The sequence below is a fragment of the Panthera pardus genome, unplaced genomic scaffold, assembly GCF_024362965.1.
Source record: "Panthera pardus isolate Hobbes unplaced genomic scaffold, ASM2436296v1 HiC_scaffold_1, whole genome shotgun sequence".
Taxonomy (NCBI): domain Eukaryota; kingdom Metazoa; phylum Chordata; class Mammalia; order Carnivora; family Felidae; genus Panthera; species Panthera pardus.
In genome coordinates, this window is record NW_026526654.1 from 61,629,874 (window position 1) to 61,699,748 (window position 69,875).

The 69,875-nt window shown below is 43.2% G+C and overlaps 1 protein-coding gene across 2 annotated transcripts; it reads left to right on the forward strand.

Moving 5' to 3' along the window:
• The first annotated feature begins 27,211 nt into the window (after window positions 1–27,211).
• Window positions 27,212–60,730, forward strand: CNMD (chondromodulin). Of its 2 annotated transcripts, none has more exons than XM_019447389.2 (7): window positions 27,212–27,420; window positions 27,840–27,980; window positions 33,445–33,585; window positions 40,872–40,985; window positions 45,346–45,499; window positions 55,975–56,141; window positions 60,186–60,730. In XM_019447389.2, exons 1-7 carry the CDS (start codon window positions 27,268–27,270, stop codon window positions 60,396–60,398), a joined length of 1,083 nt encoding a protein of 360 aa, XP_019302934.1. In that variant the 5' UTR covers window positions 27,212–27,267; the 3' UTR covers window positions 60,399–60,730. The 2 variants fall into 2 exon arrangements, with proteins under 2 accessions (XP_019302934.1, XP_019302933.1); XM_019447388.2 differs by having other exon boundaries at window positions 27,213–27,420; window positions 60,183–60,730.
• The last annotated feature ends 9,145 nt before the right edge of the window (window positions 60,731–69,875 follow it).

Here is a 69,875-nt window from a genome sequence, read left to right on the forward strand (position 1 = left end):
CTTACTTATTTCAAACTGCTACATGGCATTCCATTGTGAGGAGCTATAATTTCTTTCCATCTCCCCAGTGAATGGACAATCAAGTTGTTTCCATTTTTTGACATTTCAAAGAAAGTTGCAATGAATGTCCTTGAACTTAAATCTTTGAATCCTTCATATAAGTGTTTTCTAGCTTATCCTACAAGTGGAATTGTTAAATTGAAAAATCCAAACCTTTTACATCTGACGAACATTGTCAGATTAGAGGAAATAAACTTTAAACTGGCCTTGAGGATCAGGAGGAAAAGGGGAATAGGATTTTCAGACTGAAGTCAGTGCATGAGAAAGGACGCAGAGCTGTAAGAGTAAAGCAGCAAGGTGATTCCGGTAACCTACAATTTAGGTCAGTGGCAGATGAGGCCAAAATGTAGTTTGGGGACTGATGGTGTTTAGAAGGACCAGACAGCCAGAGCGCCTCATCACATCTCAGCTTCCATCCTTGTGATTTTTTTCTCAAACTCACACCCGTCATTGTTGTAGGTGACGGAGCTGCGATGGTGCTGAGGACAATGGATGTGGCTATAGCCCTGTGTGAAGTAGTGTCTCTCTACTTAAGGCCAAGTCATGAGGAGGGCACTTCCCCTTCCTGCTACCCAATTATGAGCCACCTGAAGACTGGTTCCGGGCTGCCCACCTGGAACCAGATGGCCGGGGCTTGAATCCAGCTACAACACTCATTCCCCAGTGTGATATTAGGGAAGCCCTCTACCTCTTCTGTGTCTCGACCGATAAGTGGGGACAACAGTAGCCTTACACCAATCGTGTTGCCATGAGGACGAAATGATGTCGTACTACAAAGCCTTCAGAAGAGGGCCCGGCAAGTACAAGAGCTCCAGGACTATCAGTTCATGTGATTATTATTATTCTGTGGTGGGTCATCTTCAGCCGCTCTCCTTTACAATGACAGTGATCGAACACCTCTCCATGTGTGAGAAAGGGAAGAGCATGGGCTTCAGCATCCAGTGGCTTCAAATGTAAAAGAGAGATAATACTGTCTACCTTCAGAGTTGTTGTGAGATTCAAGATGAGCTATGTGAAGGTCCTCGCGCCCAGCTGGAACTCAATAGCTACCGCTGATGTTATCAGAAATGCCAATACATTGGCATACGTGTGTCTCCTTCGTCTTCAAAGGGCATTATAATTCCTTGAGCCTCTTTAAGGTGGCAGACAGAACCAGAGTCCATATGGGATACCACTGATCAAGTAATAGAGCAGGAAGTGCTTAAGGTGGACAAGAGCAGTTTGGAGATCATGGAGGCCGTCATAGGAACAGAAGCAGGTTAATTTTTTGTGTCAGCCTGACTGGGCTAACCAAATAGCTGGTAAAACATTGTTGCTGGGTGTGTCTGTGAGGGTATCTCCAGAAGAGATTAGCATTTGAATTGGTACACTGAGTGAAAAAGACCACCCCCTCCAGTGAAGGTTGGTACTATTCAATCCCACAGCTTGAATAGAACAAAAAGGTAGAAGAAAGGTGAATTCCATCTCTCTGCTTGAGCTGAGACATCCCTCTTCTCCTGTCTTTGGACACTGGACGTTGGCACTTCTGGTTCATCAGATCTTCGGTCTCAGACCAGGATTCTTGGACTTGGACTTACATCATAGGCTTTCCTGGTTCTTCAGCTTGCAGAGAGCAGATCGTGGGACTTCTTAGCCTCCATAATCCCATGAGCCTGTTCTTATAATAAATATCCTTTTATAGCTGTCTGTATCTATATCTCTATCATACCGGTGTTGTTTCTTTGGAGAACCCTCACTAATACAAGAGCTATAGACAATAATGATAGAATTAACAGAGACAGGTGGAAACTTACTTTTGTTTTTGCCCTGTGTAAAGGGCGGTCCCTTAAATTTGAAGTCAGAGAAGGTGTTGGGAGAGAAGGAATGCCCTCAAAAGCAGAGAATTTGAGAGCCAAAGCATATGTGAAGAGCAGCAATCTTTAAACCTTCAAAGCCTTTAAATAAAGGCTTTCCAAAGGATGTGTGGGCACAGACAGTTCAGAGGGAATTAAGTCGCATGACCTCCATGTCCATGCAAAGTCTCTCCTAGACTATTCCCGAGAACATGTGGCCAAATGTCCTGGACATTTTCCTTCCCCACCTTACCTTTAACAAACACCCACCCCCTATTTTTAGCTATTACTTTCTTGTTCTTGTTGACCATTCCCTAAGTGCATAGATTTTCTACAGTGGGGTATGATTTTTCCCAGAGGGGAGTCTCACAAGATTCTCGTGGGGAGAGCAAGAAAAGGACACATTTGGTAAAGTCAAGAAACTGGGAAAGGTCTCCTAACCTCCTGCGTGTGGTGAAAGATAATCAGATCAGAGCTCTTTACACCCCGTCCAATCTGTGTATCAGAAGGGATCCCAAAACACAATGGGCTGTATTCTGTAATCGATGGGAAGTTGTCAAAAATGATTTTTTAAATGAATTGCTTAGACATTGTGCCTTGAGAAAAATGGCCCCGTATTCAGGGGGAAAAAATCTCATTTTTTAGAGAGGCAATTCTAGTAGCTAAATATTTGAATGTAGTTAAATATTTATAGATTCACAACGTTAAATATTCAGGTTACCTCTGGTAGGCAGATGTTTCATATCATCAGTCAGAGCCTCACAAATGCATGTATCTCTCATTACCTGCTTCTTTAGTTATTCTTTTAAGCCCTTTCAAGTCATCTAATTGCTCCAGCAGCCAGGACATTTTTATCAACTCCTGTTAATTAAAAGGCTTAGCTTCCAATGCTCCATGCCTAGAGCCAGAATTAGTCTGGAACGACAATCTTCCCTTTAGCTTGGTCCTTTGCCCACCCCATTCCCTACTCCCACCCATCACCAAAAGCACCACCGGCCCCAGCCCTCACCTGCCTGTGCTTTGCTCCTTCCAATGCTCCTGCTCTCCCCACAGCCCACCTGGAAAAGAAAGGGGCAGGCTGTCCCTGTGGGGCTGCTGGCTCTGCAGGAAGCAGAGGACACAATTAGGAAATGTCCTACAAATCTTACAGCTCGGGTCAGAAGTAATAGGACCGAGCTCTGTCGTCCACTTAATCATTTTCTGTGATCATACATGACCCAGATGAGTCCATGCTCCTTCATCTTTTTCACTGTTTATCCTCCCACCTTCCCTCCGAGTTAACTCCCAATAGAAACAGGTTGAGATGGAAACAGTTTCTGCACAACACACAGAGCTGTTGACCCCTGCCCCTGAGGTCCCTGGAACTGCCCCAGGTATCTCATCTTCCTCTTCGCTTCTGCAAACTTGTGTCCTTCCAATAAACCCCTTTGTTGTCTAAGCTGGATCGAGCTGGATTTTCATTCTCACATGTAATAATCAACGGACATTCATACAATATATAAATTTCTAATCCTTTATAATCACATTGGTAGAACATCTAAGGGCCCTGTTTGGGGCGCCTGGGTGGCTCAGTCGGTTAAGCGTCTGACTTCGGCTCAGGTCATGATCTTGCGGTCCGTGAGTTCGAGCCCCGTATCGGGCTCTGTGCTGACAGCTCACAGCCTGGAGCCTGTTTCGGATTCTGTGTCTCCCTCTCTCTCTGACCCTCCCCCATTCATGCTCTGTCTCTCACTGTCTCAAAAATAAATAAACGTTTAAAAAAAAATTAAGGGCCCTGTTTTATTTTTCTACAAAACAATAAGGCTGTTCTGGAGCACCTGGGTGGCTTAGTCAGTTGAGCATCCGACTTCAGCTCAGGTTATGATCTCATGGTTCATGTGTTCGAGTCCTGCATCAGGCTCTGTGCTGACAGCTCAGAGCCTGGAGCCTGCTTCAGAATCTGTGTCTCCCTCTCTCTCACACCGCCCCAGCTCACACTCTGTCTTCTCTCCCTCAAAACTAAATAAAGAAACATTAAAAACAAACAAACAATAAGGCTGTTCTGAGATGCCCTACAGGTCAGGAATGCACAGACAGATATGATGTCCACTCACCAGATTCAATGGACGTTTTGAGTTCCTGAATAAGTCACTGCCCTCACGAGCTTGCTACCCAAAGAAGGCACTCACCACTAATTCTGAAAACTGGCGTAAGACAAGGACAAAACTCTCGCCATGATGGTTCAAGATAGGAACAATGAGATCCGATTTGGGGACAGGAAAGGCTTTGTAAAAGAGGACCCATTTTCACGGCATTGTGAAGGACAATGAGAGTTCCAGCAGACTAAGATCCCAAAAAGGAACATTCAAGCCAGAGGACTAGAAGTGAAAGCAGAGAAGCCACAAAATACAGAGCAAGCTCGCAGCCCCCAATCTTGGCCGAAAAGCCAAGTGAGTGAGTGTGAGCCACAGAAGAAAACCCAGGACAAGAAGTTGTGGCCACTTGGTGTAGGCGGCTGCCTCGCCAGAGGCCAAAACAGTGTTCTCCTAATTTAGTAAACAATAGGAAGAAGTCACAAAATGTTTCTGAGTCAAAGAATGACATGATCTGAGCTACACTTTAAGAAGATTAATCCAGCAGCATTATGTGGGATGATTTCAAAGGCAGAGAGAATGCGGGCAGAGAAACTAGTAATAAAGCTGAGGAAATCATCTTAGGCAGGAGATAATGAGAGATTGAATTAGGACAGTGGGGATGGGAAGGAGGGAATTGATGGATAGAAGACACACGGCAGAGGTGGAAAACTGACAGGATTTGACAACTGCGAGGATGAAATCCTTCACAAAAGTGTGTATCGTTCTTATTTGGTGTTACTTAGGGTAGTCAAGATTGTAGACCATCTGTCATTGATGCTAAGAAGGAAGACAGATTTTATCCCCATTGAAAGCAGTTTGTTGGGCACTCAGAGGCCCCGTGCTTACAGGGCTGTGTGCAGCAGGGGAACGTCACAGAGCCTGGCATTTCCGGGGCCAACCGCCTACTAAGTGCAATGCCTGAGACTACATCAGGCCCCGAGACCCCCCACACCTCCCGGAGTGGAGCAGCCCAGTAGGTCCCTGAACTATCGCTGCAATGCTGAAGTGTTCAGGGGTCCAGTCTGGCTGCACCGCACTCAGGGACAAGCCTGCCTCAGAGTTCTGCCTGGTTATGCTCTCTGCCCAGGGCTCAGGTCAGGGACCACTGAGGAGATATACACTTTAGAGGACAGTGAGGAGGGCTGCCCGTTTCTCACTGGTATCCCTAGCACCTGGCAATCAGCCAGCTTCCATATCATATAGACACACGATAACTGAGTGCATTTGGATTTCTAGAATGTTCAACCACTTTGTGGAGGCCCCCAAAGCCACCACCCCTCTCCTTCCCCTGGCATCCTGGTGGCCCCTACTCTTCTTCTGAGGCACCCCAGAAAAGCCGAGCTCATCGTGGCTTCAGCCACAGGCAGAGAGGTGGCAGAGCATGACCCCAGCCCCACGGGAGAGGAGAAGCAGGGAGCAGCTGAGAGGGATGGAGGAGGAGGGGCTGTGGAGCCGGGAATCGAACGCTGCCTCACTCCCACCAGCCTGGAAGGCCATTACAATCACTCTCTCAGGAGCAGACAGAACAACTGAATACATTAAATAATCATTTTTTCATTTGAGTCGGGAAAGCATTTGGGAATATCCACAGTGTGAACAACCCTCACAACCAAACAACATTCCAGGCGGCCACCATGGCGACTGCTTATGTCTCAACATTTGTTCCCTCCCTTATCATCTCTCTATTGCTTCAAGCCACGATTTGATGAATCTCTGTGCCAGGAAAAAACAACACTTATTAAAATTATGCTGTCAAACTGTTATAATTTTCCTTTATCTTGTTCTCTGCTATTTAAAAATATATATATTCCTTCCCCAGGCCTGGAGCCCGAAGCTTGGAAGCAATACCTGTCTCAGGCCCTCCTCCTTCTTTCTTGCACAAACAATAGGGTCTCGTGTAATATTGGGGGTCTACAAGGGTCCAGAGAGAGAAATCACTTGCTGTTCCCCCCTCCTCTGTGTGTTGTCATTATATATGCATGAGGCATTTTGAAATTGAGACATTATAACGATCCGAATTCTGCCCTCACCCCCACCCCCACCCCCACCCCCACCCCCACCCACACACACAAACACACACACGTTCAGGCAAAAAGTCTTGACCTCTACTGGGCTGTGGTCATGTCAGTGATCCTGGCCCTGCAGATGAGCTCAGTGGAAGCAACTCTGGAATTCCAAAGTTATCCTACATAATCTTGGACTGCAGAAGGTGTGGGGGCTGCCAATCTTCTTTGGGTGACAGAGGGCCTTCACCAAGGGCACCTTTCCTGGAGATCCTGTGGCCTGGTGAGCCTCAGCCTTTGTGCCCAATTAAATGAAGACTACAGAGGTAGGACCTGCCTCAAGAAGTTGCTGGTGAAAGCATCTCTGGGAAACACTTGCAGCCACGGACTGGGAAGAAAACCAGAGGCCTGGGGGCCTGGCAAGCAGTAGCAGCCATACTGGTGGGGGCCAGAACTTTACCGAAACTAAGATAAGGACTCAACTCCCTTTGATCCCATTCATATCCTCAGCTCTTGTATTTCTGCGTTGTTTGCTTTCGATTCGTGTTCCGTGCACTTCCTAAAAAGATTCTTTTGGGGACAGTCCAACCTCACTTTAGCTGAACTGAGGGAAGAAAGGATGCAGGCGGCTGGACTAATGTCACCAACAGGGATCAGGCCACTGCTTGTCCCCTTGGAGGAGCGGCAGCCTGTGGTGGAGGCAAGGAGGATGGGTAGGAGAGAAAAATGAAATGCAGGAGCTAGAGATCAGAGACCCCTGCCCCCTACATCCCTTCCCAGCTCTAGTCTCTTACCTCCATTGGCTGCACCGGAGAGTGTGGCTGGGGACAGGGGAGAGAGGGGCGTTGAAATCAGGGACTTGCATTTGGACAGAATGGGCTCAGTAACTCACTCTGCTGGGCTTGGCTGAGTGACGTTGGACATGATAGTGAATATCTCTAAGCCTCAATGTTTTCATTTGCTTAAAGGGAGTAACATTAGGACCTACCTCAGGGCAGATTGTTGTTGGAATTAAGTGAGATACTCTATGTAAAAATTGAGCAGGATTTCACTGCCCACCTTCCCTGAGAAAAGCACCCCTCTTCTTTCAGGAAACTGCCTTTCCCCAACACTTTACTCTGGTGGCCACATGGGAGATGCTACCTTCTCCCACGACCTTGACCACAGTAACTGGTGGAGAAGCGATGGCCCTTTTCAGATATGCCATGCATAGCTGAGGTCCTACAACTAGTCTTTGGTCCAGGGAAGTGTCCTGAGCAAGTCACTGGGAGAACAGGGAATACAGATGTTGAAGTCCCTGGCTCTAGTCACCCCGCCCTTCTGTGAGTTGGCTATATGTTAATTCAAACAGTATCACATGCAACAAAAAGAATCCTATAAAAGCCAGAATTGGGACGTCTACAGTGACAGACCCTAAAAAGGGACACTGGCAGAGTGAATATCAGGATAGTGATTATGACATATGTCTGCAAATTCTTTGACACTCCTTCCATCGAGGGGTGGTATTTGCCCCCTCCCTTTGAAATTGGGCAGGCCTTGGTGACTGCCTAGATGAACAGAGTGGGGCGGAGATGACACTATGATTTCTGAGGTTAGGATAGAAAGAGCCATGGAGCTTCTGCCAGTTTATCTAGGGACACTCATCCCAGGAGCCTTCAGCTGCCATGTAAGGAGTCCAGATCCCTGAAGCGGACATATGGAGAGACCTTGAGGAAAGAGAACTGCCCAAGGAGCCCAGCCATTGGAGTCTTCCCAGCCAGGTGCCTTTTGTGGGATGAAAAAGCCTTTGAGAGGACCTGAGCCCCAGCTGCTGTCTAAGACCACAACTGAGAACTACCTGGCTGAACCCAGTAAGTCTCCAGAACCATGAGCAAAATAAATGATCATTATTGTTTTCACCACTAACAACTGAGGCAGTGTGTTGTGCAGCAACAGATTAAGCAGAACAGTAAACGGAAGGCAGTCAGGATCCCCTCACTCTGACAGAGATCTCTGGTAAGAGTCCCTTAAGCTGTTTGTTACATGATTATCTGCCATGTCTGGAGACTCAGCCCACTGAGACCAGAACTCTAGGGGCTTGGGTAAGTTGAGAAAGATTAACTGTTTGTATTACCTGTAAGTTTCAGAATCGTAAGAAGCTACATCTAGAACTAATGAACAGGAATGATATATAGGCATGGACCTGACTTTGGATCATTTTGGAACACTAAGGAAATAAGCATATCTGTGGTTTTGCACACACGGTGCGTGCACACACTCTGGTACTGAATAGCCACCCCAAGGCCTTCCCCAGCTTTGTTCATACCTGAGCCGGGATGGACATAGTGGGGTTGAAGGGAAAGACTCTTCTTCTCTAGAATGGAATCTGTAAAGATGGAAGACTGTGTCTGACAGTAGTTATGGTTCTAGCCTCAAGAAGAACGAAGCCAGCCCACAGAGGAAAGATTTGCTGCAAGATTGGGGAAGCCCATCTGGTGCTTGAGTACCTGCTTTTCCCATCACTATTTATATTGGCCAAAAATTCACTGCCGAAGCTGTTTAACTCAATCATCTGCAACCAAAAGAATCTTTAACACAATTCCAGGGACATAGAAAGCAGCTAATAAACACTTTTCACACTTAGCCGCTGCCCACTGCTGTGCTTCTAGTAAAGAGAGAAGTCAACTACGCATGAGGAAAGTATTCAAGGCCACACTCCACTGGGACTCAGTGGGCCATGAAGTCAGCTCACCTCATCACCCTACCGGGAGCCCCTAAAATATAGGAATGCCTAGATCCCACCCTAGGCCCCTTAATGAGAATCTTTAGGGATGGGACTTGGGTGTCTGTACATTGTTAAAATTCCATGATTGGACTTCTGATTAAATAAACACAGGTGTTTATCTCTACTTCGTCCTAAAAGCTGATAAAATGACAGCAAAAGAATTAAAGAGCTAAAAATATACAAACAAACAACAAACAGAAGAAGACTCAACAAATGAAAAATGTCAATAACGTTTTGAAACATGGAAACTGTATGGGAGAGACAACAAAAAAAGCCAAATTGAAGTGTCTGCAGAGGAAGGCAACCAGAGGGAAACCTATTTGTACCCCAGGACCCCCGAAAGCTCAGGAATTAATAATACTAGGTAGTCCCGAAGGCAGAGGCACAAAGCAGGGCTGAAAAGACGAGGGTTGATTGAAGGTCCATATGAGGAGGTCTGTGTCCCAGGTGCCTGCTCGATCTACGTAGCCAGACAACAGCCCTTACACTGCCACGCAGAAGAGGGGGTTCGCTCAGAGAGGATCAACAAGCCAGGTGCTGGAGTATGAGGCTTAGGCACAGGTAAGGGCAAGATGAGCTACATCCAAGAAAAGAAGAATTAAAGAAAATACTGCACAGACTCTTAGATACAGAGAACAAACCAGTAATTGCCAGTGGGGAGGGGGTGGGGGCATGAGCAAAAAAGATGAAGGGGATTAGGAGGTACAGTCTTCCAGTTATAAAATAAATATGGCATGGGGATGTAATGTACAACAAAGGGAATATAGTCAATAATACTGTAAATTGTGTCTGGTGATAGATGGTAACTGGACTTACCATGGTGATTATTTCTATGTTGTACGCTGAAACTAAAATAATACTGTATGTCAATTATGCCCAAAAAGTTTTAAATAAAAATAAAGAAAATACTACAGGTTGAAAGGAGAGAACCTTCTGCCTCTTTCTCTTCCTGCTCCCCAAATACTGGAATGTAATCGAAACACTCAGGACAAGAGTAGATAGAGGATTCCTCTCTGAGGAAACTACTAGGATCCAGGGAAAGACCAACAGATAAAAATATTTGTATATCCTGGGGCACCTGAGGGACTCAGTCGATTAAGTGCCTAACTCTGGCTCAGGTCATGATCTCATGGTTTGTGAGTTCAAGCCCTGTATCGGGCTCTGTGCTGACAGTTCAGACCTGGAGCCTGCTTCAGATTCTGTCTCCTTTTCTCTCTGCCCCTCCCCTGCTTTCTCTCTCTCTCTCTCTCTAAAAATAGACAAGCATTAAAAAAAATTTTTTTAAATATTTGTTTATTCGTGAATAAACACTTCTCCAAAGAAGACATCCAGATGGCCAACCAACACATGAAAAATGCTCAACATCACTCATCATCAAGGAAATACAAATCAAAACCACAATGAGATACCACCTTACACCTGTCAGAATGGCTAACATTAACAACTCGAGCAACAACAGATGTTGGCGAGGATGCGGAGAAAGAGGATCTCTTTTGCATTGTTGGTGGCAATGCAAGCTGGTGCAGCAACTCTGGAAAACAGTATGGAAGTTCCCCAAAAAATTAAAAATAGAACTACCCTATGACCCAGCAATTGCACTACTAGGCATTTATCCACAAGATACAGGTATGTTGTTTTGAAGGGACACATGCACCCCCATGTTTATAGCAGCACTATCAACAGTAGCCAAAGTATGGAAAGAGCCCAAGTGTCCATCGATGGATGAATGGATAAAGAAGATGTGGTATATATATACAATGGAGAATTACTCTGCAATCAAAAAGATTGAAATCTTGCAACTACGTGGATGGAACTGGAGGGTATTACACTAAGTGAAATTAGTCAGTCAGAGAAAGACAAAAATCATATGACTTCACTCATATGAGGACTTTAAGAGACAAAACAGATGAACATAAAGGAAGGGAAACAAAAATAATATAAAAACAGGGAGGGGGACAAAACAGAAGAGACTCAGAAATATGGAGAACACACTGAGGGTTATTGAAGGGGTCGTGGGAGGCGGGATGGGCTAAATGGGTAAGGGGCACTAAGGAATCTACTCCTGAAATCATTGTTGCACTATATGCTAACTACTTTGGATGTAAATTTTAAAAAATAAAAAATGAAATAAATTTAAAAAAAATAAAAAAAGAAAGTATTTGTATGTTTGAAACAAAAAGCCAAGTCCGCATCTGTTGACCATACCAGCTCTCAGTCCTGCCATGCACACAGAGCTTCCATTTAGCTTTTCAGGGTCTCGCACTTAAGTATCAATGACAGCCAAGCATCTCAGTCAAATGAGGAAAACCACTACAGGAAAAGAGAGACCAGAAGCAATACACTGGACAAAGAAATCCGGAATAAATAAAGACAGTGCAGGGAAGAGAAGAAAACCTCTTTAAAAACTGCAATCAATATCCCTAAAGACATAAGAAAAGATATTATATCAGTGAAACTAGGAAAAATGTTATTTTTTAATGCTTTGTTTGTTTGTTTGTTTGTTTGTTGATAGAGATAGAGACGGCACAATCAGAGGAGGAGCAGGGAGACGGAAAGAGAGAATCTCAAGCAGTCTCCACAGTGTCAGTGCAGAGCCCAACACAGGGCTCCCACTCACAAACTGTGAAATCACGATCTAAGCTGAAATCAAGAGTCCGATGCTTAACCGATGAGCCACCCAGGTGCCCCCAAAAATGCTATTTTTAAGAGTTGTGAAAATCTCACAACTCTATCACAAAGAAAGTCAAACTGAAGTACCCGCAAGGGAAGGCAACCAGAAGCAAACCAATTATACTCCAGGACCTCGAAAAGCTCAGGAATTAATAATACTAGTCCTGAAGGCAGAGGCACAAAGCAGGGCTGAAAAGAGGAGGGCTGATTAAAGGTCCTAATTAAATCATTAGAATTTATTCATGGAAAATAAAGATCAACTGGCCATTCAAAAGATATTCTAAAAAGTGAACACATGGAGAAAGATATTGACCCCCCCCAAAAAAATAAGAACCATTTTTAGAACTAAAGGACCCACATTTCCCTTTTATAATGGTAGGAAGGGGAAAACCAAATCTCAAAGCCCCCCCCAAAACACTGGATGACTAATAATTTTGTAGTCACAATATTTCTATTCACAGGAAATACATGGGAATGATAAAATAGGGAGTACTTACTGAGGGCTTACTCTATACCAGAATTATATTTTCCATGTTTTAGATACCTTATTTGTCATTTGACCTTCATGGCAACCCTAGGAAGTAGGTACTGTTGTTTTTTCCACTTGCAGATGAGAAAACTAAGACTAACGAAGTAAAGTAATTTGGGGGCTATGATTCAAGCCAAGGCTGGCTGGCCTTCTAGCCATTAGGCCATTCTGCCTCTCATCTATCCATACCAACTGCACACACATGCACACTTGCACACACACACGACTCAGACCTTTACCCGCCCACTCCTTCCTCTCACTTCTTGGGTGGCTGCTAACAAGTTCTACTATCTGCTCTCCTTGGTTGTTATTTTACTTTTCAGAGAGACTTAGCCCTCTGTGCCACTTCACATTCTCAATTTTCAACTCAATTGGCCATTTTCTGCTTTTCACTTGGGAGCTTTGCACACATAAATGTGGAAAATAGGTCAGTCCTTGAGTCGGCCATACCAGCTCATATGGCCCTTTGACCTTCCCATCATTCTTTGGAAGTCAAAATCCTCTAGAAAAGAAATATCTTCTTTTGTCCCTGTTTAACTAGGTAAGGACCTGCTAAGGAGGACTCTGCAGGGATGTAGACAAGCACAAATGCTGATACCTGACATCCTCTGTGAAATGCAAAGACCAGCTTGGGAGCCAATATTGATAGATCTTGGGATAGGAACAAGACTGCCTTTCACCAAGGAATGTTTTATTTGAAATTGCAAAGATAATGTCAACAGTGCCTGTCCTTGGGCTTTTTCTAAAGAAAGAGTATATATTCAGCCGAGCTGAGCCAACCCTCTCTGAATAAAAGCAATGACAGAAACTTTCAAGACACGTTGGCTCTTATTCGAACAGTGCCTATCACACAGTGGCACTGAAAACCTCAAAAAGCACCCATAAAACGCCTCAAAGGCTACAATGTTGCTGCACAGCAAGAAGAGGATCTTCTTCAAAGATGCAGATTTATGCTATTTCTTAAATTCTATCTGTCCATCTACGTGTTCTCAACTTGTCAGTTTCCATAGTGTTTCTGAGGCTCCCCTCCTGCTCCACAAAGATTCTGCATAACTAATGCCCAACTTCTAGCAGAGATCACCCTTCCAAAAGAGCAATGAGGAAATTACTGTTGGCTCCAGGCCAACATGTGCCAGTTGTATGTTGCTGAAGCAGACAATAGAGCGATTAGGAAATGGGGACGTAACTACCAAAAGGAGAAAAAGCAGATACAGTGATGGGCCAGCTTTCAAGAGGTGGTTGTCCTGGGAAGTAGTTGAAAACAACTCCGTGGTAACATGAGAACATAGTTTTCTTAAGCCACCAAATTATATTTAGGCCATAAACCACTTAAGAGATTATTAGAATATTAGAAATCATCTATAGATCGAATTAAACAAATGGCAACATTCAACAAGCAATAGAAATCATTAAATCATCCCAAAGTGGATAACACTCAAGCCATTTCACTTGGATATTTTGAAATTAATTTTTCTAAATTGCTAAAATAATAAAGTCTTTTGCCCTATGCCTAGTTTTTTTTCACATCATTTCATTTTGAGCTTTGCAATACCTTTAGGGAGTGAATAGGTCTGCCATTACTCTTCCCATATTACAAAGAAGGAAACTGAGGATCAGGAGAGCTAAGAGATTTGTCCAAGATCTCACAATTAGCAGGAATAGTGGCTAACTCAGTACAGTACTTTATAAGACACAAAGCACTTTCAAAAACATTACACCCCATGGAGACCTCCTAACAATCCTGTGAGAATAACGCTACTAGAAGGCTCATTTCTCAAGTAAACTGAGACTCTGATAGGTGAGAAAGTTTTCACATGTGTTAACACTGTCCATGTAAGACCCATACCCAGATCCCAATCTCACCCTCTTTCCACTTGATCTCAAACCCAGGTCTATTGACCACAAACCAATTGCACTTTCTGGTAAGTCATCTGCCCTTGAAGAAGATAAAGAAATAAATCTTCCTCCTACTTGACTGCCAATTGTTGAGCCAAATATTTTGAAAGCCTTAGCATCCTTCAGCCCTATGTAGATTCTTCCAGCTCAGTGATTACTGGAGCAATGGTCTACCCAGCAGTCATTTTAAACTGATTTACAAACAGAGGATGCCTGAGAACCTGTAGAAGTCTTAACATGTCCATGGATAGCACAATATTTGGCATTTTACATTCAGCCAAGAAAGGCCACGGCTTTAGAAGAGCTAAGTGTGTTACGCATCACCAAGCCCTAAACCAAGCCAATGTACTTGAAAAAGGGTGTGTGAGGCAACATCAATCAACGCAATATCAAGTGGCCACCTACAAAATGTCCACTTGTCTGTGTGCTCTAGACACCATCTCCTTTCACAGTAATCTAAATCAGGGGCCAGCTGGGAGACAAGAGTGTATCTACTAACAAATCCCAAAGGTTATTAGTCTTATCTTGGCATTTGGTCACCTATTTTTCATTCAAAGCTAATTTGGCACTGATTTTGGTGTCCAATGTATTTTCTTTTTTTTTTTTTAATGTTTATTTATTTTTGAGACAGAGAGAGACAGAGCGTGAGCAGGGGAGGGGCGGGGGCGGGGGGGGGGGGGGGAGACGCAGAATCTGAAGCAGGCTCCGAGCCATCAGCACAGAGCCCGATGCGGGGCTCAAACCCATGGACCGTGAGATCATGACCTGAGCTGAAGTTGGACGCTTAACCGACTGAGCCACCCAGGTGCCCTGTATCTTCATTTTTCAAGCAAAATTTAAAGACTACCATTTCTAGGGCTGCCTGGGTGGCTCAGTAGGTTAAGCACCCAACTCCTGACTTCAGCTCAGGTCATGATCTCACAGTTCGTGAGTTCGAGCATTGGGCTGTCAGTGTGGAGCCTGCTTAGGATTCTCTTTCTCCCTCTCTCTCTCTGCCCCTCCCCACCCTCTCACTCTTTCTCAAAATAAATAAACTTTAATAATAATAATAATAATAATAATAATAATAATTTAAAAAGACTACCATTTCTATGCTCCTTGTCCCTAATGAGAAACAGCTTTGGTGACAACTTTTTAATGAAAGTTCCTCATGACCAAACAATAGTACTTCATTCATCTGAGTTGAAAGACAAGGTTGTCAGAAAATCTGTAAGCTGTTTCCACACAAATCCCCAAGTGCTGTGAATAGTAGATCTGTCCAGCTCCAGCTTCCGCACAAAACTTGGCTCAGTGGATTTCATAAACCTAGTCTTCAGATGCCATAAATGCCCAGTGGGTTTTGTGTTGACTCTGAAAATACCATACACTGTATTTAATCTTTCCATGCGACATGCTCATTAGTTTAGTTTCCACATGCCTGAAATATCAGAAGCTCCTTGTGTATTCAGGGTACACTTTTGAGAAATCAAAACAGCTTATTGCTTTTTAAGTTTTGTGTAAATAATAAGTATTACTTCTCCTTTCAATATTTTTACTTTCCTACACAAAGTGAAGGCAAAAAAAAAAAAAAAAAAAAGGAAAGAAAGAAAGAAAAAAAATCTTAATACTGGTTTGCAAAAAGTCCAAAGTTTTTCTGTTTTAGTTTATCGAATTCTGATGTAACTAGGGAAGTAGTCTTTGAATTAGTACTGAATCTCAATGTCAGTGGAAATCTTGGTCCCAAGAGAATTGCTGGGGATTTAAAACAGAAAATAGTTCACATGATACATGTAGTGGCATAAATCTGAGAAGCCAGCTTATTAGGGAAGCATCTCTTTGAATTGCAGCATGAAAGGCTGATCTAGTTAACAGAGAGATCTTGACTTAAGAGAGAGAAGGTAGAGCAGGTGCCTATGGTGATTCTCAGATTATGCATTTGATTTTTTTGCAATTAAATCAAAATTTAGGAGCCTCTTGATTGCTCACGTTTGCTTTTGTTACAGCTGCTCCCGGGAGAAACGGTGTTTTCGCCATCTGTAAATTGGCAGTAACTCCCAGCTTTTCTTTACGCTGTGGCATATGGGCATATGTTATCAGCAGTTTTCTGTTTCACGTGCACTGGATATGCTCCTTTAAATCCCTACTTAAAACTCACTTTTCCTGTGCTTCCATGTGTTAAAGCTCACCAGATTGCTTCAGTCTGTCACCAGTGTGCACCTCTATTTCCTTCTCATTTAATTCTGTACCTACTACATGCCCAATCATATCCGTGCTCTCAACAACCTTCGGGGATAGGTTTTGATGTCTCGATTTTACAGATTTTACAGAACTGAGGTCCAGAGAGATAACAAGTAACTCATCTACAGTCACACAGCTTGTCAGTGGGAACAGTGGGATTTGACCCCAGGGCTACTGACTGCAGAGCCTGCCTATCCATTCCAAACGTCTATATTTTAAAGGATGTGCCACATCATTCCTGGAGCAGGAAACAGCACGTGCACATCTAAGAGCCTCAACGACGACATGTATATAAAGGTCACGCCGGTCATGGGTGAGACTCATAGATTCAGCACATCTTTAAGACCATCCAGTTAAAACTTCTACCCCAAGTAGCAACTCCCTCTACAACAGTCCAGGTAAATGTTTCCCAGCCTGTGCTTGAGTTGTTTTTAAATGAAAAATAAAGTGGTAAATCGCTGTGGATATAATCAAATATATATATAAATATTCATCCAGTGGTTGAGTTTCCGCAGCAACGTTCTGCTTGGGAACAATGTGCAAACAGCCGTGCTCAGGTCGGATCTGAGTAATTCCCACCAGCAGAGCCAGGCACCCAGGAGAGACCCGGCAGTGGGGCATGATCGGGAATTGCACTCCTCATTGCTGTTTATGTGCCTTCCTGGGACCAACACTGTCGAAAATGGTCCCAAAAAGGGCTAAGCAGCATTCTTTCAAAACTGCACAAACAACGTGAAAAACACCAATTCCAGAAGATGAGGAATCCCCCCACAATCCCACCAGCCGAACTAATCATCTGTTTTCATTCTTCTCGCTTCCTGCTAGTCTTTGCCCACATGTAAACATGATTTTTAGAGCTGTAATCAAGTATATGTGCAATTTGCTCGGCGTGCTTGACATTATATCATAGGCATTTTCTGTTGCTACACAGTCTGCATAATTATAATTTTGAGTGACTGTACGATAGTCCATCAAATTGACACAACGTAATTTACTTAACTACTCACTCTTGTTTCTAGGTTTTCTTTATTATAAACTACTCCACAATGATCATCTTGATTTTTATTGACTTTTCCCCCTTCTTTTGGATTATTTCCTTGGAGTCAAAAATTAGCATACTCTTTAAAAAATAAAGTCAATGTGAATGGATTCTGTTTTGAATTTTGTGACAATCAAAAATATGCCCATCCTTAGCTGCATTAACAGCAGGTGTGGCTTTCATGTGTTAGTATTTAGGTGTCTAACAACTTTGTGTCCTAGAAAGATATTCTGCACTCAATGAGCAATACTTTCTCAAAGAAAATAAAAAGAGAACTTTTTAAGAAGAGTAAAATAATTTTCAAGTCCTCCCACTAAAAAAAGTTTTTAAAAATTTTTATCTTTCCCTTTTTAAATCTGCCACATTCACCTCATATACTCCACGGATATGGGTTTTTAAGTAGGAGGTTGGGATCATTGGATTTGTTACTCAAGCAGATCTCTTTGTCCCCAACATGGGGGACCTAGACAGAGTGGAGGCATAGCAGGGGTCTGGTTGGAAGACCCCAGCAATAGTGCAGGCAGAATGGCGTGAGGAGATGATGTATGCATGGCAGGTGGAGCAGGGATAGCCAGAAAGGAGTGAATGCAGGTGACACTTCTTAGATGATCAAGTAGGAGTGTGGATTAGACAGGTGCACCTGTTTGCCAACTCGTGGGAGATTTTCAGAAGAATGATCCTGGCCCAGGCTCAGGTGTAGGAAAGATAGACACTTGTCAGCTCGGAGTCATTTGAGGCACTCCCAAATCTCTGAGCTCACCTGCCCAAAATACCTCCAGAGAGAATTGTTCATGGAAGCTGACATCTACCTCTCCATCAGCCTCCAGTTTCAAGGCAACCTGCTCCTGAATGAATGAAACACCATGACATTTTCCACAGTGTGGTACTGAGGATGCTGAGTGGTCATGGTAAGTCAGTTGATCTTGCCAAGCCTCAGTTTACTTAGTTGTCAAATGGGATAACAAAGACCATCCTACCTGTTTCACAAGTTGTTTCTGAGTATCACGTGAAATCATGTACATGAGTCTCTTTGTAAACTCTGATACACTACACAGATATCGGATGGAGGGGGTAAGTAGAAAGGGGAGGCAGGAAGGGATCGAATCACCAGCTGTTGCTGACTGGTAGAAAGCAAAGCCTTAAATGAATGGGACATGGGACGGGTACATTTTGATGAGTGTGCCTGAAGGGTTGTCTTAATCTGCTTGGGCTGCCATAACAAAACACCACAGACTAGGTGTTTAAATGAAACATTTATTTCTGAAATTTCTAAAGGCTGGGAAATCCAAGGTCAAGCTACCAGCAGATTCAGTTCCTGGTGAACTTTCTTCCTTGCAGACAGCTACCTCTTGCTCTGTCCTCATAAGGTGGACAGAGTGGGCTTTGATGTCTCTTTCTCTTCTTTTAAGGACACTAATCCCATCATGAGAGCTCCACCCTCATGACTTCTTCCAAACCTAATTAATTACCTCCCAGAGCCTCTACTTCCAAATGCCATCACAATGGGGGGTCAGGGATTCAACATATGAATGTGAGGGGGACAAAACATTCAGTGGAGGATAGAGCACTGACAGGAACACACCTAAACAGGGGGCTGACAGGGGGCTGAGAACAAGAGGATGCTGGAGGATGGTGAATGAGTGTGAGTCCTGCCTCTGTCACTTTCTAGAACTGTACAACACGGACAGGTTACTAACTTTGTCACACCTCAACTGCTTCATCTACAATGAAGACTCATTCATTCACCAAATATTTTATTGAGTAGCTACTATGTGTCAGGAACTGTTCTAGGTGCTAAGGATTGAAAGATGAACAAGACACGCCAAGTCTTGTGAAGTGTCCATCACTGTGGGATGTGTCCTGAGGAGTAAAATGGTCCTGTAGGGAGTGCCCTGAGGAGTGCATGGTATAACCTACATGGCATGGCAGGGTTTTTTTATTTTTTTTAACGTTTATTCATTTTTGAGAGACAGAGACAGAGCATGAGTGGGAGAGGGGCAGAGAGAGGGAGACACAGAATCCAAAGCAGGCTCCAGGCTCTGAGCTCTCAGCAGAGCCCGACGCGGGGCTCGAACTCATAGACCGTGAGATCAAGACCTGAGCTGAAGCTGGAAGCTTAACTGACCGAGCCACAAAGGCACTCCTAGCATCATTAGCTTCTATTGTCATGTTTCATCATTTTTCCTGGGGTTGGTCCTCTTAAGACGTTATATGAATTGAACAAATGAGTAGAAATCAGGGGCATTAACCCAGAGGTCCATTCATACATTCCTCTGTTTGTATTTGCTGTTGTGGATAGAACTGGTAGGGTCACCCCCCATACTGCTCATTTCACTGGGTAGCCAATATCTGTGCTGTTTAACCATCCATTCTCCGGACTCCCTTCAATGAGTCCAGAAGGGCATTGCTTATTTAGGAAATGACATGTTCCGAGTTATTAATACATTCCAAATATTAAAATTTCAGTCGAAGCACTGGGAAAATCATGGCAGGATCATAATTTAGGAAGGCCAGGTGGCTAATGAATGCTTGGTGCCCAGGAATATCTTGATTCCTCTGCCCCTCTCTCCCAATTAACAAAGGCGCTGATGATCTCAGGGCTGCTTCTGGCCAGCTGGGATAAATCAGCCCGCTGGCAGCTGCCCAAATGATGTATTTTAAGGGCACGGGCCATGTGGCTCTCTATTGCAAAGCAATTGGGGTCACTGTGTTTGCATATGGATTAACTTGCTGTGCAGGGATCCTACCCACTTACTGTGCCCGCTGTGAGTTGACACGCAATAGCTATTCAGCAATGATAAAGAGGAGGCAGACCTAATGACCCTTCAGAATGCCCCCATCTTCATTTCTCTCCATTCCTATTTTTATGACTTTCAGCAAAGAGAATGCAATTGGCTTTCCCTATCTATTTTCTCAGCCCCTATTCTTAGAAAGACTTTCCCACAATTGACAGAAAAAGGTGTCTGGATGAGTATGGATGAAAAAAACCATAAAGATCCATACAGATAGGACTTGAAAATTACCAGCCTGGCCCATTTTCCTTAGTGACTCCATGGCAAGATATGTTGAAGTTATAGTCATTTTGAATAAACTGCTAATTGGATGAGCCATTCTCCGGGGGGACCCCAGGGCAAATCCCAGTGGGCTCAAGTGGTAATTGCCCTGTTGTGAACAGTCTAGAAGTTCCTGAATATTTTGTCTCCATTCCCCTGAGCAATCAAGTGTGACACAGAGGAGATGACTAACTTAGACCTTATTTAGCCATTCAATAAACTTTTATCAAGGACTACTGTGTTCAACATACCATACTGAACATTGGAAAGGGCCCAAGTCTGTATAAGACAGTCCCTAGTAAGCCAGAAACTTGTTGTCTTATGAGAGGGATTAGGAATTCTTCACAAAATAACCAGAACACAAGGTCATACAGTTCATGTGCCAATCTTTCTATGATTCTTGGGATCTGTGATCATAGGTCCCAGATTTTCTGGGCTGGTTCTGATACTTCATGTTCTATGTCACTATCCCCCTAAATCTCCAATAGTCAGAACCCAAGCTACATATCTCAGACTACCTCTTCTATCTGGAAGTAAGGCAGAAATCCTCTGTTGAACCATGAGTTCAGATTTTTAGCTGAAAATGGCAGTCACTGAACATAGGAGTAGCTTATACCATAAGGTGACTGACCATTTATAATTCTGCAACAAGCAATTAATGAGGAGCGTGAGCCTTTTCAGCAAGGTTTTCTGAACCATGACTTAGCAAATGTTCTTGATATGGCCCTTGCACTGTTTTTCTTTTCATTTATTAATTAACTATGCATCTGTCGAATGAACAACAGTGAATAAGACACAGTCCTGACCTCTCAGAGGCTTACGTGACAGTCTAGCAGAGAAAACAGACCAAAAAAATAGGCAACGATACAACTGGGGAAATGGCCAGAGCCTCATGTATGCTTTAAAGGAGTTTAGACCTTGCTCTGATGGCATTGACAGCCACTGCGAGGGCCCTATGCAGAGGTGTGAAGGGTTAGGAGTTGCCCTTTGCAAAAGCTGATCTCCAGACGGTACAGAGGTACAGAGAGATGGATGAAGGCGGGGTTGGAGGGAGGCAGGCCGACAAGGAGGACCGTCTCATGTTCTCCCAGGGGTTACTGCCATATAAAGCTCCATTGGGAGGGGCCTCAGTTCATGACATTGGGAGGCTGAGATGGAGCCAACAATCCAAGAAATAGCCACCTGGAGGGATGCAGGAGGCTGTAGCTCCAATGATGTATACACAGTTCTGTACCATTACCCTCTGCGCACTTTCTGTACACTTTGACATTTGGCTGAGGAGAAGGAGGCAGCGTAGGGATGAGCAGTTAAAGATAACTTGGATGCTCAGTCGGTTAAGCGTCCGACTTCAGCTCAGGTCATGATCTCACGGTCCGTGAGTTCGAGCCCCATGTGGGGCTCTGGGCTGACAGCTTGGAGCCTGGAGCCTGCTTCAGATTCTGTCTCCCTCTCTCTCTGCCCCTCCCCTGCTCATGTTCTGTCTCTCTCTGTCTCAAAAATAAATAAAAACATTTAAAAAAATGTAAAGATAACTTGGATGGAGGGGAGCTGGGTGGCTCAGTTGGTTAAGCATCCAATTTCAGTTCAGGTCATGATCTCGCAGTTCGTGGGCTCGAGCCCCGTGTCGGGGTCTGTGCTGACAGCTCAAAGCCTGGAGCCTGCTTCAGATTCTGCGCGTGTGAGTCTTTCTCTCATAACTAAATAAACATTAAAAAAAACTTTAATAAAGTCAACTTGAAAATTAACCTATCTGTGTGGACTGACACAAATTTGTAAGGCTCAAAATTGGCTAAGCTAAAGGGAAAAAAGCCTGCTTTGATAATCCGAAAAGGCAGATAATAACTTAATCCCTGGTATTTAGCATTGGAAGAGGACATTTTTTTCTGCAGTTCATCTACCATCAATGCGATGTTTTTATTATGCCAACAAGAAGACATTTGCTATGTTAACTCCAAACTGGCTGGATAGCAGAAAGTGAGAAAGGAGAAGTAAACAGGACCCATGGGCCAATCAGTTCATGAGCACAGGGATGTAGGGACTCTGGAATAATGCACAAAAAATTAATTGCTTATGATAGCTTTACATCAATGTCCTCTTAGTCTCCCTAAGTTGTGGACATCAGTGTCACCATCAGAAAATTCTACAGAGACTCCCCACTGCCCGTGTGAAGTAATTCTGTGTTAGTGGCTCTGTGGGACCCCCTCTTTTATCTTTAACTGGTTGTCCCTAAGTCTCCCACCTTCTCCTCCTAAATGCCAGTGTAAAGAAAGAAGTAGTGGCAGAAAGCTGTGTGTCAAAGCAGCACGGGGGGGGGGGGGGGGGGGGAGGGGTGCCTGGGTGGCTCAGTCAATTGAGCATCTGACTCTTGGTTTCAGTTCAGGTCGTGATACTGTGGTTTGTGAGATCAGGCCCCACATCAGGCTCTGCAGTGACAGCTTGGAGCCTGCTTGGGATTCTCTCTCCCTCTCTCTCTGCTCCTCCCCAACTCGTGCAGCACATGCACACTCTCCCTCTCTCTCTCTCTAAATAAACATTAAAAAAAATAAAAGCAGCTGTGGTAACAGTGCTAATATTGGAGCTCTCTGCGGCTCTACATCCCTCTCCTGGAACAGGGAGTCTCTGTACATCTCCATTCCCTGCAGACAAGAGCTCTTTCTAGATCTCCATTGTCCATTCCAGGAATCTGTCTCACCACGCTCTTGGAGCACAGTGTTTTTTTCTGAAGTTCACACATCCATCCATACCCCCTTTTTCACTCCCTCACCTCTGGCTAGGGAGCTGCATGCAGAACATTCTCCCACTTGCCCTAACCACCTCTGCAACTCCCTCTCCATTTTTCCTTGTCACATCCCTACTGGGCATACTTACAAATTCAAAACCAACACTGATTCTGATGCCCTGACCTCAATATCTTCAAATCCTGGAAGTCATCACCCCCAACCCCGCTTTGTCATTAGGCCCACACTTTAGACCATGTTCCCACCGGTCCATCTCCAGGATCTCTGGTCCTGAGAACCGGTCCACCTCTAGGATCTCAAAGTCTCAGTTCTCCCTCTCTGATTTTCTCCAGAGTTCCCCCTTCTCCTGCCCCTCAAGCCTCTGCCATCACGTCAGGTCTCCCCTTTTCTCCCAGTCCATCAGCCCCTCCCCACTTCCCAGACCTCCCTTCCCAGCCCCTGACCTTTGGCCCTTCCGAAGGCCATCTTCCACACCCAGTGTGATTTTTTTTTTCAGCTCTACTGAGGTATAGTTGACACATAAAACTGTAGGCTATTTAAAGTGTACCTTGTGGTGATTTGATACGTGTATACATTGTGAAAGGATCCCCCTACCCCATCCAGTTAATTAACATGCTGTGATGGATAATTTTAGGTATCAGCTTGACTGAGCTTAGGGATGCTGAAGTGGCTAGTAAACATTTCTGCGTGTGTCTATCAGGGTATTTATGTAAGAGATTAGTATTTGAATGGGTAGACTGAGTAAAGATCAACCCTCTCCAATATGGGTGGGTGTCATCCAATCTGTGGAGGCCCAAATAGAACACGTGGATGGAAACTGAGCCAAGACACCCATCTTCTCCTGCCCTTGGACATCTGCACTCAGGGTTCTCCAGCCTTCAGGACTCCAAACAGGACTTAGACCTGCTTCTCTGGGCCTCCAGGTTGTAGATAGAGAAGTTGGCACCCCTTCTCGGCCTCCATAATTATGGGAACCAATACCTCATGATGATCTCTTTCTATATACCTATACATATCTTATTGACTCTGTTTCTCTGGAGAACGCTGGCGAATACACCCAATTACCCCAGCACCATCCAGTGCCCTCAGTTCCGCTCTGAGTTTGTTCGGTGCTGATGGAGAGTCTTGGCACCTTCATGCTCCCCAGCCCCAAATGATCATTGCTTTTGTACTCCATGTTGTATTTCTCATACACATGCTATCAATGTCTCCCATACTTCACAAGCCCTGCTCAGTCCCCCACCTTTCCATCTCAGCAGATGGCTCTCTCAGCCTCTTTACTGACACTAAGTGCATCTCTCCTTGAATTTTCAAAGCTCTTAAGCTTACTGGGCCCCAGACTCAGCCAGTGCTCCCTACATCTAACCAGTTGTTTGTGCTCAAAATATGGGGGTCATCCTGACATCTCCTTCTCCCACGCACCTCACACTCATCAATCTCCAGAGCTTGTCCATTCTAATATGAAACAAATCTCAAGTCCCTTCCTTCCTTCTTTCTCAGCTCCATCATATATGACTTTTTTAGTCCTGACCACCATCATCTCACTTGGATATCCAAATGATGTTTTTTAAAATGCAAACCCCATCATGCCCATTCCACTGTTTCAACCCCTAATGACCTCCCTGTACTAAGAGGAAAACGCCCTTAGAAGACCTCATTTGCTCCTGGATCCTCATCTTCTGCCATTCTTTCCTTCACTCTCTACGATCCACGCTTTTCTTCTTTCAAATGGCAAACTCTTCACCACCTCATGGTAACATGCTGTCTTCCCACACTCCTACACCCATCTCCACCTAGAACATTCCTGTTTGTCTTTCAGTTCTCAGCTTAAATGTCACCTCCTCAGGTGCTGCCCCCCTTCTTCATTCAATGTAAAATAGATGTTTTAGTATCTTAGGAGACCCTGTACTTTTCTCTCATATTGTTTATCACAAATGCAGTGACACCATTATTTTGTAATTACCTGCTTAATGACTATCTTTTCCACTCCACTATAAGCAACTCAAGAGCAGGGACCCTAGCTCATTTGCCCATTGCTGTGTCCCCAAAGCTGGCACAGGGCAGAGTTGGGTCCTAATCTCCAAGGAATGAGCCTCTGAATCTGGTGAAGCAGGAGCGGGGGAGAGGGGAACAAGTCTGTGAAGTGAGGACCCCTTTGATCCCCTTCTCCACAAGCCTCCCACCCGGCTACTCCTCCTACTGTCGTCTCATCACTGCCCACCATCCTCACGGAAATATATTACTTTAAAATTGTTGAAAATATGCCACTTTAAGAGAATGTGCTCAGAGGATGCCATGGTCTCCCCGTGCACCCCTCACTCCCATCCCTCAAGCCTCAATCAGCCACTTCCTGTGTTCTGCCTGGCACATGGTGCGTCATTTGTTGTATGAATGAGATAGAAAGCTGCATTTCTCCCTCTCCTCACCCTTCCCTCTGGGTGCCTCTCCTCAGAGTCCACATGTCCCCAAACCGTCCAGATTAGTCCCATTAGTCTCTCTCTCCTTCTCAAGGTTTATCTTGCTGCTTGCCCCATCTTTCTGTCCTCTCTGCCCCGTCCCTGTGGCCTTCAAAGGTCTTCCCAGCTGGGGAGCAGGGGGAGCAGGGAGAACTTCCTTGATCCTCCAGCTCCCTTGATCCAGCCTCCTTATTTCATTTTCCCCTCAATGCCAAAGTTCTTGAAAGAACAGTCTCCAGGCGTTGCATGCCCTTCCTCCCCACCCCACTCCCGACTCACTGTTATTTATTATTTTATTCACTCATGTTTTGGAGAGTTAATACGTGTTCACAATACAGAATTCAAAACATTCCAGAAGGCACACAACCAAGTATCTTCCTTCCATGGTGTCCCCAAGCCACATGGCTCTCCTCAGAGGCAACCCCCACTGTCAGTACCTTGTCTATCTTTCTGGAGAGCATATGCATACATATATTCTTGTTTGCATTTTTTATACAAATGGAGGCATTTATGCATATTTTCCATCCTTTGCTTTTTTTTCACGTAAAATATGTTAGGGGGTGTTCTACATCAGGAAATCCAAAGCTGCTCCCTTCTTTTAAATAGCTGCCAAGAGCCCTCTGTGAGGATGTACCACAAATTCTCTGCTGTGGACACCCAAGATGTTTCTAGTCCTTTGTTCTAATGAGCATGCTGCAATGAGTATCCTTGCATATCTAGGATTTTTCCACCCTTGCAAGTGCATGTGTGGGATAGATCCACAGAAATGAAATTGGATTTTGCATTTGGGAGTTAAATTGCTTTCCATAAGGGCTGTACCAGTTCACCCACCCACAGCACTGTATGGGAGGCCCTCTCTCTCCCCAGCCCAGCAGCTGCCAAATCCTACAGATTCTTCGTGGGCGTCTCTTCCATTCTTGCCACCTTCCCAGCCCTGCTGAGCCATGCTGACAAGCACTTCCTCCTGCTGCAGCTGGGCCCATCCAGACTCCCTTGGCTCGGGAAACCTCAGTTCCTCCCTTGCACCCTCGCATGCGTTGCTCCCAGCAGAGGACTATGCACAAAGCTAGAACTCCATATGAATTAATGAAGCCTGGCTCCAAATGAGGCACTGTCATCCTAGTACTGGCAGATGGCATTTCCAAAGTGAAAAAATACTCTCCCCGTTCTGCTTCTTTAAAAAATACATGTTTTAGTTATTCCTTTGGACATAATGTTTTTTTTTGGGGGGGGGGGGTATCCACGTTGCCATTGTTGATTTGTTTGTTCTTTAACTTAGTCAACCAAATAGAAGGCACTCTTACTCTGATCTCCCCAGCTCCTTCCCCCGAGTCCCCTCTGCTTGGCTTTCACCTTTGCTACCGCTGTACCCTCCTGCTAGACCTTCTCCTAGACCTCCTAGAGACAGGGGTGGCAAGGGCCATCTCCAAGGCCCTGCTCCATGCTCTAGTCCCAGGGGCCCTCCAGCGATGCCAAACTCTGCTCTCCATTCTGTCCTGTTCCACCAGCTCCCAGGGCACACACAAAGGCAGGAAATGGGCCTCCAGCTGGGTATCACAGTAGAGTCCTCTGACATTTTAGGAGATGCTTGGATGTTAAAAAGAGTCCTCGCATTTTCCCATTTCTTGAGATCGCAGGACTCAGCATTCCCGGTCTACCCATCCCTCCCCATCTCCACCCCACCGTGCCACACTCAGGGTGTTTGGGGCGGGGGCGCAGTAGACCGGAGAGAGCGGGAAGGGGGGACATCCGGAATGCAGGACTAGTTCACACTGCTGTTGGGGCGGGAGAGGGAAGGGAGGAGAGAGGGCGAGGCGCTGGAAGGGGTGGGAACCGCGGGGCTGGCCCGGGCGGGACGGGGCACGCTGTGTGCACGCGCGTGTGCGCGGCGTTGAAATGCCCGGCGCTTTGGGGCAGCGGGACAGAGCCCAGGGCGCGCGCGGAGCCTCCCAGCGTCTCGCACCTCCGGCCACAGCCATGACAGAAAACTCCGACAAAGTTCCCATCGCCCTAGTGGGGCCTGACGACGTCGAGTTTTGTAGTCCCCCGGTGAGTACAGCTCCGAATCCCCGGTCCCGCTGCCGGGTCAGTGGACACGCAGGGCCGGGCCTTTGCGCGGGTGCCTGGATCGACTGCCCGGAGTCAGGGATTTGTGCCACCGAATGTGGGAGGTGGGTCCCCAAATATGCGCGTGTGCAGGGGGCCCGGGATCCGCAGACCAGTGGGAAGGGGAGCGTGGGCCGGGACCCAGGAGCAGGCGTACCGTGGCCGGCGGAGGGTGCAGAGCCGCGGGGCGATGGCCCTGCTCCGCCAAAAGTTTGCTTATCGTACATCCACGCTGAGTTCAAGGGAACTTCGGGAGGGAGCGCCGCGAAAGGGGGCGCGCCGTCCCCCACCCCAGCCCCGAGTCCCAGGCGGCGCGGCTCAGACGTGACCTGTGCTCCCCCCACCCCGGCCCCGGTCCTCAGGCGTACGCCACGGTGACCGTGAAGCCCTCCAGCCCCGCGCGGCTGCTCAAGCTCGGAGCTGTGGTTCTCATTTCGGGGGCGGTGCTGCTGCTCTTCGGGACCATCGGGGCCTTCTACTTCTGGAAGGGGAGCGACAATCACGTAAGTCCAGAGGGCGTCGCTCAGGAGTGCGGACCCGAGAGCAAGGGCGAGTGCGGGTGCGCGGGGCGGGGAGGCGCGCGGGGCCGGGAGGCGCGCGGGGCGGCGGGGTCCTCACTGTCACCCGCACGTTCACCTCTAGGTGGAGCCAGAGCGCAGGGCCGGAGCAGGCGGCTCGCCCCAGCTCGAGCTTTCCTCTGGGTCCCCTCGGGGCACCTTCTCCCTTCTTCCCTCCCACACGGCCGCGCTGCTCTCTGCTCTTGGCTACTTTGTAGAAAAGCAAGTCAGGGTTTTAACAGAGAATATTAAAAGGTAGAGTAGCGGGGAAATCCATGCACAGGTAGGGGAAAGCCGTTTTCTGCCGGTCTCAGCGGATCGCTTGCAGTCGTGTGACTGTGTGACTGTGGGTGAGGCACCGCACCCCTCTGGCCTCATCCCTTGGGTTAGAAATGGAATTCAATGATCTGTAGGACCTCTCCCAGCTGAGAAGGGCTGTGACTTTAAGAACCTAGGACAAAGATAGTGGAGTAACATTCAGACCCAGTATTGGGGATGAATTTGAATTTTCAGGAGTTTTTGTCTGTTTACTGCATATGACCTATCCATGAATGCTCCCTTCTCTCTTGCCCTAAGGAAAAGAAATTCCTTAAAGGTGGCAAATCTCTTTAAAAATCAAGTCTGGCCTAGTCACGTGTGATTTAGCGGTAAATGTTTCACTAACTGCTGTCCCACTTTCTTTGTATGTAACTATTTTATAGCTCCACCATCTCTCAAGGAGTATAAAAACTGCTTCTAGCTTGACTGGGCAGAGTTCCAGGGTGTTCTCTAAATACTCTGAATTTTGTTCACCTATGTAAAGGGGGACATTTTATCTTGATGACCATTGCCAGGCCTGGTATAAGCTTATTTCGACTAATGGAAAAGAATTCCATCTCCAGGGTGCACACAAAGGGCTGTTTCTTAATCACTTCCCTCAGAGGAGCTGTGGCTGCTGTTTGCGGGGGAACAACCCCCCCAACCATGAAACTCAAAGCATGAACGAATTCCAGTACTTAGAGAAAATGGTGCTGAAAGCAATTCAACCATTTTACACATCACATCTTCCGCAGTTACTGCATAATTTGTATTTTTAACTCAAATGCCTACTGTAGATAATCATGCCATTTAGCGCTGAGTCTGTTTTAGAGACTATATCAAATTTACAAGCATCGATTTGTAAGATCAGAATTGCACAGTATTTTTGTGTGTATTTGAAAAGTGCTGTAATGTATTTGTATTTTAAATAGAAAAGTTAGGCCAAATGCTCATGTTTGAAAGCAGCAAATCTGAACAGGAGAACAATTTCAAGATCTACATCTCCATTAATAGCAGGGTTTCTGATTGTCACCCTTTGGGAAATTGTATGGTATTCGAATGTAAAAGCTGTCTTTTCGATGACAGAACCTCAGTGGTACAGGTTATTTGGAGATAAAAATAGCTTTGCTTTTTGGAGGGTAAATATTTTAGGCATGATGTATATTAAAATGAATACCATTTGGCATTTAATTATTCAAGGCAAACACAACTAACTGACAAGCTTCTAAAAAGAGAGATGGAATGATCATACTGACTAAGTAGGGCTCCCTCTTTTCATCTTCTACTTTACCCCAAGAGTCTGGTCCAAGAGAGCAAGCAGTATTAAATTCTAAGAATACAGACGAATAGTGAATCACATTTTCTGGCCAAAAATGAAGTTATTGCTATTTCCTCTACAGGCAGAAGAATGAATAAAATCATGGTAGACATTTTTTACTCCCAAAATTTTTGGCGCTGATCTATCTCACCCAAGTCTGAAAAACAAATCACAAAACACAAAATAGAGTATGTGTGGCACCATCTATGCATAGTACATGCACAGGGCCACTTTCCCTAGAAGTGTAAATAGCCCAGACATAATGTAATCCAGAAAGGTAAGTCTCTGTCAAACAAAAAGATATCCCCCACCAAATGGACTGCCCACTCTTTGGGGATTATCCATGCCTCTGTTCTTCTATATTAGCTTATAGAGGAGAACCAGCTGTAATTCACCTCCTATCCCTTTCATATGGGTAAATCCCCTTAGGACAGGTTTACTGGAAGTCAGCTGCAGGACTGTGGAAACATCAGAGTGCTAATAACTGGGAACAAGGGACGGAGCTCAAATTTCAAAGCCAGGTCTCACCCACGTTATCGAAACGGAACAGGCATTGAAATCTGGGATAGCCTCGCCAATATGAGATAGCTGACCATCCTACCTTGTGGGATGAGGGGATGAGATCATTGCTTGGGGCCTTTGTTCTCAGACTGATTTTTCTAGATATTGTCCCAAATGTTATGTAATTCATCTTATAGAACCCAGACGTCATTAGAAACTCATTAGCAAATATTCTTGGCTGTAAAAAGCACCATATTGAGCAGAATTTTGGCAAACAATAAACTTCATTGTACTTAGAAAATGCCCCACAGCTCCACCGGCTCAGAGCAGACAAGGTGATTCCTGCTCCACCAGCCCAGTCTCCTTCGGAGCGTAGGGCCCAGTACTTTGGAAATAACTGTGGACTATTTACCCTCCCGCCATTCCCTTCAGGAGGGCACAGACCTCTCACTGCTGCCCCATGGAGACAGTGTGCTCCTCATAAAGAATGGGCTAAAGCTACATTACAAATGATGCAATACCCGGGACACCTGGGTGGCTCAGTTGGTTAAGCGTCCCAACTCTTGATTTCGGCTCAGGTCATGATCTCACCGTTGTGAGATTGAGCCCTGCATGGGGCTCAGTGTGGAGTGCAGAGCCTGCTTGGGATATTCTCTCTCTCTCTCTCTCTCTCTCTCTCTCTCTCTGTCTCCCTCCCTCTGCCCCTCCCCCTCACTCTCTCTCTCCCTGTCAATTAATTAATTAACCTAAATAAATAATAAGAAAAAAACAAATGATGCAATACCTGTGTCTAGTTAGGGAGCTTCTGCTGGCACAAAGGTAGTGGGGTGGTGGTGGAGGGAAATAAAATTAGGACCACAAACCACTCTCCTACTGTTAGAATTTTGTCTCCTTAAGATCTGCTAAGAACTTACAAACTGTTCATTTCTGAGATCTTGCATTGCCTTAATAGTAAAAGCTTATGTGCAATGCTTTCTCTCTCTCCCTCTCCCTCTCTCTCTCACACACACGCACACACACACACACACAGCCTCTTACTGCATGAGTGAAGGATGCTTGTGGCTGGAACTCCAACAAATGTTGTCTGCCATACTCCTTTTGACAGTCATCCTTAGCCCATGTGAACAGTGGCTGCTCAGAGAGCACAGGGACAGAACAGAGCCTGCTTTCTAAATCTTACCTGCAAAAAGCACGGACCCAGCCAAAGAAAACAGGTTTCCCAAACTGGGCTGATCAGAAGGACCACCTGAGATGCAAAGTGAACACAGGCTGGTGGGCGCTGCTCCAGCCCCCCTAAATCAGAAACTCCAGAAGTGGTTCTCAGGATCAGGCAAGCCCGGAGGACAGTGTGCTGCAGGGATCGAAATTCACCAGGACGGAAGGAAGGGCACTGACCCACAGTTAGCTGAAACAGTGTGCTGGTATCTTCTGTTCCGCTGAATGAAGGCCGGTGCCCGAAAGGGTACTGGCTAGCCAAGCCATTTCTACTTCTCTGCTGGTAAAATAAAACTGTGCTCCATGGGTCTTGTGATAATGAGTTTTCTACAAGCAATGCTCCAGTAATATCAAATACTTCTTCCAGTGTTTGTCCATGTAGCCCTCTTTCTTCATAATGACGGAGAAAATTGGACTTGAATTGAATCTGAGCTATTTGCAGTTCTGACCTACTGACCTGACACTAAATAGCAAGTGGCTCTCATCAGTTCTTAGTCCTTCCTCTTTAAAGATTTTATATCTTGTATGTTATATATAAGATATATGTGTATGTATACACACACACACACACACACACACACACACACACACATATGCTTCTAAGTCAGAAAAATAAAGAGGAAAGATAGGGGAAGGGGAGGAGAGGGAAGGGGGAGGAAGGGAAGACAAGACCCACCCACTACGCCACAACACAGAGAAAGTTCTAGCATGGCAGCAGCATACTGAGCAGGAGCAGTGTGTAAATTATTTTTTAAGTTAGTATACTAACAAGTTGTCTAAACTAAGAGAGCCCTTTGGACCATGTAATTTAGTCATAAACTAAAAATATGTATATTTCATGGAATTATTTTTCTTAAGATCTTACTTAAAAATCCAAAACATAAAAGAGACAACAAGCAGAGCCACCTAGTTAAATTGCAGATGAACAGGAGAGAAAGGACCACATCACAGCCCCACCTGCTCTGCCACCCTCACCTGTGGGCCACCGCTGTGAAACCTCAGAGCTCCAAGGACATAAATGAGAACCGTCTATGAGGGCCAACTTCTTTATTTTATGCCCAAAGCAACTCTCAAGACCCAGGGATAAGTGGGGTGGCCACTTGTTTTTCTGATTCCTGGGCCAGTGCTCTTTGCTGAGGCCAAGTCTCCGTCCCTTCTTCCCCGACACGTCTCATAACATAATGCCCTACAACACCATATGCCTGTCCCATAGTCATTAAAATGACTAACTCCCACTTTGAGCTGAAACAGATGTGCACACTGACCTTGCACTCCACAAATGCTGCTCTGCCTGTATCAGGCATATCCCAGTCCTGCCTGCAGTCCTGACTATATACCATACTCCGTGCCCAATCTTAACCAATGGATTTTTAAAAACCTTTCAAATTGGGGCACGTGGGTGACTCAGTCGGTTAAGCAACTCAGGTCATGATCTCACTGTTCGTGAGTTGGAGCCCCGCGTCAGGCTCTGTGCCGACAGCTTGGAGCCTGGAGCCTGCTTTGGATTCTGTGTCTCCTTCTCTCTCTGCCCCTCCCTCGCTCACACTCTGTCTGTCTGTCTGTCTCTCTCTCTCAAAAATAAATAAACATTAAAAAAAATTTTTTTAAACTTTCAAATTGAGGTGCCAGCTACAGACTTGTTAACAATCCAGTTAACCATTTATCCATCGATGGGTCTTAACTCTGGCTGCAAAGTAGAGTTGACTCAGAAAAAGAAAGATCTGTGTCCAAGCCCCACCCCCACAAGTTTTGATTTGATTCTTTCAGGGGAAATGCGTGCATGGTAGGTGGAGACTCTCCTCAGATACTTTTATATGCAGCCAGGACTGCAAATCACTGAGCTATTTGAATTAGTATTAGAGACTACCAAAGATTTTACTTTGAAGGTATTTTTAAAGAAATCATTGTATTAAGTGATGGGTGTATGGATGAAGTCCTCATATCTAAATCTGTTACTATTAGCGATGATTCAGTGTATCTCTAACAAATATGATAGCTACTTCATATACTGCAGGTCTAAAGATAAGCCCTGAATTGCCCTAGAAGGAAAGCATCACTGACTCCTATGTTCACTTCCAGATTTACAATGTCCATTATACCATGAGTATCAATGGGAAATTACAAGACGGGTCAATGGAAATAGATGCTGGGAACAACCTGGAGACCTTTAAAATGGGAAGTGGAGCTGAAGAAGCAATAGAAGTTAATGATTTCCAGAATGTAAGTATATTTCACACATTTAGAGAGTTAAACCAGGCAAGTCCAGAAGACTTTCCTAATCCCCAGAGAAGCAGCATCTCACACACATCCCAATGTAACCGTTCTTTATGGCAGTCATGGTGCCACTGACCCCCATGCATATTCCCTCTGAGAAAGGCCCACTCTTTGTCCTTTGTATTTTCAGAATGAAAAACACAACACCTTGGCACTGAAAAGAACAAGTTCTTGGAACTATATAAAGTCTTGGCAGAAGGACTTGAAAGAGCTATTTCTTTCCAAGCAGCTTTCTATAACATGATGAATAAAAGACTCAGTATCCTAGAATGTTGCAAAGTCTGAAATGTGAACTTAGAGACAAGAGGCAAACTGTAATGACTTAACAATCTTATCAACAACAGGTGGGATCTATTTACATACTTTGCTCAATTCTTCAGATTTCCCATTTCACCCAGAAAATTAGCGTGGAGTAATTCCCCTATTATAATCCTATGTTTTCTGACCGTGGCCAATTACTGATAAAACATTCGCGTCTGCTTTGAAAGGGGAGAACACATTTGTTTTCAAAAGTTCAATTTGCAGGCAATTTAGCCCTCACGCTTTGTGCTTCAGTGGACATCTGCATCACAATATCGCTCCTGGCCCTCTTTCCTGTTGGCCATAAATATCTTCTTCTCTTCCTGTTCTAAGACGGGGAAGAGGCATCACTGTTTGTGTTCTCCCGTTAAATCTGTAGATGGAGTAGGTGAGACTCCATAATGAAAAAAGGCACTTGAAAATAATGTCTCTTCTGATAGTTTATTGGCCTGCACACATCTCATCGACCCACCTTGTGCCGATTGATGAGAAAAACCAGAGATGCTTTTCATTTGAATGAAAGAACTCCCTTTGCTGATGCCAAAAGGCATTTCACAAGTCCTACTGAATACCAAACAGATGCTAACCTTTGGACTCCCGTGCTGTTAGGTATTGCTCATGACAGGGACTGGCTCTGCTCTGCCTGGGGAAGGGGGAGGGGCGGGCTCTGCAGCCCTGTATGTGACCGGTGTACTTCGTTTAATCAGAGCTTTGCAAATGGTTCTGGTCAGTGCAGAAAGATAATTTCTCTGGGCCTATTAAAGGCTTTTACTGCCAGACCCAGGACAAGGCAAAAGCATTTTTTCTTTGTACTACTCAATGTAAGATGATAAAATGTGACTCCCACACACACATCATTCAATCCAGAACAAAATTGAATACCTGTGATGTGCCACAGTATCAAGATATGCAAAGGTAGCTTCACAGATGAATGAGAAAAGATCCATCTCTCTCAAAGGGGCATGAATCAGGAGTATACTTTTAAAATATTTTAATCCCAGGCCTATATTTCTGTTTTATAATCCTCTGGTTCTAATAATGGTATTGATTGTGTTTTGTTCTCATAAGCCAACAGGGCCACAAATATTTTATAAGCTGATCAATTCTCTTTGATAGCTTCCACATTTCTCTAAGTCAGAACTGGTGAGCAGGACATTTTTTTGATGGATAGAACCTGTTATGGGTTTAAACAAGCCTGGACTTTTGAAAACACATGAATCAGCCACTATGGTACCGGCACTATTAACTTTCTCCTATACATTAAACCAACAGTCAGATCCAAGAGGTGTTTATTTTTCAGGGCCTACTGTGTGCATGGGACAGTATGAAGCATGAGGGATGCAAAGATGACTGATACTTGCTCCCTCCCTCCTGGACCTTACAGTCCAGGCCAGGGTGCGGGGGGGGTGGGGGTGGGGGGGTTGGGGGGCGCAGACATTCTTCACAGAAGTGACTTCGGGTCAGCCTGGGAGATGTGCTGCCACAGAGCTATAAACGCAGTGCTGTGGGTCACAGAAGGGAGCAGTTGCGTGCACTGAGGGCATTGAAGCAGGTTTTACAGAGGTTGTGACAGTTGAATCAGGTCTCGAAGAATGATTAGGATTTCAACCAGCAGAGAAGTAGAGACTCAGAGGAATACTGAATACAAATGCACAGGCCTGCTCTTGAGTTCTAAGTAGCCCAACATGGCAGAATGGTGGGGAAGGGGAGTAGAGGCAGGGGCCAGATGAAGAAAGGCTCTGAACTGTAAGGGAACAGTCTCCCCTGGTAACCTAGGACCACACCAAGGTTTTAGTAGAGCCAATAGGAAGAAAACCCTCCTGAGAGGGAATAGCACTGAACAAAGGACTCCAGTCTCCATAGTGTGAAAGAAAAATCATTCAGGGCACTTGTTAAAGAAGGGAAGAGGACCATGTTCAAGGGAAGCTACTACAGTGGGGTTTTATAGCAGGGGAGAGAGATTGCGTTCAACTCTGAATATAGTAAGGAAAAGGGGCAATTTATAGCCAAGGAGCAGAGTGGGGATATCAGTGGATAGAAAGTTACTAAGAGGTACAGTAGTTCTTTACTAAACCGAACCAACAGGATTTTTCTGAAGCCAAGCCAAGGTGATCAGATATCAAGGCAGACTCAGGAGGATACTTGCTAAAACTGGAATAAACTGGCCAAGACAGAGCCCACAGTCAGGGCCTAGGCAAAAAGAGGACTCAGAGGAACCTGACTAGAGTTGGGTCAAGGAAGGTCTTCGTCAGTACCCCAAGGAATACAAAAAGGGGTTTGTTCAGAGTGCGTGAGTTACGTTCTAAAAAGTTTTGCCCTCAAAAGTATCAATGCTTTTGGTTTAAGCCAACCCTTTCAGACTTAATGACTCATTTATATAATAACAACCCTGGTTAGAAATTAAGATAGAATAAACTGATATGTATATACAAGTGTTCACTACACAATTTCTTTTAACTTTGTGTATATTTGAAAGTTTTAATTTACAAAGCTAGAGAAAAATAAAATAGCATAACCTACCTCACAGATAGGTAGGTTAGTGATTTCAAAAATCAACATAACCCTTCCTCAAAAAAATTAAAAATAGAAATACCATATGATGCAATAATTCTCATGCTGAGTATTTACCCAAAGAATATGAAAACACTAATTCGAGAAGATACATGCACCTCTGTGTTCATTGCAGCAGTATTTACAATAGCCAAGATATGGAAGGAACCCAAATGTCCATCATTAGATGAATAAAGAAGATGTGGTACAGATAAATAGGCAGATTAGACAGATAGATAGATAGATAGATAGATAGATAGATAGATAGATATAAAGTGGAATATTACTCAGCCATAAAAAGGATAACACCTTGCTATTTTCTACAACATAGATAGATACCTAAAGAGTATTATGCTAAGTGAAATAAGTCAGACAGAGAAAAACAAACACCATATGATTTCACTTACACATAGAATCTAAAAAACAAATAATTCAAAAAAATTGAATTCAAAAAATTTCAAAAAAAATTCAAAAAAATATTTTTGAATAAACAAAAAGTAAAAAACAAACAAAAAGCAGAATCAGACCTATAACTACAAAGAACAAACTGATGGTTTCCAAAGGGAAGAGGGATGAGGGGTTGGGCAAAATGGGTGAAGGGGAGTGGGAGATTCAGGCTTCCAGTTATGGCATGAATAAGTCATGGGGATGAAAGGCACAGCATAGGGAGTAGAGTCAATGGTATCGTAATAGGTTGTATGGTGACAGATGGTAGCTATGCCTGTGGTGAGCACTGTATAACGTATGGACTTGTTGAATCGCTATGTTGTACACCTGAAACTAATGTCACATTGCGTGTCAACCATACTCAAAAAAAGTTTACAAAGTCAACATGGCTCCCAACTAAAACAGAAAAGTAAAACCAGAGTAACTTATAATCTAACTTGGACTTCAATATGTTAATGCTCAGCCTGACATACTCAAAAACATCCTGAAGTCAGACGCTTGCTCCCATAGGTGAATTGCTGTCAGTGCCGCAGCCTAAAATGCAGACTGACTTAAGGGTGTGTTGGCAGATTAAATACCAGCCTATTTTCTCAAACAGTGAGCAAAACTACCATCTTCTCTCTATTTTCATAGTAATTGCATTGCTAAGAATGTCATCATCATACATGGAAACTTTGCCAAAAGTCGCTTTGTCTTTATATGTAAAAGGGTGTTCGAGTGTAGGCACAGATACTTACAATCAGGTTTTTCCCCCAGGCCCCAGGGCAGTCAGGTCTTCAGGGCTTCCCTGGGCTCTCTGGGGCCCAGCATCCCTGGGCTCTGCCTGAGGAAGCCCAGGAGAGCCCCAGTCTTTGTGACAACTCAGAACTCCCTGAACGATTTCTAAAGTGCCCTCTTGGGAACTTGTTGGGAGCTTCTGGTTGAAGCCACAGAAATCCTATGAGATCCTCTAGAAAGAAAAACTGTGCAGCTACAATGAGATTGCCTGACTCTAATTATTAAAAGAATGTGAGAGCATTGGACTCTTCCCTCATTATCTTTGTTAGCAAATTTCTTCATTATCACCAGCTTCTGAGGCCTTGTTTGTTTGCAGAAGCAGGAGGTTTGCTTGGCTTTCTTGTGCTTTTCCATTCCTGCTGTTTAATCTCTTCAAAGATCTGGCTGCGTGATATGGATTTGTAGCCAGACAAGGTGTTTCAGACGTGTGAATTCCTTCCCACAGGACCCATCCCTATGGGGCTTCGGCTCTCTTTGCAGTGTGTAGACTGTCAGAACTAACTCAACACAAGATTCACATCGGGGCTGTGAATCCTTTGACAGAATCAGCTCTCTCCTTGGGGGATATGGTGACGGTTATATGGTGTTTCCCCCTCGCACCTCACATTCAGAGGATATAAGGGTGTGAAGTGAAAAGGACATATGGCACAGGGGCAGCAGTACTCTCCCCCCACTGCCTTCTGTTTTTCAAACCATGAGCCCTAGATGTGCATGCAGAATACGAGCAGCAGGTCTGCAGGAGAGAGCAGAGAGCAGTGGTTCTCAAAACGTGTTCCCCTGGGGCGCCTGGATGGCTCAGTCGGTTAGGCGGCCGACTTCAGCTCAGGTCACGATCTCACGGTCCGTGAGTTCGAGCCCTGCGTCGGGCTCTGTGCTGACAGCTCGGAGCCTGGAGCCTGTTTCAGATTCTGTGTCTCTCTCTCTCTGACCCTCCCCCGTTCATGTTCTGTCTCTCTCTGTCTCAAAAATAAATAAACGTTAAAAAAAATTTAAAAACAAACAAACAAACAAAAAAAAAAAACGTGTTCCCTAGGCCACCAGCAGCGGCAGTACCTAAGAGCTTATTGGAAGTGCAGAGTTCAGTCCCCACTCCAGACCTGGATCCAGGGGCGGGGCCCAACACTATTTTATTTATCAAGTCATCCAGGTGATTTTGATGCAAGGGAAAATTGGTGAGCTGGTGGTATAGAAGAATCCTGGATTCAAAGGCTGTGTCTTAGCTCACGCACGCTGCCGTAACAAAGTATCATAGACGGAGTGACTTCTAAACCGCAGGAACCTCTCACAGTTCTGGAGGCTGGTTGGTCCAAAATTAAGGCACTAGCTGATGAGGGTCTACGGTGGCCCTAGTTTCTGGTTCATAGTTGGCCTGTCTTCTCACTGTGTCCTCACGTGGCAGAAGGGGGGTGAGGGAGCTCTCTGGGGTCCCTTTTATGAGGCACTAATCCCACTCACGAGGGCTCTGCCTTTAACTTCCTTACCTCCAGATACCACCGCATTGGGCGTTAGGTTTCAACATAGGTACTCGGGTGAGGGGACAAAAACAGTCAGTCTACAGCAGGTGGTTTCAGTCATTTAAGAACGTTGTCACCTTGAACAAGTTGTTTTTGCCCTAACCCGATGGTCCACGACCCCAGGTTTACATTGTAACGACACAGGGAGCTTTGAAGCATCCCACTGCCTGGGCACTGCCCCAGGCCAGTGAAACGGGAATCTCTGGGGAGAGCCCCAGGCATCCATGGTTTTAAAATCTGTCCAGGTGGCTTCAGTGCAGTGAGTTGAGAAGTCGCACGGTAAACCTGGAGTCCCTCCTCCTGGAGAGTGTGAGGATGTTCTACCACCGCTCTCTGGGTGAGAGGTGATGCTAAAACGAATGTGTCACATGTGCAATCATGGCCAATTAGGCCACAGGGGAGAGCACAAGGAGCTTCGGGAAGAACGAGCCTTTCCTTCTCTGCTGTCTGCTCTGTCACCAGCGTTTGCAGGGCTGCTGGCTCTCAGATTACAAACGGTGTGACTTGCCACGAGTGTCCTCTAGCATGACTTACATTTGACTCTGTTCTTCACCGAGGAGGGCAGTGTCCTGAGCCAAGCCCTGGAGGTTTCTAAATGCTCTTCCTCCCCCACTGTGCAGCACTGATGCTGGAACAAGGTCCTTATCTTCCTGACATTTGTCCCAACTGAACAGATTGACAAGTTGAGGGGTTTGGGTTTCTGTTGGTGTCTATATTGTTTGGGCATAAAATCTGTAGGCCTTTCATACTGCTTTTGGCCACTCACTCATCATGAAATTCACCAGCAGGGTGAAAGGAAACACTCTTGGGACAGAATGTACTGTTGTGCCTGATGCACCCGAGGTAGCATCGGCACCGAGCTGTCAGCCAAGACCGGATCCCCGTGGATGAGGTTTCCCTTAAGGCCAGTCCCTAGGCTGACAAGGAGGAGACACTGTTTGTGTCTCACAGGGGACAAGAACAAAACATCTGAGCCCTCAGGTAAGGTCTAGGAACAAAGGTCAGTTCCTGGTGTTGTCGAAGTGTTGCTATTTCCCTGGCTGGATGACCTGGGAAAAATCGGAATCCGTGGAATTAATTAATTGGGCCCCCATCTTTTGAGAACCTTCGTGGGATCACCAGAAAGATAAAAGATTCCGATACCAATGTCAAAGAGGCTTATCATTGAGTGGGGCCAGGACCTTGACCAGGAGTGACCGCACAGGCACTGAGAACTAAGTGCCACAGGAGGGAATGAAGACTGGAGGGCTTACGGGAAATCAGGGTCAGAGAAAGCTGCCTGGACGAGGCAGCATTTCATCTGAGCCTGCTTGGGTTAACGGAGCAATGACCATACTCCGTGTCAGTTCACATGCCCCTGACTGGGGCCTCCCCGACCACACTGTCAAAAGTACCACCTCTGTCATTCCTGTCTCACACTCTGCTGTATTTTTCTCCATAGCACTTACCACCACCTGACTTCCCCTCTGCCTTTTATTTTTGGTAAATAACACAACGAGGTAAGCTCCGTGAGTGCAGACGTGCCATCTGTTCTGTTCATGCCCATACCCAGCGCCTGGAACAGTGCCCGGTTCGCAGTAGACACTGAACACATTGAGTAAATGAACCAATGGATAGATGGATGGATAAAATTTTATTTCCTAGGGCATCACCGGAATCCGTTTTGCTGGAGGAGAAAAGTGCTACATCAAAGCACAGGTGAAGGCTCGTGTTCCTGAAGTGGGCACCGTGACCAAACAGAGCATCTCCTCCGAATTGGTGGGTACCGCCCGCGTGCTTCAGACAGCAAGGGGGTCTGGTAGGCATCATTTGAATCCACAACCCTTTCCGTCTCTCATTCCTGTATAGCTTTGTGACCAGGATATAAATTCTATTCCTTCTCTGCCAAAGGAGTTGGAACTATTTTGGTCCTCCTTGGCGATTCCAAGTGGTCATTCTTGTATGACATGGTATACCATATATTTTTTAATGTTATTTATTTTGAGAAAGAGAGCATGTGTAGGGGATTTGCAGAGAAAGAGAGAGAAGGAGAACCCCAAGCAGGCTCCACACTGTCTCTGTGCAGAGCCCAATGCAGGGCTCAATCCTATGAACTGTGAGATCGTGACCTGGGGCGAGATGAGAGCCAGACGCTTAACCAACTGAGCCACCGAGGTGCCCCAGTAAACCGTATTTTAAAGTGCATAAAAGGGCTCGGTCTTCACATGGCTCTCATTTGCCTAATGTTGGGGAACTATCCGATTAGTAATGAAAACAATACAAAGGACGTCTCATAACAGAATCTTCATTAGGGGCCTCAGGAGCCTTCTAGCCTCACTTCCAATCAGTGTGGGGTTCCTCCTGAAAATCTCCAGTGGCTGTGCTGGAAAGCAGTGACAGGGTGCTCCCTTCCCTGGGTGCCAGGCAACTTCCTGGGGAGGGGGACAGTTCAAACCATTGTGCTCTACACTGAGTTGAGCTGGCTTCCCCTGGTTTCTTTCCCTTGGCTTGAGTTCAGCCCAGTGAAGCTCCTTAACATGTATTGAATTCCTTTCCTACATGTCAGACTTGTGAGCATTTTAAGTATAATTTTCCCATTTATTATTAACAACTTGCCTCTGAGCCTGATTTTATAAAAATTTACTTTAAGAATTGCACAGAGTTCTAAAGACACATCTGATGTGTTACATTTATTTGATACTTTAGGGCTTATGAAGTGGTTCCACGTGTTATTGCCTTCCATGTGAGTTGTGGCAGGATATAGTGGGAAGAAAATAGACTTTAGAGTTAGAAAAATGTGGGTTCGAATCCCAGCTCTGACACTTGCTGTGGATGTGGCTTCAATTCCTTGGACCTCGGTTTTGCCATCTACAAACTAAGGGTCTGCATCCTGTCCTCGTGGCCCTAGAACCTACCGGATAATGACTACACGGCTGCTGCTCTAAATCACTAATTCCATTATGATCAGCTTTGGTCCTTCCTGTGTCCCCGAGAGGGAGGGAAAGCAAGCATCAGCTCCCTTAAGGCAAAAGCGGAAAACTAAGGGTAAGCAGAGGTGCCTGGAAACTGCCGGGTTGCCATCATAGGAGCAGCAGGCATCTCACAACAAAACAAAACGAAAGCTAAAACAAACCGGTGACTTTCTAAAGCTGGCTATCATGTCCCCAGTTTTCTACTCTGCTCCCAGTTTCCCCATTCATCCTGTGAGACGGTTTCCAGACTTTCATTGCTGTAGTCGTTTGGCTGTGACCATATTCCAGTTTGTTCCTCACGAGCTGTGCCATTCAGAACAGAATGCCATGCTCAGTGTGAACCCACTAGTACGAAGTATAAAAATGAGACCAAGAGCTCCTTTGTTCTGACCCTTGAAATTTTTTAAAATTTTTTAAAATGTTTATTTATATTTGAGAGAGACAGAGCACGGTTGGGGGAGGAGCAGAGAGCAAGGGAGACACAGAATCTGAAGCAGGCTCCAGGCTCTTGACCTGTCAGCACAGAGCCCGACGCCAGGCTCGAAACCCATGAACCGCCAGATCATGACCTGAGCTGAAGTCCGATGCTTAATTGACTGAGCCACCCAGGCACCCGGACCCTTGAACTTCTTATTGCATTACCATTTTTTATAGTCCTGTGACTCAGTTTCTGTAATGCATAAGCCTTTACATTTCCTCCTTAAGTGGACATAGAGCTGGTTCTTTTCTTCTGCCTTCCAGAAGGGCCAGCTCTCTTAACATAGCTGATGGAGATCTAATCATAAGTTTGCAGTACATTTCTGGGGTTCTTTAAAAACAAGGTTATTTTTTTTCCTGATATTTAGAAACAATACGTAGCCATGGTAGAAAATTGGGGAATTACACAGAATGGAGAAGAAAATCATCCACAATTGCATAATCCACAGATAGCTAATGTTAATGTTTTGGTGAATTTTTTTAATGCACAGGGATGTGTGGTTTCCTTTTCATAACTGAAGTTATATTGCTCTACATTCTTATTAATTTCACCTAACTTTAGTTATTCTAAAATGTAGATGATAATGGAGGTATTATATGTCATCAGATGATTATAATTTAAGTCTTTTGCTCTTGAATACTTCAGCCATCTTTAATTTTTCACTATTTCAAATAATAATTCAAAGTAATTATTTGAATATAGAAATAATTCAGTGATGACCAGTTTAGCCTTTTACAGCTTTGCCTGCATCTGATTCTTTTCTTAGACCGTAAAGCTGAATTATTTTTTCTGTGTTTTAGTTGCTTATATTGTGCTTGGTGGACCCTCTGGTGGACAAGTCAAATGCAGGCAACATGTTTGTGTGGATTAGGAATGTCAGTGGCAGAAAACTACACCCAGAGTGACTGAAACAAAAAGGATTTGTTTTTCTGCACCATAGCCGATATGGAAGGAGGTGGCTGCAGGCACTGGCTCGGTGGCCAGCATCGCTGATTTTTTTTGGCCTTTCCTTCCAGCTCCAAACCATCAACCGTGCATTCGAGTACGGAAGTCAGAAGGGGTTGAGCAGTGCCAAGCACGACTTCCCTTTAATTAGGAAAAGCAGGAGGTTTCTCAGCCCCCCAGTAGACGTCAGTGTGAATCGCATAGTCTAGGGCACCCCAAGCCACTGGAGGGTCTGAGAAAGCAAGCAGCCAGCCTCTCTCCTGGGGCGGGGACACTGCTGCCTCACACAGAAGCGGGACTGTGTTGCAAGGGCAGGGAGAGACGAGGTTGGATGGGCAGCTGAGACCATGTGCCATAAGTTGATTTAACATTCCTAGCTTGTAAGATGCATATGTATGCGTTATCCCCATCGCCCCCCTCTTTCCCCACACGCTTTAGATTATGATGGAGTAGGTTTATGTACCACTTGCTCTTATAAAATTTTCATCAGTTTTGTAGAACTTTAAAAAGCTGCTATACCCAAAGAGTATTCATTTCCTGGACGGAGCCATTTAATTTAAGGTAAATAACTGGATTACCTGAGTGTTAACTTCCTCCAATGACTTTAAGTTGTTTTCATGCAACCATAAGCCTCGGGGAGAAAGCACAAATGAAGTGCTGCTTTTAGCTGAAAATATGGAGAAAACATTTTAATTTCTCCAACCTATTGCAAACTAATAAATATATGAAAGGAACAACCTGGCAAAATAAATTTGTCTCCTGGGTTATCAGATCATTCTCAGTATCTCGCTGTAGAAGAAAATTCAGGGTTTAACTTTGAAATCTCAGTGGTGTGCTTGATGTGAGGAACATCTGAAATGTGTTTTGTTATAGCTGGGAAATGTAGAAATGGTTTATGTTAAATAATACTTTGAACTGAAGACATTAAAGAACCAATCGCTTGCTTTTTCCATTGTTGTTCGGAGGCTGCAGAACAAAACCCCAAAGGATTTTCACTTCAAATGAAGGGCTCCTCTATCCCTTTACAGGATTTCAGAGTCCGTTCAATTGCTTTTCCTCAAAAAAATCTTTGATCAGCAACATCAGATTAACCTAAATCTCAAAGTTGGTAGCAAGTAATTTTCACTTCCACTCAGGACACTCAATATTCACACATTTCAGTTATGCAAGGCAGGGCGACAAGCAGGGCAAAGACAATGTTGTAAAGAGAGCTACAGAGACAAGACACACACACCGCACCCCACACATGCCCCCTTACACACACCACACACCCCCATCCCATACTCCCCTACACGCATCACAAACACACACACACACACACACACGCACCCACACACTCACACCCCACAACGCTGTACAACCCCCCCCGACATACACACCCCATACTCACCCCACACACACTGTATACCTCCCACTGACACCCCCCGACAACCCCACACATACCCCCTACCCCACTCATCCCACACACACTACCTGCCCCCCACCGACATCTGACACACACACCACAAAACCCCACAATACCCCCTACACTCACATCTCCACACTCACCCCACACACACACGACATACCCCCGCCTACACCCCGCCACACGCACACCACACACACCTCACATCCCCTCACACACACGCACAATTCTCATTAAGTTTTTAGTATGTGAAATAATGTTTTACCAGCACGTGACTCTTAATACGCATGTTTCACCGTCCACTCTGCTCAATGCATTTCATTTTTACTGAACTTACAGGAAGGCAAGATCATGCCAGTCAAGTATGAAGAAAATTCTCTTATCTGGGTGGCTGTCGACCAGCCCGTGAAGGACAACAGCTTCTTGAGTTCTAAGGTCTTAGAACTCTGTGGTGACCTTCCTATCTTCTGGCTTAAGCCAACATACCCAAAAGGTAACATTTTAAATTCTTTTAATGCTGCTAATATGTTTTCTGAGCCCCTCCACAGGCCTGAGCATGTAACAAGGAAGACTTAGCAGGATGCAAGTCAGTGTCTCAGTAATTGGGAAGAGAGATCAAAGAGAAGGAAGGTGACAACCATGAATGTTTTAGGGAAGGGACTGAGTGGCAGGGTTAACAGGAAGCAGATCAGGGAGACTCACCATCACTGCATCATCTGCCATTTTTATTTATGAGACTCCCCCTTCTTTCTGCTCTGCTCCTTAATCTAAGTTGTTTGCACTTTCCAATTTTACATGTTTTTTATTCCGAGGACAGAGAATCAAGGGCCTAAGAAGCTGTCATACTGCTGAATCTTTATTATACTCATACCTAGAATTATGAGGCAGCCAAAAGCTGCTGTGGCCATAGGCTGAGATTCTTCAAGTTCAGGGCTTGAGCATCAGCTCCTAAGTCTGGTGAAAAGAAATGAAGGGCCCCTAGTTGGAGCATACCTTTGAGCCATCAGTGGGTGAAGGGCAGGTGAGCCCCGAGGGCCAAGTTTCTCCGTCCCCAGGGCACCTTCACTCGTCACTGCCACCAGTCACCCCACTGGCCCCCCAAAGGCCTACTCAGTAGTTCCGGCTCAAGTGTGGGAAAAAGGCCTTTCTCTCAACACAGCTGAGATATACTGTTTTCTGAAAGATTTTATTGGACACAGAGAGAGCAGCATGGAAATAAAATACAGGCATTAAGACCACCAGGCTTAGGAGGGGGAGATGGGCAGTTATTTTTGAAAGGGTGCGGTTACAATTCCGCAAAACCGAAGAAGTTATGGAGACAGACGTTTGCACAGCAATGTGAATGCACTCAACTGTACAATCATAAAAATGGCTAAAATGGTAAATTTTGATGTATATTTTACCATAATTAAAAAAACAAACAAACACAAAACCTGACCAGGTTTAGAAAGTTCAGGCTTCCAGTTCTGCCATGGCTAATTCATTCCTCTGGATCACAAATATTATGTCCCAAAGCTTGGATAAGATGGTTCCTTTCTGGCCCAGGCAAAGCAAATAGGATTCAATTGTTAAGCCACTGGAAGAGAGAGTTGAGAAGGATCCTGAGGCCACAGGCATGAGCAGTGTCTGTCACCCCCTAGGGGCCAGAGAGGGGGCTGCCAAATGGGCGGTCACTTTTGCCCTCCCTGTTCTTGCTCCAGGGGGTGCTGGCAACTCACAATTCTGTGGCCGTTTGCCGAGGTCTAGCTTTCGATTGCTCACCTCCATCCACGCGGAATGGGCTTCTTGCTTCCCACCCCCAGGAACTACTCCTCCAATACCTGTCACCTTGCCGCGTCGGAGCCTCAGCCGATGCTCCCATGTAGAGCTCTCTCTAATCACTTCCCGTTAGTGAGGACAAGCCTCTTACCCAGTGAGTTCGTTCATTTGTTCCACAAACATTTTTTGAAGGCTTATTACGTGCCATTTACTTGTGCCGGGTAATTGGGATGCACTGAATAGAAGTTTACATTGTAGCAAGCGAACACGCCCTGTTAGGGAAACCTAACACAGCAGGGCAAAGAGGGCAGGGGTGGCCGTGCGAAGGCGGTGCTGGTCTGGCTGACTGAGCGCTTTCACCCTTTGGGAAAGAGCATGTACCCTACCTCTGCGATGGAGCTTGGCCCCTCACAGCCCACAGGCAGGACTACCTCTTCAGTATTCAATCATCACCAGACCCATCCCAGAATTACATGTTATGCACAACACCAGAAAAGTGGAAATGCCCCCAGCTATGAAAAGGTTTAAGTAATTGTTGGTACAGCCACGGGGCGGATTATACACATTAAAGATGAAGGATTTTTTGTTTTTCAGTCTTTCATAAATGTCACATTTAACAATAAAATCAAGAAAGTAAACCGCCTCTGAGGATGTCGGTCCCAACCACCTAATTCTAAAAAAAGCTCCCCAGGGGCGCCTGGGTGGCTCAGCCGGTTAAGCGTCCGACTTGGGCTCAGGTCATGATGTCACAGTCCGTGAGTTCGAGCCCCGCGTCAGGCTCTGTGCTGACAGCTCAGGGCCCGGAGCCTGCTTCGGATTCTGTGTCTCCCTCTCTCTCTGACCCTCCCCTGCTCATGTTCTCTGTCTCAAAAATAAACAAAAACACGAAAAAAACAAAAACAAACTCCCCAACTCCAGCAACCTCTGTCTTGGATCTTTAAGCTGGCAGGTCACAGAGCTGTATTATCAAGAGACAATGGTGGCTGGGCAAGGTCACAGGGAAGGGTGAGGGTCGCTGAGCTCTGGCTTTGTGCCAGCCATTGTGCTACAGCTTTCTATTTTGTCCTCAGTTACTTTTTGCCAACAACTGTCCTAGTAACTACAAATAGTCCCATTTTATACATGAAGAAACCAAGGTTCACAGAAATTAAACAGCTTGCCTGAGGTCATTCAGTTAGTTAAAAGAAGTGGTATTGAGATTTGAATCCAGGTCTCCCTGATGCCTCTCCAACCATGAACTCAGAAACCCAGAAGCTGTCTATGGAAGTTCTCCATGGCTCTAAAGCACATCTAAGTTCTCAGAAATAATACAGCATGCTATAATCATCATTACCTAACATTTGAGTGCTTATTATATGCCAAATGCTATAGTAAAACCCTTAGGCACAACTCTATCTTCTGTCACCATTCGGTGAATTAGATACATTATCCCCCTTTTACAGATGAAGAAAGACTCCGAGAGACACCAAAGCCCACATTGGGTGGTTACTTTCCATGTCTGTTATTCAGCAACCATGGGACCCGTGTGGCTGTGTGATCAACTAGAGCACTGGGCTGGGAGCCAGAGAAGGTCACGTTTGGCTCCTGTCTCTGCCACCCATTCTGTGATCTTGGCCAAGTCACTTGGTCTTTCTGAGCCTCGATGCCCTCACATATAAAAGTTACTGCCTTTTCTATCCCACCCATAGGATTTTTAAAAGAATCAACTAAGACAACAAATCTCCTAAAAATTGTAAAGCTTTATACATATATAGTCAACCTGTTAAGAACACAGAGGGCTGGAGTGCCTGGCTGGCTCAGCTGGTAAAGCATGTGAATCTAGATATCTGCTTGGGGAGTTCCAGCCCCATGCCAGGCGTGGAGCTTACTTAAAAACAAACAAACAGCGAGGAGTCACGATGGTGGAACAGCATGGAAGTTTTTTTTTGCGTCTCACGTCCATGAAATACAGCCAAATCAACACAAATCAACCAAATCCTGATTTGAGGATCACACAACAATCTGCACAACCTGAACCACGGAATTCAGCAGGTACGCGGCGCAGAAAGGTAAAGTGAGGGAGAGAGAAGCTGAGGAGGGCAGGGAGCTGTTTTTTCTTGTGGAGAGACGATGGAGATGGGGGGGGGGGGGAAGTATGGGAAAAGTACATCCCCCCCCCCAAAAGCAGCTGGAGAGAAAGTGGAAAAGTGGAAACAGCTGCAGGGACGGAACAAAACAGGCAGAAAGGAGAAAGGAGAACGGCGAGGGTTTAAATTCCATTAAGACTCTATAAAGAGGGGGAGCACAGAGTCTGAAACTCCACAGCTCGTTACCTGGAGAAGCTCTGGTGGGAAGGGCGAATCCCCAGGAGCAGAGTGAAGTCCAGGGGTTCTCAGGCCACGGGCAGAGGCGGCTTCCCTGCTGGGAGGACATTTGGTAGAATCTGTAGCCACCCCAGCAGACCCCGGAGAACAACCACATTCGCTGCTTCTGGAACAGGACGTTAAGGGTGAAGCCTGGTGCCAGATGCATGTTGTGATTTTCCATATCCCTGAAACGCTGCTACACGATGGCGTGAACCTTTTCTGGGGTGGGCTGGCACCCAGCCAGTCTCTGGGTATCGGCAGCAGCAGGGTCCCACAAACGTTCCTGGGTGCGGGCAGCGCCTGGCCATTGCTCAGTGAGACCCTCCCCCAGAGGATCTGAACGGGTCAAAGTCATAGTCCCTCAGAAGTGAGGGGTTGGGAAACACAGCTGCATCCGAGAGGGAGCCACACCCTAGGAGGGACGTGCCGCCTTTAACCTGATGGCTTGGTCACGAACAATGTAAAAGCGGGGAGTGGACGGAAGCTGGAGACAAAGGACGGGTGTGCGACAGCTGACCGGAGAGAATGGAGTTTGGATAGTAGAGACTGGTCAACTGGGTGACGCCATTTTCGCCCTTCCCGCGCATGCGCATACGGACCAGCGAGCGCAGCAACAATCCACCCCAGTAAACTAAACAGCGCCATCTAGTGGAGAATAGAGCCATTACACTAAGCCCTGCCCAACTGAGCAAACTTCGCTCTTCAGGAGCACCTCAAGTTTCTCAGCCTGCTTAGTTTGCAGACTATAAAGCGCTTCAGAGTTTGACTTCTAGGGGAGAACGATGTAATTTCAATTCTATTTCAGTCTGTTTGCTGGTCCATCTATCACTTTTTTTTTCTTTTCTTTTTCTTGAATACAGAAAGAGAAAAAATTTATTTTCATTTTCAATTTTTATTAAAATTATTTTTCTACTATATTTTTACTTTTTTGTAAATTTTTCAAATTCTATTTTACTTCCATCATTTCATTTTATTCTACTTCATTGTATTTTTTCAAATTTTCAAATATTTTTCTCCCCCTAATCTATCAAGCTCCTTTCAACACCCAGACTAAAACACATCTAGGATCTAGCATCATTTATTTGACTTTTGTGTGTATGTGTGTTGTTTTTAATTTTTTAATTTTAATTTTTTTACTTTAATTCCTTTTCTTCCTTCAAAATGACGAAACAAAGGAAATCACCCCAAAGAAAGAGCAGGAAGAAACGACAGGCAGGAACTTAATCAACACAGAATTTAGAATCACAATAAGAATACTTCTGGGGTCGAAAATAGATTAGAATCCCTTTCTGCAGAGATAAAAGAAGTAAAAGCTAGTCAAGATGAAATAAAAAATGCTATAACTGAGCTGCAATCTCGAATGGATGCCACGGTGGCCACGGTGGCAAAGATGGATGAGGCAGAGCAGCCAATCAGCGATATAGAGGACAAACTACTGGAGAATAATGAAGCAGGAAAAAAGAGCAGACAAAGCAAAAGAGCACGGTTTAAGAATTAGGGAAATCAGTGACTGATTAAAAAGGAACAGCATCAGAATCATAAGGGTCCCAGAAGATGAAGACAGAGAAAAAGGGGTGGAAGGTTTAGGTCAACAAATCATAGCAGAAAACTTTCCTAACCTGGGGAAAGACACAGACATCAAAATACAGGAAGCACAGAGGACTCCCATTAGATTCAACAAAAACCGACCATCAACAAGGCATATCACAGTCAAATTCACAAAATACTCAGGCAAGGAAAGACTCATGAAAGCAGCAAGAGAAAAAAAAAGTACATAACCTACAAGGGAAGACAGATCAGGTTCAGAGCAGACCTATCCACAGAAACGTGGCAGGCCAGAAAGGAGTGGCAGGATATATTCAATGTGCTGAATCAGAAAAATATTCAGCCAAGAATTCTTTATCCAGCAAGGCTGTCATTCTAAATAAAAGGTGACATAAAAGTTTCCCAAACAACAATTAAAGGAGTTCGTGACCACTAAACAAGCCCTCCAATAAATTTTAAGGGGGACTCTCTGAAGGGAGAAAAGACAAGAAAAAAAAGACCAAAAGCAACAAGACTAGAAAGGACCAGAGAACACCACCAGAACCTCCAACTTACAAGCAACATAATTGCAATAAATTCATATCTCTCAGTACTCACTCTAAATGGCAATGGACTAAATGCTCCAATCAAAAGACATGGGGTAACTGAATGAATAAGAAAACATGATCCATAAATATGCTGTTTACAAGAGACCCACTTCAGACCTAAAGACACCTTCAGATTGAAAGTAAGGGGATGGAGAACCATCTATAGTGCTAACGGTAGACAAAAGAAAGCCAGAGTAGCCATACTTATATCAATCTAGACTTTAAAATAAAGACTGTAACAAGAGATGAAGAAGGGCTTTATATCATAATTAAGGTGTCTATCCACCAAGAAGGCCTAACAATTGCAAACATTTACGTTCCAAATGTGGCAGCACCCAAATACATATAAATCAATTAATCATAAACATAAAGAAACTCATTGATAATAATACCATAATAGTAGGGGACTTCAACACCCCACTTACAGCAATGGACAGATCATCTAAAGAGAAAATCAACCAAGAAACAATGGCTTTGAATGACACACTGGACCAGACGGACTTAACAGATATATTCAGAACATTTCATCCTAAAGCAGCAGAATACACATTCTTCTCCAGTGCACATGGAAAGTTCTCCAGAATAGATCACATACTGGGACACAAATCAGCCCTCAACAAGTACAAAAAGAACGAGTTCATACCGTGCATATTTTCAGACCACAATGCTATGAAACTCGAAATCAACCACAAGAAAAAATTTGGAAAGGTAATAAATACTTGGAGACTAAAGACCATCCTACTAAATAATGAATGGGCCAACCAAGAAGTTAAAAGGAAATTAAAAAGTACATGGAAGCCAATGAAAATGATAACACCACAGCCCAAAACCTCTGGGTTGCAGCAAAGGCAGTCATAAGAAGGAAGTATATAGCAATCCAGGCCTTCCAAAAGAAGGAAGAAAGGTCTCAGATACACGACCTAACCTTACACTTTAAAAAGCTGGAAAAAGAACAGCAAATAAAACCCCAAACGAGCAGAAGACAGGAAATAATAAAGATCAGAGCAGAAATCAATGCTATTGAAACCAAAAAACCCCCAGCAGAACAGATCAATGAAACCAGAAGCTGGTTATTTGAAATAATTAACCAAACTGATAAACCCCTAGCCAGTTTTATCAAAAAGTAAAGGACCCAAATAAATAAAATCAAGAATGAAAGAGGAGATCACAACCAACACAGCAAAAAATACAAACAATAATAAGAGAATATTAAAATCAATTATACGCCAATAAAATGGGCAATCTGAAAGAAATGGACAAATTCCTAGAAACATATACACTACCAAGGCTGAAACAGGAAGAAATAGAAAATTTGAACAGACCCATAACCAGTAAAGAAATTGAATTAGTAATCAAAAATCTCCCAAAAAACAAGAGTCCGGGGCCAGATGGCTTTCCAGGGGAATTCTACCAAACATTTAAAGAAGAGTTAACACCTATTCTCTTGAAGCTATTTCAAAAAATAGAAATGGATAGAAAACTTCCCAACTCTTTCTATGAAGTCAGCATTACCTTGATTCCAAAACCAGACAAAGACCCCACTAAAAAGGAGAACTATAAACCAATTTTCCTGATGAACATGGATGCAAAAATCCTCAACAAGATATTATTAGCCAACTAGATCTAACAATACATTAAAAAAATATTCACCACGACCAAGTGGTATTTATACCTGGGATGCAGGGCTGATTCAATATCCACAAAGCAATCAATGTGATTCATCACATCAGTAAAAGATAGGACAAGAAGCACACGATCTTCTCAACAGATGCAGAGAAAGCATTTGACAAAATACAGCATCCTTTCTTGATAAAATCCTCAAGAAAGGGATAGAAGGATCATATCTCAAGATCATAAAAGCCATATATGAAAGACCCAATGCTTATATCATCCTCAATGGGAAAAACTGAGAGCTTTCCCCTTAAGGTCAGAAACAAGACAGGGATGTCCACTCTCGCCACTATTATTCAACATAGTTTGGAAGTCTTAGCCTCAGGAATCAGACAACACAAAGAAATAAAAGGCATCCAAATCGGCCAGGAGTTCAAATTTTCACTCTTCGCAGATGACATGATACTCTATATGGAAAACCCAAAAGACTCCACCAAAAACTGCTAGAACTGATCCATGTCAGCAAAGTCGCAGGATATAAAATCAATGCACAGAAATCAGTTGCATTCCCATATGCCAATAATGAAGCAACAGAAAGGGAAATCAAGGAATCAATCCCATTTACAATTGTACCAAAAACCATAAAATAGCTAGGAATAAATGTAACCAAAGAGGTGAAAAATCTATACACAGAAAACTACAGAAAGCTTATGAAAGAAAACTGAAGAAAACACACACACACACACACACACACACACACACACACACACACACACACACACGGAAAAATATTCCATGCTCCTGGATAGGAAGAATATCGTTTAGATGTCAATACTAACCAAGCAGTCTACATATTCAACGCAATCCCTATCAAAATAACACCAGCATTCTTCACAGAGCTAGAACAAACAATCCTAAAATGTGTATGGAACCAGAAAAGACCCCGAATAGCCAAAGCAGTCTTGAAAAAGAAAACCAAAGCTGGAGGCATCACAATCCCGGACTTTAAGGTGTATTACAAAGTTGTAATCATCAAGACAGTATGGTACTGGTGTAAAAACAGACACTCAGATCAATGGAACAGAATAGAGAACCCAGAAATAGACCCACAAACGTATGGCCAACTCATCTTTGACAAAGCAGGAAAGAATATCCAATGGAATAAAGACAATCTCTTCAGCAAGTGGTGTGGGAAAACTGGACAGTGACATGCAGAAAAATGAACCTGGACCACTTTCTTACACCATATACAAAAATAAACTCAAAATGGATGAAAGACCTCAATGTAAGACAGGAAGCCATCAAAATCCCCGAGAAGAAAGCAGGCAAAAACCTCTTTGACCTTGGCCGCAGCAACTTCTTACTCAACACGTCTCCGGAGGCAAGGGCAAAAATGAACTATGGGACCTCATCAAAATAAAAGCTTCTGCACAGCAAAGGAAACAATCAGCAAAACTAAAAGGCAACTGATGGAATGGGAGAAGATATTTGCAAATGACGTATCAGACAAAGGGTCAGTATCCAAAATCTATAAAGAACTTATCAAACTCAACACCCAGAAAACAAATAATCCAGCGAAGAAATGGGCAAAAACATGAATAGACACTTCTCCAAGGAAAACATCCAGATGGCCAACACATTAAAAAATGCTCACCATCACTCATCACCAGGGAAATACAAATCAAAACCACAATGAGATGCCACCTCATACCTGTCAGAATGGCTAACATTAACAACTCAGACAACAACAGATGTTGGCGGGGATGCAGAGAATGTGGATCTCTTTTGCACTGCTGGTGGGAATGCAAACTTGTGCAGCTACTCTGGAAAACAGAATGCAGGTTCCTCAAAAAATTAAAAATAGAACTACCCTGTGACCCAGCAATTGCACTACTAGGTATTTATCCAAGGGATACAGGTATACTGTTTCAAAGGGGCATATGCACCTCAATGTTTATAGCAGCACTATCAACAATAGCCAAAGTATGGAAAGAGCCCAAATGTCCATTGATGGATGAATGGATGGATAAAGATGTGGTGTGTGTGTGTGTATGTGTGTGTTTATATACATACACACAATGGAGTATTACTCGGCAATCAAAAAGAATGAAATCTTGCCATTTGCAGCTATGTGGATGGAACTAGAGGGTATTATGCTAAGCAAAATTAGAGAAAGACAAATACCATATGACTTCACTCAAATGAGGACTTTAAGATACAAAAGATGAACATAAAGGAAGGGAAGAAAAAATAATATAAAAACAGGGAGGGGGACAAAACATGAGACTCTTAAATATGGAGAACAAACAGGGTTACTGGAGTGGTTTTGGGGGGGGGGGGGTTAATGGGTAAGGGGCATTAAGGAATCTACTCCTGAAATCACTGTTGTACTATATGCTAACTTGGATGCAAGTTTAAAAAACAAACTAAATAAAAATAAATAAACAAAAGACAAAAAATGCACAGGGCTGAAAGTTAACAGAATACCTGTTCACCAGTGGTTTCAATAGATACAGGTTGACTTTTTTTCATACAATCAAAAGTGTGGAGGGAGGTTTCTGGCATTATCAGCTACTCAGCTATATCACAAGGCTCTTTCTATCTTACCATTTTGCTACCCATCGCATACTGGTTTATCATCCTTGTGCCTATCCCTTCTGGTCACAAATTGGCTCTCATAACCCACATATATGTATGCTCAAGAAAAGAAGACAAGACAGAGAAAGCTGTACCAGTCCTCTTTTACCAAGAAAGCAAAAGCTTTCCCAGAAACTGCGCCAATATATTCTGCTTACGTCTCACTGGCCCAAAATGTTTCATCTGGTCTCTCTTACTTTCTCAGCGCCTATAGTAGAGGTAAGTGAAGAAGAAGGATTGAGAATGGATTTTCGTCAGCTACCTTAGAATACCTGTCTCAGGACTGTAAAACCAAATTCTGGTTATCTGTTTGTTTACTAACCCAAGACTCTGAAATATGCTTTATTATTTAAAAAATCATGAATACAAATTTCCATGTTTAGTCCAATGTTTTTGATATCCATTTATGCTTCTACCCTGATACAGTACTTCCTTAATTATCCAAATAAATGGATTAACTTAGTTTTGTTTTTTGTTTTTTGCAGAAATCCAGAGAGAAAGAAGAGAGTTGGTAAGAAAAATTGTTACAACTACCACAAGGAGACCACCTAGTGCACCACGGGGCAACCCAGGCCCTAGAGAACCAAATAATGAAACCAGACCCAGTGTTCAAGAGGATTCAGAACCCTTCAATCCAGACAACCCTTACCATGTACGTACTGATGTTTTCGTGACATGCTCAGACAAATCCGTTGAACATAACATTGAAGTGGCGGTATGTCTACTTGAACTTTCAAATAAATGAGGGTAAGATTACACTGAAGCATGGTCTCTGTAGTGTGAGATCCAGATTGTTTGTAACCGTTACTCAAAGTTGTTTTCTGTGCTCTCCTTTTTTTGAGTCACAGGCAAATCCATAAAGACAAATTCGTATCAGGAATTTGATTATTCAAAAAATGTTTCTAAGAATGTGCCCTAGAGACAACATCCAGAAAGAAAGTATTCTCTTTCCCCCTTCTTATCCACTTTATTCATCCATTCAACAGACATTTTTGAGAAATTGCTCTTTTCCAAGCCCTGTGCACACAGCCAGGAGATAACTTCTGCCCTCGGGAGCTCTCAGTCCAGGAGGGAGACAGACTCATACACAGATAAAACACCTTAGACTGAAACACTGGGAAGTGGTGTTTATAAGGATGAAACTAACGTCCTAAAAATTTCCAATCTTCAATAAAATATTATTTACCATTACTATACTCTGAAGAGAGTAAAAGTAGAGTAGTAAATTTTTGTAACTAATTTTTTAATTGAAAAAATACATGCATATATATATTTCTTTAAGTATAAAGGATATACAATGAAATGTGTTTCTCTTCCACCTCAGACACCTTCCCCAGAGCAATGTATTAACAATAGCTATTTGCCCAATTTCTTTGTATAAGAAAGTGTACCACACACTTTTAACACAAAAGAGCATACAATACTTCTGTACCTTGCTTTCTTTCCAGTTACAACACAGTATTTTGGAGACTGGTCTGTATCTTCTACATACATCTACATCATTCATTTTATTACTTTTTATTATTTTTTAGAAGTTTTTATTTATTTTGAGAGAGAGAGAATGAGCAGGAGAGGGGCTGAGAGAGAGGGAGACAGAGGATCCCAAGTGGGGCCCAACATGGGACTTGATCTTACCAATCATGAGATCATGACCTGAGCCAAAATCAAGAGTCAGACACTTAACCAACTGAGCCACCCATGTGCCCCAAATTCTTTTAATTTGGAAAAAAAAAATTTAGAGCAAGCAGGGAAAGGGGAAGAGGGAGGGAGATGGAGGGAGGGAGGGAGGGAGGGGGAGAGAGAGAGAGAGAGAGAGAGAGAGAGAGAGAGAGAGAGAGAGAGAGAATGAATCTTAAGCAAGCTCCACACTCAATGCAGAGCCCAGTGAGAGGCTCGATCCCATGACCCCAGGATCATGACCTGAGCTGGAATCAAGAGTTGGGTTATTCAGCCGAGCCAACCAGGCACCCCTTGCCTCATTCATTTAAATGGCTGCATCACAGTCCATTGTGTGGATGGATAGATGCACAGAAATCTAACTAGTTCTACTTTGATGGACACGTAAATTATTTCCCTATCTTTTGTTCTTATACTCTTAATAGTATACAACCTTGTACATGTCCTATAGGCTTATGGGAAGGAGTAAATGAGGTAATGCAGGTGAAGTTCTTAGCACAGTGCTTGGCACAGTAGGTATGAACTTGCTCAACGTTAATTACTAGTCTTATTATGCCTCTTGTACACATGTGGGAATGTATTTTTAGCATAAATACTGATGTATGGGTTGACTGGGTCAAAGAAGATGAGAATTTTACTTTAATGGGAGGATGCCAAATTGTTTCCCAAGGAATTATGCCAGCTACGTATCTTCACGTGGTAAAGAGAGGGACTAATTTATTTTCAAACTTTAAAAAAATCTTCACCAGTCTCTTGGCTGTAAAAATGTATCTTCTCATTGTTTTAGCTCGCCTGTCTTTAATTATGTGTAAGGTTGAGCATCTTTTCATAGACAGGCAATTAATTTGCATATTTTTCCTATCTAGCCTATTCAGTCTTTATTTTCTAGTCTATCATTTTAGATTAATAAATTTTAGAATGATTTAGAGCAAAATGTATTTTTTAAATAACCCACGGCCTATTGGAAAATTCAGGACACCATAGTACTTCATTCCCTGAAGCTCAAATAATTAGAAAGAAATAAAATCTGAATAGGCCAACAGAAAATTTAATATAGTTTATTCCCCAGGTAGCTGGGCTAGCTAAATCTGGTTCAGGCGATGAGGGCATCAGCCCCATCACAGAAGGGCAGGATGTGACTCTGTCTGCCTTGCCTCCAGACTTGAGTGATCCAAATTCCTTGAAAACTCCAATTGTATCAGTTTTTTCCTTTTATCTCATGCTCAGGTTTAAGCAGAAACATCTCCCCATGACCTCAATCCTTCACAAGTTTCTTTAAGGAAATATCCTTGGAGAGGAAGTATCTTTGAGAGATCCTCCCAGCTTTTAAATTCTAACACACCTTTGTTCAACTATTAGATGAGGAAATGCCACAACCAACAGGCTTTTGACTCCCCCTGCCCTGGAAGAGTCAGCTACAATCAATTAATTAGGTGGTTTTCTTTTTGCAGTCCCTGATGAACCCAGTTCAAGAAATAAGAGAAACAAATGAGAAGAGCCTGAATAATTAAAAAAAAAAAAAAAAAAAAAGGTTTAAGAGAGTAAGACAAATATTTTGGTGACAAAATTTGAACATAGGGTATATCAAATGGTGTTAAGGAATTGTTAATTTTGTTAGGTACGGTAATGGCAGTGTAGCTGTGTAGGGAAAATATTGTTTTGGAGGTGCATTCTAATGTATTTATGGGTGAAATGTCATAATACCTTCAATTCTAAGGTCACTTCCAAATTTAAAATACTTCGGAAAAGAAAAAGCCAAGCAAATCTGACAAAAGGTTAACAGCTATGAAAACTAGATGATGTTTTTGGTACACAGTTTTCTCCACTTTCCAGTATGTTTGATATACTGTAAAATAGTAAAAAGTACCCCCCTTCCCCCCAAAAAAATTCAAGACTTTTTTGTATACCAGAAGAGGTGATAGGCTTGCTAGGTTCACTCAGCTCAAGCCTAACCTGTGTTTGGTGCTGCATCTGCCCAAGTTCAGTGGAGACTTCAACTGAATCAAGAATATACATTAAGGGCTTTTTGGCAATGTAATTCAATACTATATTACACAATCTGTACCCCTAGAAATCCATGAAAAGGAAAACCAGATACATAAATTTGGCAGAAGGCAAGTTGCTTCTAGTTCTGTGAGCTCTTCAGCAGTGAAAATGGGAACTCTGCAGGTGATTTTTACTCCATCCATGATTTTATGTAATTATAATAATGGCACATAGAAATTAGAAAGTCAAGTTTAAGGTCTTGAATTTTTCCATATTTTATGGTGCCTTTTCCTGAGTGTTACAGACCCCTTATGTGGAAATGAAGGCAGAATCTAAAGACGTCAGCGTTTTCAGCTAGTGCAGTTAGAACAGCAATCTGTTGGCTTAGCAATGAGTTTCAAAAGATGCTCCAAGAGTGTGGAGGCCATCAGTACAAAATGGCACTAGTGTTCCACTAAAATTAGCAGTGGCAGAAACGCCACTCTTGAATCATGCTTTCCTTTTTGTTAGTCTATTTAAAATGAGGCACTACTGGGGCGCCTGGGTGGCGCAGTCGGTTGAGCGTCCGACTTCAGCCAGGTCACGATCTCACGGTCCGTGAGTTCGAGCCCCGCGTCGGGCTCTGGGCTGATGGCTCAGAGCCTGGAGCCTGTTTCCGATTCTGTGTCTCCCTCTTTCTCTGTCCCTCCCCCGTTCATGCTCTGTCTCTCTCTGTCCCAAAAAAATAAAAAAAAAAAAAAAAAAAAATTAAAATGAGGCACTACTGAGTTACGGTTCATTAAAGGTATGGAGAAACTTCATGACATTAAAAAAAAAAAAAAAAATCAAAACCACCTTCCTGCCAGTGACAGATGGAGGTTGAGTTTTTAGAAGGAATTCTGAATTATCAGGTTAGAAGACTGAAAAACTTATTACGGAAAGTGATACTTATTTCTTGTACCAGTGAAATATTCAGGATCTTATTTTAAAATAATGTGCATGCTATAGAATTCTCGTTATGAAGAAAACACAATTACCTTTTATTTCACAGCAGCAGGAAGGGGAAGGCATGACATTCGACCCTAGACTGGATCACGAAGGAATCTGCTGCATAGAATGTAGGCGGAGCTACACTCATTGCCAGAAGATCTGTGAGCCCCTGGGGGGCTACTATCCGTGGCCCTACAACTATCAAGGTTGCCGCTCCGCCTGCAGAGTTGTCATGCCATGCAGCTGGTGGGTGGCCCGCATCCTGGGCATGGTGTGAAATCACTCCATACAGCAGGTGCTGAAACATGAGAACTAACTCAAGAGACCACCAGAGTGTGAGGCATCTTGATGCTGAAGGGACCACAAAGTATTTTATATTCAATTTGAATGATGTTATTCGAGACACTTTTAACAGAATCTCTCAATTGCTTCATAGAAAAACTTTATCCAGAATGTGCAAATGTACTGAAAGGGTAAAGTAAAAAATGCCGTAACAATTCTTTTATTACTTGTTTTTTATTTGCTTTGCATTCCCTATAAAGCCTGCTTATAAGACTAACTTCCCAAGCTACTTTGAAATAAACATGAAAAATCATTTACAATGTCAAAGATCTCAATTGTACACTTGTTCCTTTTAATCAAGTTGCTAAAATAATTAAGTTTTGGTTGTTATTTATGCAGAATTCCTCCCTTGTTTTTTTTAATTTATTATTTAGATAGAGAGCAAGCAAGTGTGAGCAGGCAGTGGGGAGAGAGCAAGAGTGAGAATGAATCTCAAGGAGGCTCCACACTCAGCATGGAGCCCCACACGGGCCTTGACCCCATGACCCTGATCCTGGGATCATCACCTGAGCCAAAATCAGGAGTCAGACACTCATCCGATCGAGCCACCCAGGTGCCCTTCCTCCACTGTTCTTAACGTTTACTGTTCTTCCCAGTCTTGCAACTGTGCCCCAAAGTTCCCACATAAAAACACAAACAAAAAAGTAAGACAGGACTTATAATGTAATTTACCTGAGAGCAAACATTATAAAGTTGAAAGTGGCAGCTCACAGAAAATGTGTTATTTATAGTTTGTGCTGCTATGTGATTAATAGGTGGGTGCCCTATGTTAGGAGTCACCTCATACGAAAGAGCATTAGGATAAAGAAGGAAAATGAAGTCAAAGATAAATCAGACTTGTGGGGAAGGACTTTCACTGACATTCTGAAAAGCAGGTCTTCATACCCTTTTCAATCTGTTTTCAGTAAGTGGTCACTGCGCATGAAGCAGCAGAGTGATTTCTATCTTTGTAGTACAAATCAGGCTGTTGATGTAGTCCAATTACCAATAAGCTACTCTCATAGTAATAGGACTCACAGTACTGCTTGGCAGATCTGGCTGAGAGGAATGGCTTATTTATTTAAAATGACATAAAGTCTCTCAGGATCAAGGACTGTCTTTACAAACTGAAATACTAGATCAGAAAAATGAACAGGTATCTCATATTTTTGACATTTGAGTTCTGAATCCCAGTTTGAAAAATAGACAGCTTTCTTAAGGAAAATAAAAGTTTTCCAAAACAATATAAGGATTCAGAGATGACAAAAACGTCCTCATACCATGATCTCACCACAGTCCCATATTCTAAATAAACCTTATTACTGTACATCTGATGTTGGCCAGTTCAAGTTGGTAAAGGTTTACAGTCTCTTAAACCTAGTTATCAGATGAATGCTCTTATACCTGCATCTAATGGAATATACAGCAAGTTAGGTCTCTGCAGGAGAAAGATACGAAGTAAAGACATGCGCTCAACTGTAGGTAATGGTCAAACAGTTCTCAGGCAGCAGCTACTTCTGGCACAGATAGGAATTTTACATGTTTAGTCTTTCAAGTGGTTGTTACCCTATTAACTAAGTAAATATGTGTCAATGGTTCTTCTGCCTACCATCTCCAACCTCACTGTCCAGCAACCTGTACTTGGTTCTACAACTAAATTAAAAAAGGAAAAAAACAAAAACAGAAAAACAAAAAGACTCTGTGATCCCAGCCCGGAAGAGCTTGTGGTCTTATGAGAGACAGATAATCAGGACTCCATACACGAAAGGCCTTGACAAAGATTGGGAGAACTGGGCTTCTCGGAGGAAGAAAATACCTTTGTGAGGTCTTCAAGGATGAGCAGGAATTAGCGAGGTAAAGAAGACAGAGGAAGGGCATTCTTCTGGGCAGAGGGAGGAGTTCAGTAAAGTCAGAGGTGTGAAGATGCATGAGACAATCAGAAGAACTGAGCATTCAGGTTGACGCAGAACATATTAAGATGGATGTGTAGACAGAAGACTGCTTATATTACATGTTACCTTGGAATTTATTGCGTGGATAAGGAATAGGAAACCAATGAAAGGCTGCGGGCAAGAAGGGAGCTGGTTAAGTTTCCATTTTTAGATAGATCAACCTTGGTACCTTTCCTTGAGAGAACTGAGCAAGTGACAAACTCTGTGAGGAGAAAGGCATGTCACAGGGAAGGCAGGCTGTCTCTTGAAAAGGTGCTCCCTTTCCAAAGTACCATAATTAAATGAAAATACAAGAAGTAAATAAACTACTTCATAATTGATAATGGAGTTATATTATGTTATGAAAAGTCACTAAATACCCACAGAAGTCAACTTAATAGGGGGGAAATAGTGATGTTTTAAGGGCAGGGCAGAGATTCAAGGCTGGATTAAGAGTAGACATGACAGACTCAAATTATGTTCAAGGAAGAAAACTAAAGGTCTACTCTACTCTGAAAGAGAAGAATCAAGTGTACAAAGGAAGAACATTTAGTCAAAGAAGACCCTACAGAATATAAACTTCTCACACATTGGTACTAATTCCCAGATTCCTTTAACCAGGCCAGTCTAAAAGGTGGAAATGCAGTCCAGTTTGCTATGATGCATCTTGACTCCCTGTGTACACTGTGTGTGTGTATATATATTTTACTATTTTATACGTACTTATCTAATTCTCAGCCATGCTGTAAACCAATCCTATGGACATCACAGGTTAATTTTCAAGGTCCTCATCTGACTGAGACTGGAAGGGCTATTATAGCCTTAGATGTGATAGTTGCTGCTGCATAAGCACAAAGAAAATGAAGACATGGCCATGCTGGATTCCAGTAGGTTCTTTTTATGTTACATTAACGTATCAAACTAAAATATGCCAACATACGGCTACTGCCATTTTAAAAACCTGTTAACCTCATCTTTATACCTCCCCCTTCCACCCCCACCCCCTCAAATAATTGACACTAGAAAAGTAAATACATTCAGAATAATCACTTAACCCACTCAAAACAGTTTATTTCTTATACCAGATTTTATTGCACTCTGAAATACAAGCTACATTCTTACAAAATAGAAATTCCTCGTGTGTGGGGGACAAATTTTTCTGCATAAGCTAAATAATGCTGATTTGTTTGATGAACATTTATTTTATAGAAAGGGTCACAATCTTTTTTAGAGTTAACTGACTTATTGAGGGGTAAGAGGGAGTTGACAAAAATCTACATGCACCGATCGTCCTAGTGGCATATCTCGAACATGAAGGTGTAAACTTGAGTCAATGATGCAAACGTCAGCAAAAACATGTTACAGGCACAGTGAGTTCTGGTGTTTATAAAAGGAAGGTGAACTCCTTTTAAAGGGCTTTTGTACATATATGCATGCTTATCTACCATATGCATATACAGGTTTCACTTTGAAAAAGCCCATGAGAGTATGTAGAATCAAATTTACAAACAGATTAAGTTAGTGTTGCCTGACTTTCAACAATAAAAGGACTTACTAACAGATTTTATTTAAACTGTTTACATTCAAAATAATCAATTCACATATAGTTTTTAGGTATTTACCCTGTAAAGGTAAGTACATCTATATATACATTTATTGCATGTATAACCTATACCTAGCGAGTAGTTGGTATTAGGCTCATTGAACCTTTTCCGTGTCTTAATAGTTTTAAAATAAAAAATATATAGGAGTCAGTCGTCATTAGGGTATATGTTATCATCAGATAGATAATGGGACCGGAAATAGTATATGTTATAACTAAGTCCTTACATTAAAATACCAAATTATTAAAAAAACATTTAAGTTCCTTGTATAGGCTTAGTAATAACGCCACAGTTGTTCTGTGTCATAGTCCTGTTGTCTCTGTGCCTACTCCTTTACAAAAATTCTCTTCCCATCAAATTCCGGCAACTAGAATGCTAGAAAGTTCAACCTCTTTTTTTTCTCATCTATAGACAGGCTACAAAAATTTTAGTAGCAATGCTTGAAAGAAATAACCCCTAAATACTTTTTTAAAGCTAGTATTGGATTTGCAAATTTACTTGCAATTACTTAAAAAAACAAACAAACATGATATTGGTGGCTTCCTGTCCTTCAGACTTCCAAGGTGTGGATTATTTCCTTGCAAAAAATTCTCTTCCCAACTGTTATATTCCATTAACCGAGACTATTATACACTTTATGTAATGAATTAGCTTTATACTGACATAGCCAAAGACTTGGAATAAACTAGTCAAGCATGAACTTTTAGCAGAACATAATGCTTTTAAAAGCAAGTGGTTTCTTTTCAATTAAAACCATATTCCTGCCTGTTAGTTACGGGGTTAACTATACAACTACACAGTAAAAAAGATCTCCACAGGCTATACGCTAACACACATTCTACTCAACCTACTCAGCCAGCCCAGTAATTTTTAATATTCACTTAGCACCTATGCATAATCAGACAGGCAGCATCTGAGAACATTCCAGTTGCTAAAGAAGAAATAGTGCTTCATTATACACTAGTACTATGCCAGGGCTCTCCATGAATACTGAGCATTCTAATATTCTCTGTTTCAGTTTTAGTAATATCTCAGCAGTGATAAGCTAGCATCTTGTCCAAATTGTCTAAATTTGTTTCAGTTTGAAACACATTTTCTTTCATCATGTGCAATAACACACAGTTACATAGATTCCATTAGTTTACCATAATGACCCTAAGGTTCTAATGACAGAGGAACAAAAATAATCACTGAGCTTCTCTCCTGTGCCTTTACATCCATGTAAGAGGGAAAAAATTCTTCAAAGGAACAACCCAAGTAGCTTTTTATTCTTTTCTGAAACTTATAGGAAATAAGGCATTAGAGATTAGTGTTAACATCACTTCTTTAGTTTCTCCTTTACCCCTTGAAATCGGTGTTTTTTTGAAGGCAGTGCCCCAGGTCACACACTTCAGAATCACCAGGTCATTAAAAACACAGATTTTCCCAGCCCTATTCCAAACCTACTGATCCAAAATCTCAGGAGGGTAGCCGAGAAAGCCTACATATGAAAAAACAAGCCTCCCAGGTGAGACTTATTCAACATTAAGTTTGAGAACCACTACCCAATATATTATACAGAATATCTGACTAATGCTCTAATTTTTAGTTGCCTGATATTTGGGGTCAGTACATGTTAGGGGAAATAAAGTTTTAGGTGAGTTAGAATCTGATTCTTTCACCAACTATGTATGGGAGTTTATGTTCAAGAAAGGTTATGAAGAAAACAGTATTATGAGTGTACTCTAGAAAAAATGCACCTGTAAAACCAAAAATTTGGACTAGATAGCATTTAAGATTCATTCTAGCTCTAAAATTCTGATTTTATTTTTGTTTTGTCTCCTCATATTGACAGGGGAGTAAAATGCAAATACATGTTTAAGGGAGTAATAGGTACCAAAGCTATTTCTAGTCTTGGCAGATGGGCCATAAAAACATGCCCTGCTGATATGATTTTTACAATTCTATTAAACATAAAACCCCATATCACTTATTCTTAAGTCCCTGTTCACAACCAGTCATTCTATTTAATTCAATTTTGACTCCGTATCTCTTCTGCTATAAACTGTACTTATATTCCAGACAAGAAATAGCTTTGCTAAACAAAGACTACACTAAAATGTGATACTGCTGTAATTTAATGTGTGAGGAGGAAAGGGCAGACATAAGGCGAGAACTGAGACTGAGGGCTTCCCATTTACCCATGAAGTCCTGTACCAGAAATGAAATTCATTCACCTCAATACTTTCAGGTATTCAGAGTAAAACTCCACAACAATCCGTATTAGATTTATAAAGTAAATTTGACTTGACTGTATATATATTTGATAAAAATTAGAAAATTTTCAAAAAGACTGACAACTGATAGAATTTTGAGTGAGGACAACAGGGTTTTATATTCAGCTACAACAAGCTCTAGCCTGGCAACCATGATCTCATCTGTATTCCCTGAAGGCCCTACATGATCCAGACTCCCCCACCCTCCCCTCCCACCAGTAATCTCAAAACCTCCCACATCAGGGCTTCACATTCACCATTCCTTCTGTGGGGAGCACTCTTTCTCAAGTATCTGCACCATTCCCTTCTTTGCTTCCTTCAAGTCTGTATTCAAATGTCACCTGCTGTCTAAGGTCTTACTTGATCTTCTATCTCAAATCTGTCCTCTTCAAACATTTAGTTTTCTTCCTTAGCACTAACATCATTTAACATACACTTTGATTATTTCTCTCATGAGCTAATATCTATAAAGGCAGGCAGTTTTGGGTTGCTCACCAGTGTATTCCTAGTGTTTAAAACAGTGTCTGGCACATACTTAGCACTCAATAAATGAATGAATGGGTGTATCATGAATTACGTATTTTTCACTCACCTATATTTTTCTAATATCTATATTAAAGTGAAAACTCAAAAAAAAAAAGTACATAGCTTTTGGCAGAAAGACTCAAGGATGTTCACACTGTTAAAAAAATAAAGTATGCAACCCTCACCAAAGAGGACCATGGGGTATTCAAAATCTCAAAACTTCTTGGAGGTTTTTAAAAAAAGGTACTAGTAAGTAGTTCAAATTTTTGCACCGAAAGATTGGTATGATTATTATTTTTAGAAATTGGTAAGCTTATAAACGAAAATGCTGGACTCACCCACTCTTGGTTTCCAAACCTTTCCATATGCCCAAACCAATTCCATTCCTGGCTTTTTAAATCTCTGGCCTCTTTCACTCTCCCCAAGTTCCCTGGGCTCAAGAATTCTTCTGGAAGAATCACTATGCTAGTTAGAAAGTAAACTTCAGTCCCTTCTTTATGAAAACACACACATTTTGGTTTTAAAACAATTAGGACAAAAGAAAGAAATCTGAAAATTAAATAACAGAACAAAAAAACACTTGGATATCAAAATGGTTTTGATTACTTATATAACTGCTATTCCCTCTAGTAATGTAGATAAATTAAGAACAAATCAGATTTAGCTCTCAAGGCTATGGGTTAGAAACCTGCTTAAAAATTACTATTCTATCTCTACTGATGAATAAATGAACAATTTCAGGGGCACGAAAGAAAAAACAAAGTAAACTTTAAAAAAACTAGTTTGGGAAAAGTAACCCAACTCTTCCAATACTTGAACATCTATGTGAAAGGCACAGAGCTCTGCATAAAAAATCCAAAGCTAAGTAATCAACACTGTAACTGAGAAGGACCCACAAGGTAAAAAAGAGAACTGCAGCTAACCCTACACCCAGTGAAACTGTAAGAGGTGTCATAAGAGGCCTGAACAAGGCACTTCCACATCACAGCTGGAGTGGCAAGGAATTCCTGTAGAGGACATGGAACGGAGAGGTTAAGAGTCCCAATATTCTCAATGGGCTCACTTAAAGAATACACGGAAGCAAATAAGGACATTCTATGCAGCAGTAAGCCCACAAGCAAATGCAACCATCATCAAACAAATTCTGTGGGCCTATTCCCTACGTACCAGGTACTGCAGATACAAAGTTGGACGCTACCACCCACATCCCCTAACCCAAGCAACTGTCACATGGGGGATGAAATGGGTCATTTGTAGCCACTTGATAAAGAAAGAACAGAGCTGATTCAAACATATTTGTGAGACAGTCGAATGGAGTAAGACTGAGGCCTATATAAAGAAGCCAAATAAACCCATGCATGATTACTGCAGCCAATTCCAAACTGTTTTTTAGAGAAAAATTCTAGTCTTCCTTTAAGTGCTGAATTCATCTGGGTAGCCTTTAATTCTGTTCATTAATGGACTGAACCAGGATCTTCCTCTTCTAGTTAAAAGGACCAGGATGGAATGGTAAACTATGTCCACTCCAGATTTAGTTAATTTAGTAAGCCAGCTCCCTTGCACCCTAAACAAGGAACACCACTAAAATCCCTGCCTTTCAGCTCCAACGAATGGAGGCCCCTAAACAAACAAACAAACCCACAACTCCTGGTCTCTGCCATTATTGTAAAAAGCCAGGACACTGGAAGAAAGACTGTTGCAGACTTACGGGCTCCAGGCACCTTCAACTCTCTAACCATCCTTTCCAGTGCCCTGCCAATCCCTAATGTCAGAACTGCAAGGAACGACAGATGTTTTTCCCAATCCTTCCCTCTAATCGGCTCAGACAAACCACTCTCCAGATTGGGAACGAATGCCTCTCTATCCTAATGGACACTGAAGTTATACTCAGTGCTCAACCCCACCGTTATTAAACAGCACCTGCTGTAGAGTATTAAAACAATTAAAATAGTATGGGTCTCCAATAAAACTCAACAGGTTCCTAGCTCTAAACCTGTTCTCTTTTGGTCAGGCCAAGAGATATCCACCCTTTTCCCTGTAGCTCTTTCATCCCTATTGACTGGACTGATATTTCTTGGAAAAATATGTTGGAATTTCTTTCTCCTGAAAGGGGAAAATAATTCTAGAACTTGAAAACAGCAACCAAAATAGCCAAATAAGTGAACTGAATGATCTTCAGTATGTTTTATTTGTTCTGTCTCTGATGGCACTAGAGCTAATTACAAGGACATTGATCATTTGTCTCTACTGAACCAGCTACCACTCTTCTTATGGGCAGAACCTTGAACTGTTATTGGCAGAATCCACAGTGTACCTCCTATTAAGATACAACAAGATCTCTCAAAGCCTCTCCCTAGAATTAATCAATACCCTACAAATGAGGAGGCCCTTCTGGGCATTAAGCCCACAACGGAAGACTATAAGGCCTAAGACCTCCTTATCCCCTGTACCAGTCCCTGCAACAGCCCTAACTTTACCAGATAAAAAGAAACAAACAAACAAAATGAAAAACAAAACAGCTACAGACCTCCCAAGTCATAAACAGCATTGTCATCTTTCATGGCTCCGTTGTTCCCAATCTCCATACTTTGTTGGCCTCTATCCCTACTGAAAGCAAATTTTTCACCATGGTTGCTCTATATATATATAGAGTGTCTTTCTTAGTATTCCAGTGGATAAGGCAAGACACTATCTCTTTGCCTTCACTTGAAGGACAATACACCTGGACTGGACTGCCCCGAAGTGCTACTGTAAATCCTTCATACTTTCCACAAATCTTAAAAGCGGATCTAGATCATATAAAATTTCCTAGAAGTTCTATTCTATTACAATATGGAGATGACTTGCTTCCCTGCTCCTTTTTCAACCCTCTTCACAAGAAGACAGCATCCACCTATTAAAACTTTTAGCCTTACAGGGACATAAAGCCTCCAAGGAAAAATTGCAGTTCGTTCAAACTCAGTTTGCTATTTAGAGCACCTAATTTTGGAACAAGGTTTATGTTTCAATCTAAACAGGCATCATGGCATCCTGAACTTTTCAAAAAGGACATCTACGCATCAATTAACAAGGTTCTCTTTGGCTGCCTCATTATTAAAATTCTATTCCAAGCTTCTCA

Coding starts and splice junctions, on each gene's coding strand:
- CNMD (XM_019447388.2), top strand. CDS start 27,268: ATGCCCGGCGCTTTGGGGCAGCGGGACAGAGCCCAGGGCGCGCGCGGA. Junction 27,981..33,444: donor GGAAGGGGAGCGACAATCAC/GTAAGTCCAGAG, acceptor GTTCACTTCCAG/ATTTACAATGTCCATTATAC. Junction 40,986..45,345: donor AGAGCATCTCCTCCGAATTG/GTGGGTACCGCC, acceptor CTGAACTTACAG/GAAGGCAAGATCATGCCAGT.